Source organism: Nelumbo nucifera, chromosome 2 (assembly GCF_055504915.1).
Source record: "Nelumbo nucifera cultivar China Antique chromosome 2, China Antique-T2T, whole genome shotgun sequence".
Taxonomy (NCBI): Eukaryota; Viridiplantae; Streptophyta; class Magnoliopsida; order Proteales; family Nelumbonaceae; genus Nelumbo; species Nelumbo nucifera.
This window is the reverse complement of record NC_142650.1, coordinates 11,854,867-11,915,814: the sequence shown is the minus strand read 5'-3', so window position 1 is coordinate 11,915,814 and position 60,948 is coordinate 11,854,867. Positions and strand designations below refer to the sequence as shown.

The following is a 60,948-nucleotide window of genomic DNA, read 5'->3' as shown; positions in this document are numbered from 1 at the left end:
GTGCTTGATGTTGATGATGCCTTTATAAGCACTAGTAAGCATGCATGTGCTTTGTACGTGGCAATTCTAGATGATGATAATGATAGTAATAATATATTCAAAAATTTCTTTAAATTTTATGTATTTTTTATTTCTTATTTTTATATTTTATATTTTTATTATTAATCAAATGCTTATTGCAAAATTCGAATCTAATTACATAAACACCTCATCCAAATATGTGATAATTGGATCAAGTTGTGAAATTTCAAGTATCATTGGCAGCCCTAACTACTTTGTTAGACTCTTCTTTTTGCAGTGTTTTTCTTTTTGGTGTATCTTTTTCTTTTGTTCATTTATCAAAAAATTGTAAGATTTAAATAGAGGGAATTGATTGAGGTGAAACATAGTAATTCAATTTACAATTTAAACCTTACAATTAAATAGAGACTAAATTTAAAAATGAGTATTTTAGTCAAAAGAAAGTTCCACAATTTTATTCATATTTTTAATAAAAGCGTAAACATAGAATTATATGCATGTTCAATTTTTTCTATATATTTTTTTGTGTAAAAATAATTCTAGTATATCACATTTACTTTTTATTTAATATGTAAATATATAATATTATGCATGTTCCTGATTTTTTTTTTGCAAAATTTATGTATTTTTATATTTTTTATGTTTTATTAATTTTTATTATTTATTTATGACATTAAAGGTTAACACATTTAACCCAAAAGTTAAACTATTTATTATTAATTTGTATATTTCATTTTTGGTTAGTTCTAAATTATGTATTTCATTTTCATTAATCAATAAAAATAATTCTTGTTTATTATACTTATTTTTTAATTTAATTAATAAAAATATCATAAATGTGTCGAATTTTTTTTATAATTTTTTATATTTAAAAAAATTATTACTTAACTATGACTTCATAAGTTGATCCAAATTGTTGAATTTCTTAGCCACCACTTGGATAAAAAATGGTTTTGTTTTTCAGTCAATTTTAAATTATATGGATTTATATTAAAAATATTGACATAGATCTAATTAGAGATGAAAATAATCAGAGAAAATTGGATTTAATACCTTAAGTAATAATTGAAGTTACGTTTTCAACTCTTACAATTAAAAATGGATTAAAACAAAAGTATAGACATTTTAGTAGCCATTAAAGCTATAATAAAATGACTTTTATAACCTTTCTCAAATAAAGAAGTAAAGGGTTTGCATGTGGCAATTCTAGATGATGATAATTATAGTAATAATATATCCAAAATTTTCTACAAACTTTATGTATTTTTTATTTTTTAATTTTTTATTATTAGTTAGATGAAGATTGCAAAAATCAAATCTGATTACATAAACACCTCATCCAAATATGTGATAATTGAATCAAATTGTGAAGTTTCAAGTATCATTGATAGGCCTACCTACTTGGCTTTACTCTTCTTTTTGTAGTGTTTTATCTTTTGATGTATCTTTTTTCTATTGTTCATTATCAGAAAAAAATGTAAGATTTAAATAGAGGGAATTGAAAGAGTTGAAATATAGTAATTCAATTTATAATTTACACCTTACAATTAAATAGGGTCTAAATTAAAAAAAATAAGTATTTTAGTCACTTTTTAAAATACTGGACCATATTGGACGATCAAACCGTTTGGATTGGGAACTAGTTAGGTCACTAATTCCATTTTGGCCCTAAACTGCTATTTTACAAAAATAAAAAAAAGCGTTGAAAGGATCAAAGAACTACTGACTCGAACGGTTTAACTATTTGGCCCAATTAATGTTCTTGGGTTCTTTCAAACCATTTCCAAAATTTTTATTCATTTTAAAATAAAAAATAGTAAAAAATTAAAAAATAAACTTTTCATAACTCATAAACTTGTTTGATTATTCCTCAAAATTAGTTAGGGTTTTTAGTTTTTTCCATTTTGATTTTGAGTTTCCTCATTTATGCGATTCTTTTTAAATTGTAACAGTAAAAAATACAACTCCAATAAAAAAAAATCAAAAAATTGATGCAAGAGATGGAAGATTAAACACCGATCTTATATTAAAATCTAAGATACACCAATGAAGCAAACGAGTGAGAGAGATTTAGAAAGATGTGAAAGATGTAAGAAGAGGGTGAATGGTATTGTAAATATGGTGATGTTGAACATGGAGATAACAACTGTGGCAGTTCTTTCTTCTTTTTCTTTTTCTTCTTCTTCTTAGGACAAAATGATTAGTGAATATGGTGACAACCACTTCCGATGGTGCTTCATTTTCTTCTTCTTTTTTCTCACTTCTTAGCTTTAACCAAACACTTATTTCTTAAAGTCTCACACTCCCCTCTCATATAATGGTCAAATAAAAAGTTACACTATATTTTACATCTTATCGGTTTGACTTTATCAAATTGGACAGTTGAACTATTGACTCGAAAACCAAAAGTCAAAGTAGTTCCATTTGTTGTTGAAACCTTGATTTTAGTGAAAATAAAGTTCCATAATATTATTAATATTTTTAATATTAATATAAATATAAAATTATATATATGTTCAATTTTTTCTATATTATTTATTGTATTTTTGTGTGTAAAAATAATTCTGATATGTCTACTTACTTTTTGTTTAATATGATAAATACATGATATTATACATGTGCCTGAATGCTTTTTTTTTTTTTTTTGCAAAACTTACGTGCTTTTTCTATTTTTCTATTTTGTTAAATTTTATTACTTACTTATGACATTAAAGGTTAACACATTTAACCCAAATGTTGAACTATTTATTATTAATTTTTATATTAATTTTGTTGGTTAATTCTAAATTATGCATTTCATTTTCATTATCAATAAAACAACTATTGTTTATTATAATTATTTTTTTAATTTGATTAATAAAAATATCATAAATGTGACTAATTTTTTTTTGTAAATTTTTATATTTATTTATATTTTAAAAATTTTATTACCTAACTATGATTTCATAGGTTGATCAATTTGATTTGAATGGTTGAATTGCTTAGCTACTACTTGGATAAAGAATGATTTTGTTTTTGAGTTAGTTTTAAAATATATGGGTTTCTATTATTAAAAATATTGATATAGATCTAATTAGTAATATTTATTAGTGAAAAGTAACTTAAAAATATAGGATTTAATAAGAGAAAATGAGATTTAATACCTTAAGTATAAAACTTAATGAGAGAGGATTAAATGATGTGACAAGTAATAATTGAAATTACACTTTCAACTCTTGTGATGGATTAAATACACAAATATGACCGTTATACTAACCATTAAAACTATAATAAAATGACTAATAGTCTTTGTAACTTCAACGTCTACGTAACATAAAGGAAATTACTACGTACCTTTCTCAAAATTACAAGGGGAGGTTTTTGGTGAGATGATCAAAACACAGGGGAGGCTTATGGCATTTTCAAAAAATCTAGGGGTTTTATACTTTTTTTCCTTCTTTAAAATCAGATTTATGAAAAAAGAAAATTGGGGTAAGAACCTTCACAGTTACGAGTAGAACCGGTTGTCCATAGTTTACACATCTGACAAACTTTTGACGCGTCCACTTTTTGTTGGACTCGATGGAAAAAAATTCATTGGACTCCAACCGCAGACGATCCGGACTGGCTAACTCGGTGGCCCGTCACTAACCTTTTGTTTTTTTGTTTTTTCTTTTTGGTAATTCATTTCCCTGAGCGTTTTCCATTTATCGTTTAAAATTTACAGAGACGACTGCCCGCCGGAGCTTAACCACCTCCAGTATATCTTCCATCTCTTCTATTCCCTCTGTCGAAGGGCCATGGACGATCTTCCCTTGCAGAAGATCGCCATTTCGGGCCCTACTCTTGCATCCATTATCCAACGGTTCTCGTCCTCGCCGGGCGACGTCGATGGCCTCCTATTTGGCCACGTAGCCCATCTCACCCCGTCCGATCTCCCGGACGACGACGGGCCCGAATCGTCCTCCATTCGCTCAGATTCGCCTACCCTCGTCGCCACCATCACAAGCTACTACTGCTCCGGCACGGTTAATAGCTTCTACGACTCACTGGGTCGAATTGATGTCAATGCTCTTTCCCTGTTACTCAGCGATCGGGGACCCGGAAGGTCTCTCATCGGATGGTTCACAGGACGACGGAAAACCCCTTTGAGGCCATCTATGAGAGAATTCTCAGTTTCCGCTTCTCTATGCAGCAAAACCCTAAACCTGAGTCCCCATGAAGACTTCCTGTCTTCCCTCAATTCTCCCCCATGTGTTTTCATTATCTTCTCGACGCCGTTTTCTGATCAACTGGTTCACACACACGAGCACCGTGCTTTCCAATTTCGTCGATCCACCGGTGTTTTTGAGCCGAAATCTATGGACGTCATCAATATTGGTCCGGCTTTTCGAGGACATTATGGTACGTTTTGCCCAAGTTCTCCATTCCCGTGGTTGTCCTGTGGGTTGAGCGATACAGAAGGGAAAAGCCATATGAATTTGAATCAGATGAGACGGATATCGAAGGATCAGAAAACGTTGGATTCGTGTGCTGAAGGGTTTGAGTTTGGGAGGATGAGTTCTTTAATGGGTTCGGAGGCGGTCAATTATACTTCCAAGCTGGAAAACTTGTATGAGAAGATGCTTGCGAAGCTTGAGGAGCTGGCACGGCTGGTAGAGAAGAGTTCGGATAAGGTTCTTGAACAGGTTAGTTCGGATAATGATTTTAAATGCGTTTGCTTCAACCGACTTAGGATTTACTTTCGCTGAATATGTGCTCTGTTTTGTTGTTGAATGTGCGTAAACGAGCACTAATATAAAACCACCGTGATAAGATAATCCTAGTATCTATCAGTATTGTATGTTTGAGAAATGAAAACGGGTTGTCAAGTGGTCGTTATGGGTTCTGAGGATCTTTCCTGGACTTCTAGTTACAAAATTTGTTTCCTTCAGGTAGGCTCTTTTTCTTTTGGTTCGAGTGATTGTTTGCTTCTTTGGTTACTTTTGAACTGTAAATTAATCCTTTCAAATAACCTGGTCTTTTCCTCCATGATTGTTACGGGAATAATTTTTTTTTTTTTTATGGGATGTATGCAATTCTTTGATGTTGTATTTGTGCATTATATTACTTTGTCTGTGCTGTTTCTCTTTAATTTTGTTATTATTACCTCTTCAACTCAAATTATCTAGTACTGAATACCTGAGGTTGAAGGTAACACAACCAATAGTAACCCCAAAAGAATGTAAATAATATAAGGTTTTGTTATCAACAACATCTAAGTGCATAATTATCTGCTTTGATTTTCCTGCTACAAATCTCCCATCATCCTGTTCAATGCATTATTTTCCTAGGAGTTCTCCAATTAGTCCTATGTTTTTCTTTCCCCTCGGGTTACACCTGTATATGCATTATATGGATCGTAGTTAAAATGTATTTTTCTTTAGCAGTCTAAAGAAAACTCCTTTTCCCATTTTTGACAGGAAAACCGAAACATAAAGTTACGACAAAAGGTTGCAGGCTTGGAATAAAAATTAAGTTCTCAGAGGACCTTTAATCTTGTAAGGTGCTATTTTCACCCTCCAAACTCTAACTTTGTATTGTTTTTTATCACCTAATGGATTGGCAATCTTTTTTTTTGTATGGGATTGTCTGCTCATTGTTATGATAACTCTACCTTTACCAATTTGTCTTTTCTAACCAAAAATAGAACACCAAATGTCCGAATGGTGCCAATCCATGGCCAAGTATAACTTCTTGGGACAACTTTGAGTAAGAAAAATGGATAGAACAATTTACTTGTAAAGGCTTATTTAATTTGACTCCTCTTTTGTTCATGTAATGTGATATAAATATATAATCATCTCTTAGACTTTGGTTAAGAATTGGGCTCATTGAGAATTGCTTTTTTTTTTTTTCCTTTTTAGGGCTCATGCATAAAGTAACTATCTGAAGAGAGTTTTCTACCATTCAGAGTAGTCCCATAGTGTTTATTTTATCGCTTAGAGATCCATGATGCAATGTGGGAAAAAAAAGGAGAGAAACCATTCAAGAAGAAAATCAAGTTTCTTGCTTTATTTTCAGCTCCAATAGGTCAAGCAAATTCCACTAAAGCGGAGATAATGACAGTACTAAAAGATATGCAATTGACTAGATCCCCCTGAATTTGAGGAATCTGATGGTGGAAGGGGACTCCAAAGTTGTGATCAGTTGGCTCACAAAAGTGGATGGACAGTTTCCTTGGCAATAAAAAAATACTGTGAGAGAGCTAAGAACTCTGGAAAAGGATATAGTGGATTTACAGATCAGCTAATGAACTAGCTGATGCTTTGGCAAAACAGCGGGTAGATAGAGGGGAACTATTTTTGGGCTCAATTGGGAAACAGCAGTTTCATTGATTATTAATTTCAAGTGTTAAATACAATTTGGTAGGATGATGAAAAAAAATACAATTTGATAGGAGGGTGGATGGCTTAGAATGGCCATCCTAGGAGATGCTTGGCATCTAGGCAAATACTTATTCTTTTTATGTGCAATGAATTTTTATTATCAATCAAATACTTATTCTTTTGTATTTTTGGTCAATTTGAGTTTCTAAGAATTGTTTTCTACTTTGTTGGCATCAGAGGAATTAGGGGATATGTTTGATAGAGTCACAATAGAATAAATGGCTTTATTAGAGTGTTTTAGAATTTTGAAAAGTTGAAGACTTGAAGTTAGTAGTTTTGCCCCTCTATGTTGAAAATACCTTTCTTAACTCCCGCATAAGACTTCAAACTGATAACTTGTGTTTCAATTTCTGTCAGTCAATGTAGGTAGAGAACCACTTGCCTGCATTATCTACTCAAAGCATGGAGAGAGGAGAGAGATGATACTTCACAAGTGGAAGCACATGCTCTACCCCTCAACTCTTTGTTGGATGCACTTAAGCTACTACCTTTCTATGTGTGTTCATTGCCACAACAGTCAAATTTTTTTATCAGAGTATTTGAGTTCTATTTGAACTGTGATTTTGTAATCTGATGACCTTCTGTCCATGCCCACTTGTCAGTTTCTGTATGTGAAGGTTCCGAGAGGAGTGTGAAGAAAGGAGTTCTCTAGTTCATTTGAATTTTCTGGGTTTATTTGAGAGAAACTCTAGTATTAAATGATCAGGGCTAAGGTTTTAGAGATCTAGAGTTATTTTTGCTTCAAGATGCAAAGCTTTGAAGAGAGATTTGTCTCTCTGATCATGGTTGGTGGACTGACTAAAGGTGTGAAATTGGTTAGTGGACAAGCAATAATAAAAACCTCTTTTACGTTCACCCTTCTCTGTCGGAGATTCTTTTCCCCAAAAAAGTTTTGTAACTCAGTTTTCTGTATCATGCTGACCTGTCAGTTTCTGTATGTGAAAGTTCTGAGAGAAGTGTTAAGGAGAGTTATTGTAACTCAGTTTCTGTATCATGCCCACCTGTCAGTTTCTGTATGTGAAGGTTCTGACTTCTGAGAGAAGTGTTAGTGAGCAACTCTAATTTTTGTCAATCAGGGCTAAGGCTTTAGAGATCTAGAGTTAATTTTGCTTCATGATGCAAAGCTTCAAAGAGAGAGTTATTGTTGTGATCATGGTTGGTGGACCAACTAAAGGCATGGAATTGGTTGGTGGACAAGAAAATAATAAACACCTCTTTTATGTTCACTCCTCTTAGTCAGAGGTTGTTTGTCCCCCCATTCTGGGCCACACAATAGGGTTGCAAATGAATCAGATCCAATTCAATTCCAAAATGTTAATTGCTGGATTTGAATATCCGAGTAGTCTTAAACGAATCCAATTAAGTATATCCTATGGTTTCCAAAACTACTTATATATACCTTATTAAAGCATGAACTGTTAAGATCGATAGAAAAAATTAAAGGGCAAAAATATCCTTGTCTATTCTTTAAATTCAAAACATGCACTTGAAAAAAAAAACTTTCTAAAAACCCATTATTTGAAGCTCCTCCAATACTAATTCTGTTTTTTCTTTTTTTTTTTTAGAGCTCTGCCATTGATGTAAAAAGCTATTCCATAACCTCACCGCTTCCAATCTTTCTCAACAAACAGCCAGAAATATGCCTTTGATATGGTGAGAATCACAACTAAAGTTGATGATTGTATTGAAATTTTAGGGTTTTGGAGGAGCCACTAATTTGGGGGTTCTGAGTTACTTTTAATCATAATTATCAAAATGCCACTCCTTGTCTTGTGCATCAAGAAACACAATAACTTTTCACATACTAGTGCAATTAAACTAAATATTAAAATTTAAAAGATAAATCCAACTAAACTAGAAGAGCAAGATATCATGGGCCAAGCCCACATGGAACTGGTCAAAATGACAAAAATACTCCCATTGTCTAGAAAATACAGAAGTACATGAATTTTCAGAAAATTCCAATTTTGACTCTTCAGCTCTTGCATCATTCTCTCCCGGTTCAAAAAACTCATCCTTGAGTTCTGAAGAACTTGAGGGTGAAAAATTGATATGCCCCAATGACAAAAGGAGTAGGAGTTCCCATAGCTACTTCAATACACTTGGACTATAGAGTAGATGCCACACATAGCTGGAAAAGGATCTTGACAGTGATGCATATCTGAAACACTGTCTTCCATAACCTTCTTTGTTAAATCATCAGTAACATTAGCTTCTTGAACACTTAATCATCAAGCAACCTATCTTGTGATGATTCTCCCCCTTGCGTTTCACTATGAACTTTCATATCCATAATCTCAATTGCAACATTCAGAACTTTTACTTCAATCTCTAGTTTAGGACTCATCATCTCTATGTGTTCAATTACCCTTGGTTCTTCAGCAAACTCTCAGACTTCTTCCACTATTGACGTTGGTGGAACTTATGTTATGTCAGCTTGTAATTCTTGAATTGGTTCTAGTTGAACTTGTAAGGTAAAGTCATGACTTTCTATGATATATTACAACCAGCACATTTGTATCTTGAACCTGAATTCCTTCAGCTTGCTCCACTTCTATCTCTTCTTTGATCATTAGCCTCATGCTGATCATGGATGACGGAAACTCCTTCAACAATTCTTTTCTTGGCCTACACCCTTTTGTTCTCCAATGTCTACAACTGCATAGGTTGAAATTCTGGTTCTTTATCTTTATTCTCAACTTTAGCTCTAGGATAGACATCAAAATGCAAGGAATTATCTGTTTTTTCTTGGCCTGCACCCTTCTTTATCTTGAGAGCTAATTCAGAACCATGAAAATTTGCAAGTCACAAATTTGAACTGTAAACAATTTGCTTTTCACTTTCTGTAGTGTCACATCTAATAGATGATCCGTCAAACTTATGCATATATTAAATTACAGACGTACCTTGCTTGAGGTTAGTCAACTCCATATGTTGCAAATTTGCAATTGAGATAGTACCACTTGTGCAATTGACTCACCTGTTTGTGTGTTATGTAATGGAGTAGAAGAATCAACTGACCACCTGTTACTACATTGCAGTTTTACATACAACATATGGGTGAAAATCTTTAGCATATTTGCCATCAAAAGTTGCTGCCCTGCAACAGTGGAAGCTTTTGTAAAAGGCTGGTGGGTGGATGCAAGGTCTGAGTAAGAGAGGGAGAAGTCTATGGCAAATGGTCCCAGGAGCAGTTTTCTGGTTGATTTGGCAGGAAAGAAAGTCAAGGCTCTTTCGACGTAAAGGCTGTCAAGAAGAGGAAGTGTGGCTGAAAATAGTTGGGAAGCTGCTATCCTGGTCATCTGCATGTCTATCAAGGAATAGTGTTCCCCTTAGTTCTCTCTTTCAAATTGAAAACCTTTTTGTATTAACAAATGGGATGGTGGAAGTTTGTTGTATTTCCCACTGTATAGCCTCTGGTTGTACATGGGTCTTTTTGATTTTTTTCTTAATGAATTAGTACTTTACCTCTTCTCAATAAAGGTTAGTCAACTCCATATATAGATCATCATGGAAGTCTTGTGGAGTGCAGTTTTCTTGCAAACACCTTTTATCTCTGCCCACATGGCAATCACCTCTGTTTTTTCATCGCTGCTGAAGAGTTTTCCACCATACTTTAGCATGACCCATGAGCTTCATGTGTGCAAATCTATTCCTTTGTTATCATGCCAATCAAAATATTCTCTTAGTTCAGCAACCCATTCAAAGAATACTTGCAGCCTTGTAGGTCATCATCTCCTTTGGAATTTGGTATTTCTCTTTCTCTTCCTAAAAGAGCATATTTCCATTGATAGGAAACTTTAGTGACATGAACTAAGTGACCATTATTTGAACCTTTGGGTTTTTCCTAGTTCACCAAAGATTTGTCACCTTTTCTATCCTCTTTGGTTATACTTTCATTTACAGGTTCCATATGTATCTCCACTCGAGTATGTCAATGCAGCTTTCTCCCATCTTAAACAAGTCAACCCCATGATTGATTGAGGGGACTTCCTCCACCTGAAGAGAAGCTTCCCAAAATCAACCTCACTCTTAGATCAATTGCAACATCTTTTGATTTTCCACCCTTGTTGTAACTGCATCATCTGTTGTTGCCTTTTCAAATGTAAAATCCAATGGACTGCCACTCTCCAAGCAATCCATCGATGCCAAACCTCCAAAATCCGATCTAAATCCCGTATGCGGCTTCTAACCACAAGCATCCTTACTACCTTGTTGCTGAGAACAAAGTTAAATCTGCGGTTAGGCACTTATCAAGTGTTGTAAAGCTTCTAGAGAAGAAAATGAGACTCTTTTTATGGGCTGGGTGGAAGAACAATTCCAAATTTAACTTGGTTAGATGGAAATCTGTGTGCAAATCAAGGAGAATTGGTGGTTTAGGAATCAGAAATATTAAAGCTGTTAACAAGGCTCTCCTTGGTAAGTGGTGCTGGAGATTCAGCAAAGAGAGGAACAGCCTCTGGAGGAGAATTATTGCAGATAAATATGGGCTCACAAATCTAGGGTGGGACTCGGGCCCTGGCTTTCTCCCAAGGGGTTGTGCCTTGTGGAGCAATGCTGTCTCTATTTCCCCAGATTTTCTGAATGGAATTAAATGCAAAGTTGGTGAGGGCAACCTCCTTAAATTCTGGTATGATAAGTGGTGTGGGGACACTGCTCTAAAAGAAAGTTTCCCCTCTCTTTTTGACATTGCACAAGATAAAGATGCTGTAGTGGAAGACTGCTTTGATTTGAGGAATGGTGAAGTTGTTTGGAGCCCTATCTTCACTTCTTCAGAAGGAATCTTAATGATTGGGAAATAGGTCCACTAACAGATCTTCTAAACCTTATTCATAGCTCCAAGCCCAACCCGCAGGCAGATGAAAGATTTTGGGCTTGGGAGACTTCCAGCACTTTCTCCTCTAAGTCTTTCTACAACAACCTCATGGCCGGTGAAGATGGAGACTTCCCTTGGTTTATAATCTGGAAATCCCATGCTCCTTCAAAAGTATTCTTCTTGGTTTGAACTGCAGCACTTGATAAGTGCCTAACTGCAGATCAGCTGCTCAGAAGGGGGATGCAACTTCCTAGTATCTGCTGTCCCTTCTGCAATGAAGCTCCTGAATCTTCCAGCCACATTTTTATTCACTGCAGCTTCTCTCAGCAGCTCTGGGATATGGCTCTCTCCTGTTTGGTGTCTCCTCTTGCCCTCCTGCTTCTGTCGTACAGCTTCTTCAGGGGTGGACCTTAGAGGGTCTGAATGTAAGAGGCAAATAGCTTTTGAAGATTTTTCCAGCTGCTATCCTTTGGGACCTTTGGAAGGAAATAAACAGACGGATTTTTGACAACCTTTCCAATGACATAGTTTCAGTCAAAAAAAGTTAGGTTTTTTATATTCCTGGTTAAGTGTACAAAGGGCTTTCACTGGAGTTCAGCTTTTTTCTTTTTTGCAAGCTGGACCATTCTTTATCTGGTTTCTCAGATCTTTTTTCGTAAATTCCTGTTGTACAGGTCCTCATTGTACATGGGGCTGATGTATCTGGTTTCTTTTTGCAATACACTACTTTACCTTCAAAAAAAAAATCTCATGATTCCATGACCTCTTATACAAACCATCTGTTGGCATGTGACCATTTATGTGTGCACATGTCGGCCCAAGATTCTTATAACCAAGTGGGCCATCAACTTCATCACTTCTAATCCCAACTCCAAAAGCCCAGGCATTCAAACTTATCCACCTCAAAAATGTGTCGTAAAGTTACAACTTTTTGAATTTCCATTTAATAACTCTATTTTTTTCAATTCAGCCCACTTGTCCCATCTCACTCCGTAACTGCCTTGTGGACTCTTGAAGATTCTTCTCAAGATGAATGCCTTGTAACTTTGGCATAGGAAAGCGGTACCCCTATTAACTCATTTCCTGCCAGACCTTTCAATTTCCCCTTCTTGATAAATGATAACACCCAATTTTGTGTTCACTGACACATTATTGAATTCTACCAGTCCATCCTTTCTGTGTGTCTTCTCAGTAGCCACGTCACATAAGCTTTGTCTTCTACATCTATCGATTGCTCTAGAACTTCTCCATGTTTGAGAGGATCCAAATTTTGAGATGAAGATCATAGTTGATATTAACCAACCATGGTATATGATCAGGTCTATCTCCCTTAACCACAATGATCACCACCCTAAGGTCTTTAAAATTTGTGGTTCTTTCCTCTGTTTTTATAATACCTCCACATGAATCCCCTATTTCCTCAAAATTCTAATATCTCCAAAGGTTGAACAACAATCTTAAAAGAATCAAGATGTTGATGCATCAGCTATTAGAATTTGGACACCAATTCAACAGCAGCAACTGTCTCATTTCTAACTCTAGGACCATCACATCAATCTCAAGAAGTTTCTTCTCAAAGAAAACCAGCTCTGTTCTCCGATAAAGGCTTGATCACGACCTTTTTCCCAGTCTCATTTCTATCGCTTCTTTCACCGTATGCCAACCTGAGACTGGAATCTTTGCTTCAATCAGTTTGCACATATCCCAGCCTGTCATTCTTTTCGAAATCAACATGGAAGGTCTAATCACCTCTGCTGAAACTAAGATTTCCTCCCCTTCACTGAAGATCTGAAACTGGAGCAAAATCAGATTGTCTTCCTAATTGCAAGAATCTTTCTATTCATCTAATCTGCATGCAAATGCCTCCTACCCTATAAATTTTCTTCCCGTCAGAATACGAATCGTCTTTGTTACTAACATTTTATGGGGAAATGACATTCATTGAGTATATTAGCTGTTCATTTGTGGTTAATGAGTGGGGAGAAAAAAATGTCACATAAAAGTTTCCTTCAAGAATCTGTGGAGTGTAAGAGTCTGACATGTGTCTGACATGGATACTTCATCCATTTGGGAGAAGCCAAGAGCCCATGAAACAGTATCCAGAAGGCAATAGTCATTGAAGATTCTTCTTTGCTAGGGGTTTTAATGCAAGAGGTTGAATTTTGTGGAACATATTATCATTTTCTATTTGCTGGAGTTTGTGGAAGAAAAGGAACCATAGTATTTTTGATAGAAAGAGTTGTCAATGAATACAGTGAAAGTAAAAATAGAGAGAGCCAGTTTCAGGGGTCTCAATATTGAAGGATTTTCTTGTAGCAAAAAAAAAATGAAGAATTTTCATTGGCTTCAAGCTTGATCAATTTTGTGGATATTGGAAACAAATGCTTCTCTAATTCTTCTTTTGATCATTTGACGTGATAAAGGCCTATATGCAGTTGACAGTTCTATCTCAATGGGGCACCACAGAAAGGCCTAAATACCCTCCACTATTCTCACCAGTTAGGTGAGTGATTTTTCTAAATTCCCAATGACAAATCTACTGTTTTTTTTTTTTTTTGATCAATAACTGTGGATTGAATTAATATCAAAAATATGAGAAAATTACAGGGCAAGGGGGCTAAACAATCTTAGCTCCCACGAACAACCATTAAACATCAAAAGAACAAAAATTACAAGACAACCCAGAAAATAGAATGTCTGTTCACCCCTTGTCTAGCTAGACCATCTGCCAAAGAGGCACTTCTTTTTACCCATTTGTATTGGATTTTCATGTCCTTAGTCAGCCACTTGAATTTCCTCTTTTCATTACTGTAATTCCAAAGTCTAAGACTATCCTCTTTCAGCTAGTTTACCACCACTTCAGAATCTCCTTCTATGATCAGCTTGTTAATATGCATATCCTTGATTCTTTGTACGCCTTCAAGAGCTGCAAGAATCTCAGCTCTCAAAGAATCTCCCACCCCAACTGGTCCAGAATACATAGCTAGCAGCTTCCCTTGTTCATCTCTTATTATTCCTCCTATTTCGGATGGCCCTGGATTGCCCAAGCTGCTGCCATCAAAGTTTAGTTTAACAAAGTCATGGGGTGGGGGGATCCAACAAACATTTGAGGCCTTCCTCATTGGAACAAGTTTTGCTATCTCCTTCCACTTTCTTTGCAGCTCATCAGCTGAGAATTCTGCGAACAGAGCCAAGGTTTTCAGCCAGTGTATAACCCTAATGTGGATGACCTCCAACATTGCTTCCAAACTTCTCTCCTTATCTGTAAATACTCGTGAATTTCTCTCCTCCCAAATAGTCCAACAGACTGCAGCCCTCATACACCTCCACATAAACTTGGCCCTTTTTGTTGGCCGAAACGGCATAAATGTGAATAGGCTTTGCACATTCGAAGGGGGGTCCACCTGCACCCAAACAAAGAAGTACACCACTCCCAAATGATGTTAGTGAACCGACAGGAGATTAGTAAGTGATATCCAGACTCACCATCAGCTTTACAGAGGATACATCAGTGAGGACAAAAACAACTATTGGGTCTTTTTCTTTGAAGTAAATCTGCTGTGTTAACTCTTTCCAGAAAGGCTTCCCAACAGGAACTCCCAACCTTAGGAGTATAGGATGACACAACACCTCTTTAACAGGGAAAGACAAGCCAGAAGAAGAAGAATATGTGAGAGCACTAAAGAAAGAGGCACAAGTGAAATAACCAGAGGGGGTGAGAGTCCAAATTCTACTATCTGCCTTTGTTGGCTCTAGGAACACCCCTTCAAGAATGGATAACAGTGATGAGATACCATTAAGCTCTGTGTCCCTGATATCTCTTCGTAGGCCCAAGTTCCAGCCGACCCCAGAAATAGAATTAGAAGGAACAATGAATGAAGACACTGGTTCATTTTTAAAAGTGGAAAGGGCAAAAAGGCTTGGGAATTGGTCTTTTAGAGTAGAGTCCCCAATCCAAACATGTTCCCAAATATTAATGAGATTGCCCGAGTGCAAGTCATACCTGATCCATGGAGAAAATAAAGGTAGAATAGCTTGAATAGCTTTCCAAGGAGATGCTCTTGTACTCCTTGCCAGAATGCCAGAGTCCCATCCATTTGCTACAACCCCATGAATGCTTCCCACTATCTTCACCCAAAGTTTGTCCTTCTCCAATGAGAACCTCCAAAGCCATTTCCCCAGAAGAGCCAAGTTCCTATTCCGTATGTTCCCGATACCTAAACCTCCCTCCCTCTTACTCCTACAAACCATTTCCCACCCCACTCTATGGTCCTTCTCCTCCCCCGGCTCCCAGAGAAAGTTTCTCATTAGTTTTTCTAATCTACTAGCCACCTTTGTCGGAATCTTGAAGATTGACAAAAAGTAAACAGGAAGGTTAGCTAAAGTAGACCTGATTAGAGTGGTTTTCCCTCCAAGAGACAAATAATTTTTCTTCCAAGTTGCTAATTTCTTTTCAAACCTCTCCACAATCAGAACCCAAAACTCACCTTTCTGAGGGTTATCACCCAATGGCAAACCGAGGTAATTAAGGGAACAATTTGCTATTGCACATTCTAAGATGTCTGCAGCCTCAGAGATCTCCCCCTTGCCCATATTTACCCCAACTATATAACTCTTCTCAAAATTCACCTTAAGGTTTGACATTTGCTCAAAAAGTCGTATAGTGAGCTTCAAATTTCTAATCCTATTAGGGTCCCCTGCTTCACAAAAGAGTATGGTGTCATTTGCAAATTGCAAATGTGTGAGTGGCACAAGCTCTCTCCCAACTCTCCAGCCTCTGATTAAGCTCCTAGAATCTGCTCTATAAATTAGTCTCCCCAGAACTTCAGCTACCAAAGTAAATAAAAGGGAGAGAGGGGGTTCCTTGCCTAATCCCTCTCAAGGCTGGGAAGAAATCGACCACTGTCCCATTTACTAGTATGGAGTAATGGCAATTCCTGATACAACCCAAGACCCATCTGCACCAATTATCCCCAAAACCAAAATTGGTCATCACCTCCATCAAGAAAGACCAATCCACCAAATCATAAGCCTTTTCCAAATCCAGTTTACAAATCACCCCTTTTTTCTTGGATCTCTTAAACTCCTCCAAGCTCTCATTTGCTATCAGAATCTGATCTGTTATCTGTCTCCCCTTCACAAAAGCTCATTGATTATCTACTATAATTGTTGACTAGGTTGATCGGTCTGAAATTCTCTGGGTGACATGCATTCCTCTTCTTAGGAACCAGTGCAATAAAAGTGGAGTTCAGCCCTGGGTTGATCACCCCTTTAGAGTGGAATTCGTCAAACACAGTCCACAGATCTTCCTTTAATATCTCCCAACAACCTTGATAAAAAGCCATCATAAAACCATCTAGGCCTGGTGCCTTTGATCTATCCATAGTGAACACTGCCTCCCTTATCTCTTCCACTTCAAATTTCCTTTCCAACCAATCCCTATCCTCTATCTGCAAAGTTGGCCATTCCATACCCTCAATCCACACCCTACTATTTAGGGGTTTTCTAAAGATAGACCTAAAGTGATTTGCAAAAGCCCCTGCTATTTCTCTTTGGGTGGATATTGTAACCCCTTCAATCTCCAGACTTGATACAAAATTCCTTCTTCTTCTTCCACTTGCCACCGCATGAAAAAATTTGGTATTCATATCCCCCTCCTTCAGCCATGTACACCTTGATTTTTGTCTCCAACTTATTTCCTCCTGAAGAAGATAATCCTCTAACTGTTTACGCAATTTCCATCTTAGCTCCTTATCTTCTTCTGTAAGACAACCCCTTTCTTCCTTGCCATCCAGGTCCTCAATTTGTGTAGTCACTATTTGCTTTCTTTCCTCTAATCTCCCAAACTCTAATAGATTCCACTCCTTGATTTTGCCTTTCAGATACTAGAGCTTCTTATGAAACCTCATTCCACTCCATTTCACTGTTGGATTGCTTTTAGCCACCACTTGGGTGTCCTAGCCACATGTTTTCAAACCTAAAGGGAGCAGGACCAGCACTTCTCACTTCCTCCCTACAGATTACAATAGGCCATTGGTCAGAAGTCACCCTTGGATATGCTCTAGAGTTTAGATTCCCCCAATGTTCTTCCCAGTCATTTGAGAATAGAAATCTATCCAGCTTAGAGCAAATCGTGTTCACTTGGAGATTGGACCAAGTAAAGCAACTGTGTGATAGTGGGATCTCTTTAAGCTCGTAAACATCCACAAATTGATTGAATTTCTTCATACTCAAGGTCGTTCTCCGCCTCGGACTATTTGTCTCTTGCAGGAATCTTATAACATTAAAGTCACCTCCAAGACACCAAGGCCCTTCCCATAGTCCCCTTATATCGGCTAGTTCTTCCCACAACTTCCTTCTCTCTCTGTAATCATTTGGACCATATACATTGGTAAGCACCCATTCAAACCCATCCTCCACTTGTTTAAACTTCAAGGAAATTGAAAATTGGCCTATTAACTCTTCCTGACTTATGGGTATTTCATTCTTCCACATTGTGACAACACCCCCCGCAGACCCCCAAGAAGGCAGAGCCGCCCAGCTAATCCCCCTGCCTCTCCAGACACTCCTTGCCCACCTAATGTCAAAATCTGCTCTCTTGGTTTCCTGCAAAAGTACCACATCTGGGTCTGTTTTCTTGATGGCCTCTTTTATTACTGCTCTCTTCCTAGCACTTCCCAAACATCTGATATTCTAGCTTAAGATCCTCATCTAACTATCTTCTTTCCCCTTAGACCCTCCTGCCCTCAGTTATTCCTCTTCCTTCTTTCTCCTTTGACCTTCAAACCTCTATCTCCTCCCATCTCCTTTAGCAGCCTTTCAGCCTCGCTCACTCTTCTCCTTTTAGATTTTGCTTCTTCTTTCTTTGTTTTCAAAAATACTTTGAGAGCATTTGGATCTTTCAATTTGCACCCCAATTTCTGTACAAAACCCGCCACAGAATCCTCACTGATTACATCTCTTACACTTGACTTTCTACTTCCCTCCCCTATTTTTGTCTCCCCCCTCCTATCTCTTTCCTCTTCAGAACCCTCTACTCTAACTCCCTCTGACCCTTCCTTTTGATTGTTTTCCACCACTGCTTCATTTAACAGACACTCTAGGATTTCCAGGATTTTTTTTTTTATCTGTTTCTCCTTCATTCCCTACCTCTCTCTCCTGACCCTCCCTGTCGCTTCTATTTTCTCTCACCCCATCCCCTCCTTCAAGGGCTGCAGCCTCTGGGTTGGGATCTGTATTTGGCACGGAAGTCAAAGAGCAACAGTTGGTATCACAAAACGAAAGGACACGGTTAACTGGGTTGTGATGGGGAAGACTAGGAGTGCTGGAGTTGGATACAGAAACAGTTTGGCCCTGACAAGGAATGTGGGTTCCATCTGGTTCCAAGGCTCGGTTCTGATTAGTTAGCCTTTCCGTCACCTCTGTTAAACAAAGATCACATCTCTTACCCACCTGTTTATGCCTCCCCACTGTGTCCCTGTATTGCTTCTGAGAAGTCTCGAGGGATCCCTTACAAAAAACTTGTTCGGCAAGGAGATTTTGAGATGGAGCTTCTGAGTGTGAGTTAGAGTTTCCACCCCCAGAGTTCGAAATGTGTTCAGTGACAACAATGTACAGCTCTTCCTCAGCACAGTGAGACGTTACCGCACCTGGTCTTTCTGAGAACAATGTATCCAGATCAAGAGTTGCAGCAGCTTCTTCCTCAAAAAACTTCTCACCCAAAACACTGCCTAAACTGGACTGGCTATCCGAAACTTCTTCCACGTCTTCTTCCTCCATTTCGCAGTCCACCCAGCCCTCGTCAAAACCATCCTTTTCCTCGAGATGAGCTTGATCATACCTGGGGTTTGGTCTGTCTTGTGATGTTCATCCCTCCCTGGGTGTTTCAGGAACTGAGTGAGGCACCCACCGGAGAGTACTTGAGCTTTGCTCTGACTGCCTGAGATCACCTACAGCGCCCCCATCCAAAATTTTCGAAGAAGAAGAAGATAGATGGTGTCTATCGTCTATAGTCCCCAACCATCTCCCCCGCCTCACTTGCTCACTTAAACAATCATGTCGGTAGGGATTCCCCCTTTTGGCTGAGCCGATCGGTCCACCTACCGGTTCAGATGACCCAGCCTGCAGAAATCTCCCTTTCTTAACCACGCCAGCGAAGGTGTCTTGTCCCTTCGAATTACCAGCTAATTCAAAAAAAATTGAATTTATTTCTTTTAATAGATTTCGTGGCTTTTGGTTCTCTCCCACCAACTTTTCAGCTTCCTTTCTAAGCTGCCCCCTATGTTCAGTCTTACCCTCCAGCTGTAGGCCCCCAGTAATCCAACCCTCCACGTCAGCATCGTCTTCTACCTTGGGTCTTAGTCCCCAAAGCTCTGCCTCCACCTCTGAAACTAGCCATACTTTAAACCATGTACCTTCAGCAAGAACCTCTATTGTTCTTGGGAGCGATTCCGGTCTCACCCCGACCATCCTAACCACAGCGGTATGAAAATCTTGCTGTTGGACTTCCTCCATTTCTCCGCCCAGCAGCTTCACAATATTTCCCAGATTTGCTTCACTCCAGAGATGGAAGGGAAGACCTACCAATTTGAGCAGGAAACTTCCGCAGACATGTTCCGTCTCAATACACAACAGTTTCCAGTTTTGAATCTGAATCAAACCTTCACATTCAAAAGATGTAAATCCCCTGATTTTCTCATCGTCAATTCTCAACACTGCCTTCCTGTCTGAGAACTCAGAGCAACCTCGGACCCCAGCTTCAAGTTGTGCATCAGAGTTTAGGACCTTCCTCCAATCTTGTATTGCCTTGCTCGCTGAGATCACCATTCTCCGCTCCCAATCTTCTTTCTCACCCTCAAACCACAGCTTCACCCCTGTATTAGAGCTCGAAATAAGTTCACCATCACTGCATGAGCTCTCTTCTTCAACGGCTGCTCTAGGCTTTTAATGGGTGCTGAACTTCGTTCTTGCTCCACCACTACCTCGACAGAGACAAGAAACTGCTGCAACCCCTCCGCAAAGGCCATCCAACCTTGTTTCTTCTTCCCTTTCGGTAGGCAAAGCAATTGTCTTCTTGCGTCGAAATATTCTGTGACCATGATGAACCAGCCTTTACCATTGCATCTCAGTTCCACTTCGTACCTCTTCTTTCCCAGTTCGATGACATTTTTCCATCCTATTGTCCTAACCGATTGTATAACACCATCAATAAAGCCCTTTAACCATGCCACTGCTTCCTCAAACAATGGTATCGTGGCCTTCCTATCCTCCCTAATTTTTAATAGGTTCTTTCCTCTGGCCCTTCCGCTCTCAAATAAAAATTTCTTCGCTTCAATAATCAGTTCAGACTTCCATCTACTCACCAAATGAAAAACTTCTCCGCTTCGGCTTCCCATCAGTTCAGACTTCTCCAAATTGATTTAGAAAGTTATTTAACCTTCCATATGACAAATCTACTGTTCATTCAATGTAAATACATATTTATTAGTTATTTAAAGAAGTGTCTTCAGTCCAGTTGTGCTGTACCATGAGAAGCAACAGCCATGCCTAAAGTTTTGCCAAGATGACACTCAAGGGAAGGTATCACTGTAAAATGGGCAAGGAATTGGTTCTATATCAAAGAAATGAGCATTAACAAAGTGAGATTTTGACACTATTCCCAATATCTCAAGATATTTCTGCATGCTTTTCAGCGGTGTTGTGATATCCATGCCATCATTGATTAGGGTTTTAATTCTTTTTTATTCAACATTTCATCAAGAGAAAACTCTCTTGTGGTTTTATTTTCTGTTGTCACTGAATATAATCTTGTTTTCTTGGGAGATCAATCTGGTGAGGACTGAAGAACATGTTTTGTAAGTTTAACCACACAAACCAAGATAGGATTAATATTGATTGTCTGTAAAAGGCAAAAACAACTTGACGATTTAACAGTTAAGTTGCACCCTTTGGAATGCAGCTTAGAGAAAAGATTCAGGAGCGCCCAAAGAGCAAGGGAGCTGAACCTAAGAAAAGTGGTTTTGAGGGTGACTAAGAGGTGGTGGTGAGACGGCTAAAGGAAGATAACTCTGGTATGATACAAGCTTCAATAGGAGAGGAGACAGAAGTTATTTGACAAATTTGGGAGTTCTGTGGTCGCCTCAAAAGCATCAACTTTTAAAGTTGCGGTTTCCAATATTGGAAAATTGAAACAATATTTGGAACTGTTGAATATTTGGCCGGCTGGAAAATTTGTTAATGCTGATCCAGAGGTGCATGAGGTGGGAAAATGGATTCATTCAGAATGGAGCTTGAAACAGCTTCCATGATGAAGAAGCTTCAATAGAAGGAGAGAAGGCAGAAGTTGGAGTTTTGGGGGTTGCCTCAAATGCATCGAGACTTAAAAGTTGTGTTTTTCAATATTGGAAAATTGAATCAACATTTGGAACTGTTGAATACTTGGCTGGTTGGTAAATGTGCGAATGCTGATCTGGAGGTGCATGAGGTGGGAAAATGGGTCCATTCAGAATGGAGCCTCGTACAGTTGCTACTAGTGGTGGATAGAGGCCGGGGGGGGGGGGGAGTGCCAACATAAAACCAGTATGGGGAGATCAATCTGCTCAGTTGGTATGTGATGATGAAAATGTAAACATTCTGACAAGTGGATCTTTGGGGGGAGGGGGTGTAGATGATATATTATTAGATAGAACCAATAGGTATTATTATTATTATGGCTTACAAGAAAACCAATTATACCAGGAATTCATGTGATAATTAGAAGGAATGAACTTTTGCCTTTTGGTTATCAACCATATATTTTCACCATATTGATGATTCATATGTTTGCTTCATAATGCTGCTCATTCCTGCTAATTTTGCCAACACCATTCTTTTTGGATAATCAGAAACAGAGGCATCTTGTTACATGTTGCAGACTGGCCCGAGTTTTATGTGAGAATCCCAGACTTGAAGTCCACGTCATTTGGTTAATAAACAGTTACGAGATTTGGGTGGTTTTTTCAATGGTTCATTTTTTGTTACCTATCGGCATCCATTGGGATAGCTTCCCAATATTTGTAATTTTATTTTATCGCTTGTTTCTTGCCTTATTCATGGTTTTGTGAATATTTCCTTGTGTTACTTGTAACATTTTTGGGTTGTTGTAAAAATACAACCATCAATGATATTTATGAGTTTGCCGTGCCCCAGATTGCTATTTAGGCTGCATTTGGAATCAGTGTAAAATACATTGATGACGTTTTACACTGAACCATGAAAGTGACCGTTGCTTTTTGAAAATAGTGATGGGTGGAAGAGTAAAGTTTTACATCGATAAAATTGGCATAGTTTTTACATCGATTATCGATGTAAAACTTTAGAACTGATGAGGTTTTACATTGGTTATCATGTAAAACTCCACTCCATCCAAACGTACGCAAAATTGAATCGGAGTGGACTTTTACGTTGACAATAATTATATCCTCTTTCCAAATGCCTAAAACTGAACCAATGTAAATTTTACATTGGTTCTTGATTTACATCGCATCCAAATGCAACCTTAGGAGGTAAAGGTTTTATTCAAAAGAGCTTAAGAACAAGTGGCCTGTGAGTCTACGGCATGAAATGAGAACTTGTTAGAGGGTCTGAGTCTAGGAATCCTCCCGAGGTTCTGAGAACTTGTTAGAAATCTGCTGCCAATTGCCATTCCTTCTATGCAAAATAGTCCAAAAACAAAGTTTTTGGCTTAAGTAATGGTAGGAAAAAATATAACTGGTAAGGGAAAGAAGGTCAAAGAGAAATAACTGGACTAATGGCCTACTTACCATAGAAACTAACATAAGACTGGTGAGAGGGTCTGAGTCTAGGAATCCTCCCGAGGTTCTCTTTCTAAGAGTAAGGTTTTAGAGGAATTATTGACAGTAACATTAATTATGAAAGAAAGTATACATTGGTTCCACTCAAGAGTCGATCACAGAAGTATGGTAATGCAATTTTACTCTCTCAATACTTTGGGTTAAAAAAATTAGAGGAAGAGACCATAAATTCTACTAATCGAGCACTCGTGTAGCTGCAGAATTTCCACTAGAAACAAAATTGATTGAAAGTTGAAACCTGAGTGAGGTCTAAACTCCCTCATGAGATTCCTGCATGTGCGGCAGCGGATGTGCCACAAAGAGCTTTGAAATTATCCTTGAACAGGAATTTTACAATGTGATGGGAGTTATCTTCCAAAATCAATTGAGAAACACAGCTCCTTTGCAGATAAGAGTCCTTAAAGCTTCGTATTCAGTCTCCAAGGCTGACAAACTGCACAATTTTATAGCTCTTCCCATCAACTATTTTAGGATAAAATAGTTAAATTAGTATGGGGGTATTTCGCCAATTAGGCAATCTAATATTGTTACCTAGGCTGCGTTTGGAAGCGATGTAAATATTTATGCTAGTTCGGTTTTGTCGGTATTTGGAAGGAGTGTAAATTAAGATTGACGTAAAACTCCACTCCGATTCGGTTTTGTCGGCGTTTGGATGGAGTAGAGTTTTACTAAATCAATATAAAACCTCATTAAAAATAAAGTTTTACATCGATTATCAATATAAATACTATATTGATAAAATCAATGTAAAACTCCACGCATTTTGAATTCACACTTTTCAAAATTAACAGTCACTTTTTTACAGTTTGGTGTAAAACCTCATAGATATACTTTTACACCGATGAGGTTTTACATAGATTCCAAAACGCAGCCCTAAGGTTTGTCTTACCATACATAAACTTCAGGGGAGGTTTCAACTTTCAACAATTTGCCCCCGAGGAAAATGATATTTTGCTTCCAACATAACCTAGGACAGAAGCACCTCTGGATGCACATGCACCGTCAGTGTTACGAGTGGAAAGTTTTCTATTCATGTACCAGCAATCCTTGGAGAAGTCACCCAAGGATCATGGTACTTGCACCGTCAGTGGAAAGTTTTCTATTCAATACTAGCATCCACATTGAGCGGTCTATACTAGAATCCACATTGTTCATGGAATGCAAAACCTCTTGCACTACAACTTTGGCGATGAAACAACCCCCAATGTGAAGGTTAATAAGACGAAATGATCTTATTTAAAAATTGGATCTATACAGTGGGCAATGATCCTAGCAATCACCATGTAAGGGATGTTTGTCAAACCAATAGGTATAAAATCTCTCACAACATGAATAACACAGTTAATTCAAATCATGTCCATGACCCAGTTGTCAGGATGACCACTTGGCACCCCTGGAAATAGGAGGCATGGGATCAAACCTGCATAACTAGTAGTGTGGCTAGTGGGCCTCATATGCACCCTACTCTGCCCCTCCCTAATTCCTACAAAAATAAAAAATGGAATCGTGGTCTACGTCAGGTTATTCTCTCTTCTTTTGCTTCCCAATCCCCTGAAACTTTTATAGTTTTGTTTTGAAATTTTGGAAAAACAACCAACTTAGTTTCCATTTTATTAACAAACTGAAATTAATTATTTTTTTTTATAGAATATGGGCATTTTTTTTGCAGGTAAAGTTTCTTATTCTATTATTAATTCAAAGTTAACATGGTGTCTTTCTGATTTACCATGAAAACAAGCTTTGTAAGCCACTCACCAGTCACGGGTCTCATGGTGTTGAGCCTTGTCTACAGTACACACATTGTATCATATCATCTAATAAGTTATGTTTGAGTTGTTAAGGTGGTCAGAAATTGTGTGTAGTTCCAAAAAATTAATGTTGTGATCAAAGTTGGTCGAGATAGTGGCATAATTAAGTAAAACCATAGAAAATAAATGGGTCACCAGGTGGTGTTGGTGATGTTAAGACCATGGTTGAAGCATATTCGAACTCCCTTCCAAGTTCCAAGTGGAGGAAACAGTTGCTGTGTGATCATGGTGATAGCACTTTCTTGCATCATGTATGTTCTATTGGGACACATTGCCAGAAAAATGCTACAAAGCCTGGTCTCAAAAAGAGGTCTCTACGTACGGACTACATTGCATATAAATAATACCCGAACTCTTCCAGCTCAAATGTCAAAAATTAACTACAGAATCCATCTCTAGTCAATAAGCAAGAATCAGTGACCTGCACAGCTCAAATAACCTGCTGTCTCCTGATGCAAATGGTCTCAAGAAATAGTATCTGTAGAACCCAACTTCCAAAGTTGAAGCAAGCGTACGTGTGTCACCTGGAAAGAGCATGGTAAAGATTTAAATCAGATGAACATTAGGGGTCTGTAACCCAAGTGATTTGTTTTTGTCGTTTTTTCTTAAATTTTATTTTTTAAGAGGAATCTTACAACTTTAAAAAAAAAATTGATGCCCATCTTTTTCTTTATCTCTTAAAAGAGGAATCTTATAATTTTTTGTTTTTTAATGATACCCCTCAACATAAACAAAAATTTTCATTTATGAACTTAAAATGAATATTTAACAATTTTCAAATTTAGAACATGATTACTCTGGTGTTGATGGTGGAGAGTGTAGTCTTGCATCCATCACATCCTTGCTTGCATAACCAATAGATTGTACTCATTATCTAATAAATCAGAAGATGCAATTATGTCGCCGAGGACCCCAAGCTCTGTATTCTCACTCCAATCTGCCATATCTCCAGTGAGCGCCTTGCACGTCCAATTTCGTCTCCCAACGATAACAAGGTCGTACTTACTCTTGAGAGATCGAATTAGAAGCAGAGCTTCCTCAATATCATTCACAACCTCCTCACGGAACATTGCAGATTCATTGGTGAAGTTCTTAAGTTTAAATTCGTGCAGAACAGAGTAGTCAAGCTGTCTTTCCCTCTCATTATCGTTGTCGTCGTCGTCGGAAAATTGAAACCTTATGACGGTGACACTCAAGCCGGGGTGTGTGGACATGCGACTGGCAAATGCTAGTGCCTCACGGTCATCGGGTCCGCCAAAGAAGAGGAGAAGCACGCTGTAGGAGAAGTGTTCTTGGACGGCGAAGCGACAATATTTGTAACCCCGGTTCACAAGGAGGGCGACGGAGCAAGGTGCACCGGCCAGAACGTTGTGGGTAAGGGTAGATAAGGCAGCAGTACTACTACCCAACATGTGGTCGTTCCTGTGGAAAGGCAGGAGAATGAGGGCGGCCCTGTTATCATGAGCTATCTTACAAATATCCTCGTGCATGGATTTGTAGGGGGCGATGACGGTTAAAGGGCGAAAGCCGACAGTCCCATGGGTGCAGTCTGAGTACTTTTTGAAGGCACTCATGATATAATCAGATTTGGTGGGCTTATGGGTGCTGCACCTGTAAACGGTGCTAGGGTCGGCTACCACAGCAACAGATCGGCCGACCAAGTTAACCAGGTGAAGCACATAGGCGTATATGGGGGTTTCCCTGGCTGGATAGGAAGCTTCAATGATGGAGATGATGTCATTAACAATCCTCTCGTCGTGGAGGCAGGCAATGATTCGAAGCTCATGGTTGGGTCGTATGTTTTGGAGTGATAATCCCGCTGCGTGTGTGGCGAAGTACCTTGGTGGCTTGTAGAGGGTTGTGAGCAAAGGCGCGATTATGACTGTGAGCAACAGGTTGGACACTACGAATATAGTGAAACTTTCCTCGTCAATGAGCTGCAACCCATCATCATATCAGAAGCTAGTTATAATTAGTCCATGAATTTTAAGTTAACCAATTAACAACAAATAATTATATATATAAGGGCCTCGGGCTCAGGCGGCCGGCCGGCCGTCATGTCATCAGCCTCACCCTATAAAATCTCCAGGTCAAGAAGAGGCTTATGTTGAAGATGCCCTTGCATATCATGATAAGACCCAGTGACAGCGCATTTTGAGCGTTGAGATTGCAAGGTAAGATAGTTCCCACCAGCTTCCCTACGCTTCCCATCAACATGATGACTTGCAGAGCTAAAAAATTCTTGGCATTCCGTACCGAGAAAATGTTGGTGTACAAGCCACATCGAAGGAAGAAGAAGGGAAGAAGGAACTCCGTCACAATGGTTTCAGTCTTCTCCACCAGAGCTATCCCCAGGGTTGAGCCCTCCGGTATAATTACGCCGAGGCCAAAAGCCCCAATATTAGGAGTGAGACCTATGACGTCGCCGATGAATGCATTCACCAACACTCCCAGCAGTATAATCACGACCCAAGACTGACTCACCACACCTCCCTCGGGAGTATTCTCGATAATCCCTACGACGACTGGGCGCATTACGTGGGTTATTAAAATGAAAAATGCACCGGTAGACGCGACTGCTGAAATTGAGGCCATCAAGGTTCTCTGGAGAAGGGCAGCAGTGATTATCAACACAACCCAGGACACCATGTCGTTCACCATTGCACAGGACACTGCCAGCTTTCCCATTTCAGAGGTGAGCAGATTCAGCTCATCCATTATATTAGCAATTGCAGGGAAGGGACTCAACGACAAACTTAAACAGAACATGATGAAAAACGGTCCCATTTCCCCTATCGACGTGTATGGACGTAGGTAGTGGGTTGCACACGCAACCAGCACCCAAGGAAGTATCAATCCTGTCATACCAATTCTCACTGCATCTCTTTTGGGCTTCAATATCAAATTCGTGTCCATTTTCACGCCAACCAGGAAGAACAAGTACAGCATTGCTAACTCTGATGTTGTATTCAATACCATCTCTTTGCTTCCAGGAAACGCCAGCTTCTCAAATTCTTTCGTCTGCCCTAAGATGGTGGGCCCCAATATTATACCACTCTTAATTTTACCCAAACCAAACCAAACAACCACATTATTAATTAGAACTTAGAAGAGGAGGAGATGGGGGAAGCAGCTAGCTAGCGCAGAAAATAATTAAACAATGGTGGATGATAATGCACGTAGGAAATATATATATATATATATATTTATATACAAAATTATATATAAAGCTAGCTTACTTACGAGCATATTTGCAACGAATCTGGGTTGTTTGAGAGGCCTGATGATAATGTGGATTACACGGCTGATCACCACAATCATGAAGACTTCAATAAACGAGGCGGGTAACACGAAACTCAGGGGATTGTCTCCAGACCAAACCCCTTTGGAGTTGAACCTTGTATCGTGATATTTACATACCGTATTATTTGATGGTACCGTCGTATTCAATATTTTATGGTTGGGTGGGTGGTTCGAGGGGTCCAAGGGGTTCATTCTCTTCCTCTCCCTCTCTCTTCCTTTTTGTCAGTGGATGAAGGATAGGCCTTCACAATAAGGGAGGAGGAGAAGGAAGAGGCGGCGGTGGTGGTGGAGGAGAAGAAGAAGAAGAAGAAGAAGAGAGGGAGTTCTAGAGGGAGAGAATCGAGAGATGGATGGGTGGTTAATTAGCGTGGTCTAGGGGTCCCAAATACTTTGAAAGTGTCTTAATTAAAAGCATTCCGGATTTGGTCATAGTCAATGACCATTAGTCGTTATTTTCGTTGAAAACATTTAATCTATTTCTCTCTCTCTATATATATATAAAACAGACCGTTTCACTGGTCCAATTCATATAATTATAATATTCTTTCTATTTATATAAATTTTCATTTTATCCTTTTAATATGCTAATTCATTCATAAGTTTATATATAAGCTTTTTCTACCACGAAAACATTCACCCTCGATCATCCCTTTGGTCCAACTTTTGTATTACCTATAATATCCTTTCTCTTTACACAAATTTCCATTTTATTTTTATCATATATTAATTTATTAATAGACTTATTACGAAAAAATATTAATAGGTCTATACTCAAACTTTTATATATTTAAAATAAAATATCCTTAATTCTTTGTCTAATTTTCTATTCTGTCCTTTTGTTAATGTCCCAATTTTAGCCATTCGTTCAGACTTTCATATACCTATAACACCCGTTCTATTTAGGCAATTTTTCATTTTATCCTTATAACCTATTAATTCATTAATAGGTCCATGTTGAAACTTATATATACACCCCAATTTTAACCAATGATTTAAACTTTTATATCTTAAACGCCCTTGTTATTTGCATAATTTTCTATTCTATCCTCAAATCTTGTTCCCTTTACAACATTAGTAATGATCAAACTATGCCCCACATTTTGATCCGTTTAGTTTTCTTTCTCCACTATCTCCTTTTAGGCTTTTACACATAGAAATGCACGAGCCACTATGTTTTTTCACGTGCAATGTGCGTGCCACACCACTAGGTGAGAACCAATTGATGGTATTTATCAAAAGGGAAAATCTCTTAAAATATCCTTATGGTTTAGGAAATTGACTAATTCTATCCCTACTATTTATATATTGTCCTAAACCATTCTTAAGTTTTTTAATAATTGTCATCACCATTAAACACTAACAGAAAAAACGAAATGTCGAATTATCCTTCATTATTTATCAAATTTTCAAAATAAAACCCACCTGATGAAAATTTTCAAGTCTAGATACAACTAGTGACTTTTCAAGTCAGTATTTTGATTTGAAGACTTTGAGGGAATCCGACTATGAACATGTCTACAACGTAGCTGAAAAACCACTTTAGCTCGCTCAAACGATGGCCATTTTAGAGGAATTGTAAATTTTCTACTAACTCTACCTTTAATGAAGCCACGGTCTCCAACATTGAGCCCAACCTCAAGTCTCTCTCTCTCTCCCCCTTCCCGTTTTCTTACTTCTTCTTCTTCCATTTGTTCAATGTGACACCTACCTCAAGTGTTGAACTATACCTCCAACACAACCTCTGCTCCTAAGAGAGTGGTCCATTGCCACTGCATGCTTTTCATCATCACCCTTAATTCTTTGATCGATTGGTCTATACCCAAACAACTAATTTGATTGACTTGCCCCCCTCGAGGGCATTTTCTGGATCAACACCGGATGCAAGAGCATAGTATGGTAGTGTCCAAATATTGGAGATTAGTCAGTTACCGTCCAGTTCAGGTCCAGTTGTAGTTTGTTAAATAGTTGGACAGTTAGTCAAGTCATTATAGGTTATTACTAGTTTGTTAATGAAACATACTGCCAAGACTCATCGCATCGCAGATGATATCTCATCACAATATTTGCATATACACTCATCACCCCGAATCAATGAATATAAAGAATTCCTTTTCCTTTGCTCTCTGTTTTGATGTGGTATCAGAGCCTTGATTGAGTTCTACATCGACCAAACTCTACGTCGCTGCAATGTCACCGTCGTCAACCATGTTTGATCTTGATCCAGCGTCACCCTACTACCTGCATCCATCTGACAATCCTAGTGGGGTCTTGGTTTCGTCTTTGCTTATAGGGGAGAATTATCCGACATGGCAGAGAGCGATGGGATCGCATTAGAAGCCAAAAATAAGTTTGGCTTTGTCGATGGGATAGTATTGAAACCTGAAGAACCTCTAGAAAAAGTAAGAGCATGGATCAAATGCAATAGCATGGTCACTTCATGGATCTTTAACTCTCTCGCACGAGAATTCCGTGAAAGTGTTGCATATGTGTCTTCTACAAGGGAGATTTGGTCCGATCTTGAGAAAGGTTTTCCTAGGGCCACGGTCCTCGATTATGTCAACTGAAGCGGGATCTTTCCCTGTTACACCAAGGAACCATATCAGTAACCTCCTATTTCATACGAATGAAGGGTCTTTGGGACAAAATTGCAGTTTTGTCTAAAATATTGGAGAGCTCTTGTGGATCTGCAAGAAAGTTGATTGCAGAAAAAGAGAAAGACAAAATTCTACAGTTCTTGATGGGTCTTGTGGACACCTTCAATAATGTCCAATATGCCATCCTCGCCATGGAGCCAATCCCAAATGTAAATCGCGCCTATGCCATGGTCATACAAGAAGAGTGCCACCAAGCCATGGTCTCTCAGAAGGCGCCGCTAATTAACACTGTTGTTGTTGTTGTTGCTTTCTCTGTGAATAAATCTAATATTTGGAGTAATGAAAATCCGACCAAACCCAAATTCAAATGTGAGTATTGTAAAAGAATAGGACATACTGGAGACAAGTGTTTTGAACTCCTCGGATACCCTGAAGGTTGGGACAAAGGTCAATCAACTAAGAATTCCAATTGTGGAAATTCCAAGAATGGAAAACAGCCCATGTAGCTTGTATGAAATTGAACCATCTAGGTCTCAAGAAGTCTCACCTATATCTCTCATTGTAGACCAATATAATCAGTTGCCGAGGCTACTAAATGATGATAATCATGGTTCATTGGATACTTCAACCATGACTAGTAAGGATCCTTTCACTTCTTCAATACATTCGAACATTTGGATTTTGGACAGTGGGGCTTCAGATCACATGACCCCTGACAGAACCTTGTTCACTCATTGTGAAGTCTTAATAACTCCTTTCTCTATTAGATTACCAAATAATTGTCTCTTACGTGCCACTCATATAGGAACGGTTATATTGAGACCTGATCTTGTAATTAAAAATGTACTATATGTGCCTTACTTCAAGTATAATCTATTGTCTATAAGAAGACTTACAACACAGTTAAACTGTGTTGCTCTCTTTTCCTCCACATCCTATGTATTACAAGACCAACACTTGAAGACAATTGGCAAGGGACATCTATTTGATGGAGTCTACTGCTTAGAATATGGTGCTTCAATGGCAGCTTCTACTGCATTACATATAGACAGAGATGGATATACTTCATGGCACAATAGGCTTGGGCATGTTCCAGCTAGTCAGTTGTCTTTACGATTAAATAGGCATATCACAGATGACAGTAGTGGGGCTTGTGATGCTTGCAAACGAGCAAAACATACTAGAGTCCCATTTTCAATAAGCTCGTTGAGAGCAATTTCAGCCTTTGCTTTGATAGATGTTGACATATGGGGTCCTTATCGCATTGCTTCTTATTCAAGTGCAAGATATTTTTTGACCATTATAGATGGTTACAACAAATGCACTTGGTTGTACTTGATGAAATTTAAGTCAGAAACATTTTCTTTACTTGTCTCATTCTATAACATGGTGAGAACTTAGTTCAACAAGTTAGATTAGATATTGGGAAAGAGTTTCTCTTTGATCCCATTCAATCATTCTTTTCTCAAAATGGAATTGTACATCAAAGAACCTATGTCGATTCCCCGCAACAAAGCAGGAGAGCTGAGAGAAAACACAAGCACTTATTAGAGGTTGCCCGCGCTTTGCGATTTCAAGCTTCACTACCAGTTAGCTTTTGGGGTGAATGTGTGCTTACTTCAACATACATAATCAACTATTTGTCAGTCGTTCCACTTCAAGGTAAGTCCCCATTTGAGTTACTTTTTGGAAGGCCTCTCACCCTCGATCACTTGCGCACTTTTGGGTCTTATGCTATGCCCAGGAGCGACCATTAGACACAAACAAATTTGCACCTCGGGCAACCCGATGTATATTTGTTAGTTATCCATAAGACAAAAGGGATACCAACTATATAGCCTCGAGACTCATCGAATATTCACCTCAAGAGATGTAACCTTCTATGAAAATATTTTCCCATATGCCAATGATTCCTCTAACCAAAACTAGAATCCAAACATTGTGTTCCCGCTCCCTCAAACTGAACAACAAACAGAACCCTTTGTTGTAAACCATTCAGATCAGTCCACTTAACCTGTAACATCTCAAGATAATGTCAATACTGACTTACACTCATCTCCCTCTTTAAAGACTTCATTTGTAACCTGCCACATTCCACATCCACCTCAGCTTTAGCCTCATTTGAACCCATTGAGCCCAAGTCATATGCCCAGGTGGCCCATGATCCAAATTGGCAACATACCATGAATGAAGAAATATAAGTGTTCAAGAGAAATAAAACATAGTCCATAGTCGACCTTCCTCCGAAGAAGAATTCCATTAGAGCAAAGTGGGTATACAAATTAAAATACTGTGTTGTGTTGATGGCATGATGGAGCGCTACAAAGCCCGCTTAGTGGCAAAGGGATACAACCAGGTAGAGGAATATGATTACCATGATACGTATGCGCCTGTGGCAAAGCTAGTCACCCTCCGTTGTTTATTGGCTATAGTGGCATCAAAGGGTGGGAACTTCACCAGTTGGACATGAACAACACTTTCTTGAATGGGGATTTGGCAGAAGATGTGTACATGAACATACCTCCTAGTTTTCCCAAACACAAAATAAAGTTTGCAAGTTACACAAGTCTTTATATGGGCTTAAATAGGCCTCACGCTGCTGGTATGAGAAGCTTGCAACTATATTGACAAACATTGGATTCAACCAGCCCACAACAGATTACTCCCTCTTTACACTAAAGCGAGAGGAATCATTCATTGTGGTTTTGGTGTATGTTGATGACCTGGTCATAACCGTAAATGATCCATCCCGCATACATGATCTCAAGCAACACCTCCATGATTGTTTCTTGTTGAAAGACCTAGGCCCACTCAAATATTTCTTGGGCTTGGAAATTACACGCAGCAGTCATGGAATTTTTTTATGTCAGAATAAATATGCTTTGGACATCCTCTCTGATACAGGAATGGAGAATTGTAAACCTGCATCACATCCTATGGAACAACAACAACACTTTGTTGATAACAATAGTCCACTGTTGGATGATCAAACTCAGTATAGGCGATTCGTGGGTCGGTTAGTCTACTTAACCATCACCAAGCCAGAACTCAGTTTTCTAGTACATATATTGACACAATTCTTGAGCAAACCGCGCACAGAGCATATGGAGGCTGCTAAAAGAGTGGTCAAATTCATCAAAAACAATCCTAATCATGGAATATTCTTTTCAGCAAACAATATGATGCTACTCCGAAACTATTGTGATTCTAATTGGGCCTCTTGCCCATTAACTCAGAGCTCCACTACAGGTTATGTTGTGTTACTTGGCAGCTCCATCATTTCATGGAAAACTAAGAAGCAGTCATCCATGTCACGCTCATCTTTGGAAGCTGAATATTGGGCCATGGTTGTTGCCACTAGTGAGCTATTATGGCTTAAATGCCTACTCCACGACTTAAACATTCCCATTTCTAAGCCTATGGAACTTTTCTGTGGCAATCAGTCAGCCATACACATTGCTATGAATCCCGTCTTCCACGAGTGCACAAAACATAACGATATTGATTGTCATTTTGTGCGTGAACATATTCAAGATAAGACCATATAGCTCCGACATATTTCTACCGTGTCAGCCAGCCGACCTTTTCACTAAAACATTGGGCACAGAACAATCCTCTCATCTCATGTCCAAGTTGGGCATAACAGATGCTCCAACTTGAAGGGGGAATTTTGGAGATTAGTCGGCTACCATCCAAGTTTGTTAGACAGCTGGATAGTTAGTCAAGTTGTTGTAGGTTCTTACTAGTTTGTTAGTCAAACATACTGTCAAGACTCATCGCATCGCAAATGATATCTCATCGCAATATTTGTATATACATACCTGTTACCCCCGAATCAATGAATATAAAGAATTCCTTTTCCTTTGCTCCCTGTTTTGATACCAAAGCAATTGACTTGTAGTTAGAAGTTCTCTGAAGAAAAGTATCATGGTTGTTTACACAATGTCGTATTGCATTACCAATGTCTTCTATGAAAAGTAACTACCACATTGCCACCATGTCATCCACAACCTTTCCTATATACGGACATTTCACAGACAATGACATTTCAAGCCCAACGAATGCTTTTAGAAAATGAGAGCCTCATGAAAGACTTTGGATAGGGTAGTTGCAAGGTTCTTAGAAGTTGAATTCATTGACTCCGACTCAGCTCTACGATGACTTGGAGATATAAATTCCCTTTACAAGAGTTGCATAGAAAGAACACACAACAAAAAAAACAAGCTTAGTTATTGAGATTTTATAGAGGGATTATAGTTGATAAGAGAAACTTTTGGGCCCTAATATCAATAAAAGTAATATTTTTAATAAAATTTCAAAAATAGGTTAACTTTTTAAAAATAATATCAAATAAAGGCAAAAACACTGTTCATCTTCTTCCTCTTGCAGATCATTCATCAGCGCCACCACCCACCGCCACCTCCGACAACGTCTCCGCCTCTGCCTCCAGAGGTTCTTAGAGTGACGCTGCAGAAGCCCCCAATCAATGACAATGTCTTAGTATGTGCTTCCCGCTACTGAAATGGTTGAAGTCGTCACCGCCAGGATTTTCCAAATTTCTACCTTTTGCAGGCTGTAAGCCATTCTCATGACGACGGCCACAATCGTCAATAGGAACTTGAGCGCATTGTATGCTTGCATTCGGTCTTTTTCTTCGTAAAAGCGTCGAGCTCACTAATTAAATTTAAATATATAGCTTCAGAATGTCAAGTGCTGCCGCCTGCCGACATTATATTGTGATCGGAAAATATAAGGAAGCTACTAATGATGATTCTGCAAGGTCAACTAATATATACTGGGACAACAATAATCTACCTGAAAGAAGCAGCACCAATATGGAATTATGGCCACAATGCAATAGAAAATGTTGTAAATGTCGCTAACGTTGCATTTGTGTTCGCTCTTTTCGTAGTTTCCCCAAACATAGTAGCAGATGTACAGCTCCAGGCTTTTGATTGCTTGGACTTGTCAAAACAAGCATAACAACATATGTACCACTCGTTAATTAACCAACCGGCCAGAAGATGTTGTTACAGTACTACTATTTTAGATATCAAACCTGGTTGGTTAGCTGGTCGGCCAACAAAAAATCTGGGAGGGTAACCTGTAAAAGAAAAGAAAATTATCAAACACATCGATGAATCATTATCATGAACCAAGCAATCTTTGGTGTATACAAGTTTTCTTATTGAGTATATACCTTGTAGAGGGGAGCACAGAGACAGTGGAATGCACACAGGAGTAGGAAGAAGGTGGACGGAGGCGGTGGAGGTAGGCGGAGGCGTTGCCAGAGGTTGCCGGAGGTGGTGGTGGGCGGCGGTGCTGATGAATGATCTGCAAGAGAAAGAAGATGAATAGTGTTTTTGCCTTTATTTGATATTATTTTTAAAAAGTTAACCTATTTTTTGAAATTTTATTAAAAGCATTACTTTTATTGATATTAGGCCCCAAAAATTGCCCTTATCAGTTATAATCCCTTTTCCAAAACAAGAACATCGGGACTTTTCTTTTTAACATCTTGTGTAGCACAAAACGTAACCTTTTGAATCAAATTTGTGAAGTCCCCAACTGTCGACCCGTCCGTCCACCCCGCAACCATGCATGTCAACCATGACGATATGTAAACCATCACTAGATAGAATTAAACACCACTGACAGAAACTCTTTCTCTCCACTCCTGTAGTGGGATTGAGAAGCATTCCTTACTCAGACGGGATTCATGTACTATCTTACTGTTGGTGCTGGAAAAAAGGTTTGCATCATCATCATCATCATCATCATCATCATCATCACTCTCCCTAGTTCCTAACCCTACTTGCAGCATTAGAAATTGTTGTATCGATCTGTGGTTCCAGACTTCCAATTTCTTGATCACCATCCCACTTCTAATCCACCTTGACAGATCACTACACAAAGATATATGCAAACTATTTCCATGTACACCCTCCCAAGATCTAAGGGTGTCAATGGACCGGTTTTGGATTGGACCCCGTCCAATTCAAAATCAATTCGGACAGATTGGACGGACCAACAAGACATATTGGATTGGACCAATCTGATCCAAAATATTTATTAGATTGGGTTGGACCTGGTCCGTGCATAATAAATTTATATTATATTGGGTTGGATCAAGCCAATATCTTGTCCATTGATATAAGATAAGAATGTAGGTATCAATGGACCAGGTTTGGGTTGAAACCAATCTAAATCAAAACGAATTTGAATAAATTAGATGGTCCAAATATTCAATTGGACCAATCCAAAACATTCATTGGATTGGATTGGACCTGGTCCATTTATAATGGACTCGACTGGATCGGATTGGACCAAATCCTTTATACATCAGCATCTCGCAGAGCCTAATTCAAATACCCTTGTAGTACTGGTTGACTTTAATAAAAAATTGGAAAGCAAGACAGTTCCTAGCTTCAAGACTAGAAAGACATCTACTCAAGACCTTTGTTTGGTTTGCAGCTTCCAACTCAACGAGTTGACTCCCTCCAACTGAAGTTAATAATTCATTTGTTAGTTTCAGATGTTCCCTCAAGAATGAACATACTGCCCGAGCCAGAGCAGTAGAATGCTGAGGTGACAAGTTTTTAAAAGCAATAGATATATTTTGACCAACTGATACAGAGAGAGGCATTAAGGGAAGAGTGAACAACTGTACGTAGGACAGCCTCAACTCCTTTCTTCTCAATAAATATACGACTTGTGTTAGCATTCTGAAGTATTGGTTCTATAATATATACGGGCAATATGAGTTGCTAACACATTCAGGAAGAAATAGTTCGATATTGACAAGTGGACCCTCAGAAGACAGTTTCGCCATCTGTTCAGGAGCGGAGTATGGTAATGTTCAAAGCAACTGACTTGTAAACTCAAATGTGGAAAAGGGTGCCGCTTCTATCTAGTCATTGATTCCAAAACTGTGACTCTGTGACTGGATATGCAGAGTTGCAATGTGTGTGATTGAAAGACAAACCCATTTGTGAATGGAAGTTGCAGAGCTGCAGGGTCGCAGAGTTGCAATGTGTGACTGCAGAGCTGCAGAGTTGCAATTTATGTGGAGAAAGTCACCACTTCTATCTAGTCACCGCTAACTTATTCAGTTGCCGGAGAAGCCAAATTAAATGGCGTTTTCAGCAAATACAGGAGGCATATTCCGGTAAGACAGGGAAACTTTTATGGCCGAAGGCGGTGTTTTCATTTACGGCCTTTGTTTGATAAAGAGAAATGATGAAATAAAATATGGAGATGAACTCTACACCATGTAAGCCCCCGGAACGGAGAAGGTGAACAAGGGATGGTCTGAATAAATCTCAAAAAACATACGAGCTCCTTAGAGCAATTGGGATTAAAAACTTTTATGAGAAAATGCAAGAAAGGATATTTTAGAAATTTCAAAACAATATATCAATCACGTAAAGTCACATGTAAAGTCAGTGTGACACTAAGGAAAGTTTTAGACGATTGTAAGAAAACTTAGGGATGGTTTAAGACTATGTAATTTATAAAGGTACTTCAAGAAATTTGCCCTTAACAAAATTCTGAAATTCGTGGGGTTTTGATTATCAAAATTCTTTGAGTATCATGTATTTTTCCTTTTAGTAGTATTATTTATTTATCTATATATTTTTGTGAGAGTGGGGCACCCAAAACTTGATGCATATGCAAAGCAACAAATCGATATTTATTATCATGGGTGAGCAATTAATAATGTATAATAGTGCAAAGGGGTGGCCATGAGTCGAGTTCTTCACGAGCTATTCGAGCTTGGCTTATGAAAAGCTCGGCTCGGCTCGGTTTCAACCGAGCTCGAGCCCAATTTACAGGCTCGTTTATTAATCGAGCCGAACTCGAATAGCTACATAATAATAATAATAATAATAATAATAATAATAATAATAATAATAATAATAATAATAATAATAATAAATTTATAAAATTATAGCAAATAATATAATAAAAATATTATATATAATACTTTTATTTTTATATATAATAATAACTAATTATTATAATTCTTAATCTTTAAATATCAAATAAAAAATATTATATATATATATATATATAATTTTTTTATTTTTATCAAACATTTTTTCTCAAGTCGAACTTGATCCGAGCTTTTGTCTCGAGTCGAGATCGAGTTCAAGGTTCTAGCTCGAATAGCTAGCTATTCGGCTAAGCTCAGCTCGAATCCACCCCTATTAATGCATCTGTTGAGAGTGCGGACCTCAAACTTGACATTAATTCTGCCAATCAATTGGTATCATAAGAAAAAGAGTGTTTGTATTCTTCTTGGTTAAATGTCAACCTCATATTCTTTTAAATCATTTCTTTTCTGAAGGGGGCTTTACTCAAGGTTTGTTCATTTTTCGATAAATAGGGTAGGTAAACTGATAGGTCCCATAGGAAAAAATAAATATGTTCGTGCTTCAGAAAATAACAATTCTCTAGAAATTCATTTACTTAGGAAAATAATACTCTCCTCGGACTTGGATGAATTAGTGACACACGCATGCCGAAAATCACTAATATGTGATGAGACATTGTCCTTTCAATAATGTCATTTTTTTTGTGATGAGACAATTTTGTACACCATTACTTGGGGAATAAAAGTATATTAGTAAGTGCCTTTATGGGATAAGTGTTTCCCAAAAAACACTTGCCCAAATAAATGCATTTATCCAGATAAGACATTTATCGAGACATAAACGAGGCCTAAGTTGAAAGATTGATATTCAGGTAGGGGAATGTCCAACATGACAATAAAAACTAATGGTGGTTTTATATATGCATTTGTTTTTGTTGTTAGAGAGGATGAGATTGATGGTTATATTATTTATATTATTTTAATGGACCCTCTAAAGAGGATTTAGCCACAGCAGCATATGGTATTTTAAACATAAGTTGTCACCAGTGAAGCATATTCTTGTAACCATTGAACCAGTATCATCAAAAGTGACTACCAATCAATTGGTATTTATCAAAATTCACAAGGTTTTTTATTGGTCAACGCCTTTTTAATATAATGTCTTTCTGTTAGCATAGATTTTCTCATATTTTAAACATTTTATAAAAATGATGCTTTCCAAATTACAATTTGAGCCTTTGATTAGAGTGGAATAGTGGATAATATTAGGGGTGTTAATGGACCAGTTTTGGGTTGGAATCCATTTAAATCAAAACTAATTGGATGGATTGGATGGACCAACAAGACATATTGAATTGGATCAATCCAAACTTAATGATCCAAAGTATTTATTGGATCGGATTGGACCTGATCCATCTATAATGATCCAAAGTATTTATATTGGATTGAGCCAGCATCTGATCCATTGATATAAGATAAGAATATAGGTGTCAGTGGACCACGTTTGAGTTAGAATCAATCTCAATTAAAATGAATTTAAACAGATTAGATGGTCCAGACATTGAGTTGGTCCAGTCCAAAATGGTCTAAAATATTAATTGGATTGGATAGGACTTGTCCATTTGTAATGGACTCACATTGGACTGAATCGGATTAGACCAAATCCAGTCCGATTGACTTCCATAGATAATATCAAGAAAAATTCCAATCAAAGAGTAAAATGTCTTCAGTTCCTTGTTCAAGACGCCAGTTACAGGACCAGGTTGGATCAACCCATGTATCCAAAATTGACCTAATAATCTAAAAAACCAAAATGCTAAAAAATAAAAATCAATAACAAACATAAAAAATGCAGAAAAAAATAAAAAATAAAACAAAAATTATACATTTCGGGAAAAAAAAAGCAAAAACCGCAAGCAAAACACAGAAAAAAAATAACGAAGTAATGCTATTTTTACTAATGTGATATGTGTTGTTGATTTTAAAAACAAAACTGGTGTTTTGTTTTATTGGGATATTGCAAGAAAATGCTACAAGCCTGATGTTAGAAAAAGGTATCAACAGATTTTGGCCAAAAAGCGATTTTGGGGTGAAAAGGAGTGACTGATTTCTGATTTTTCTGGTCCAGTTTTGAAAACACTGATTGTAACCTACAACAAAAGTGAGGAATATTAATTTGAACAGTGATCAACCATTTTCTTATGAGAACCCTATCTTTAATTAGTCGGTAGATATAGACCTACAAGTTCCTCCGGTGTAGAAGAATTTCGATAAAGAAACAGCACAAATCCACTCAAATATCTAAATCCTAAGGTTCAGTTTGGAAGGAGTACAAATGCAAATATGTACAGCGCAAATACATACAAAATGATACAAAATATAAGGTTTTGCACTCTACATATTTGCATTTGTACTCCTTCCAAACTCAGCCTAAGTGAGTGCGTCATTTCTGCTTGTGTTTCCCCATTAAAGTCATTTTGCTCCACGTATTTTGTTGGTAATAATGTGGGTTGAGTATGGGAACTATTGTGGGTCCATTTGATTTGCAGTCTGAATTGGAATTAGAATCAAAATTTAAGTCTTTTGGAATTAAAATCAGAATCAGAATGGTCTATTTCCATAGTCTGTTTGTTTTATATAAAAATTGGAATGGAAATTGAAATCAGCTGGAATGGGATGGGGAATGTCATTTCATCAGAAATGGGCATGGGATTCAGATTCCACCCAACCAAACATTTAGAATTGAAATGGACAATTCCAATTCTGATTCCAGACCCCTATTCCGGTGAACCAATTGGGGCCTAAGTACCGAAGAGGTAATGCCTCTTTATGAATCATATATAAGTTGTCTACTTTGTTTGACGGTGAAAAGCAAAACTACGTTAATGTTGATCGACAACTGGTATCTCCTTTGCAAAGTTCTTATTCACCAATAAAGTTATCATGCATGTTCATTGGTTTTAAAAAACAACCCAGAAATAGAATCGTTTGGCCACCGGTTCTTGGGTGAAAATGGTCCAACCATATAGTCAAAATCCTGATTGAACAGTTTTAGGATCCAAAACTAGACCCAGAGTCATGACCAATTCCTGAGTCAACTAGTCCGAGCCTCTGGTCTGGTTTTCAAAACCATGACCGGTCATGTTCTTCACCCGTGGTTCGTCCCAGCAAAGCTCTCTTGTCCATCCAGAGGTGTTGAAACAACCATGGTTTTTAAAAATGACCTGGAGATCGAATCGGTCAGGGGTCTGGTTACCGGGTCGAACGGACTGACCGTTCTGACAAAAAAATAAAAAAATAATAAAAATGATCAAAACTGTTCAAATGATTAACTGCCCGGGTCAGCGGCTTGCTGACCAAAATCAAGGGTTTTAGGCAAATTTCCGATTTTGAGAAAAACCAAAACCGGCCACCTGACCAATTCCCGGTTTTTCCAGTCCAACTGTTCGATATAATCCGATTTTGAAAACCATGGTAATAACAAGACCGAAGGGATCACTAGCAATTGGTTTATCGCTCCAAAACAGGGCACTAATGGGTGATTTCCCTCCACAAGGCTCTCCCATTGAGCGGTGACAAGAGTAAGAGATAAGGAACCAAAGTATCTGGAACGAGAAAAAGACCCATGAGCTCTTGATTAGTGTTTGTAAATTATTATTGATTTTCTCCATGTCTCACTTCTTCTGTTGCCTAGACCATTCACGTCATGCTAATTACGATAAAATTTAATCTAACATTATCAGGCTAATTAATTACTTGGTCTACTTAAACTTTTCCCCTCCATTGATCATGATAGCCGGTAATTTTTCATAGGGAGAATTAATGACGGTTCAGTCAAAAGTAGTGTCGGGATAAGTATGTCAATTTACAGGCGGGCGTTGATGCATAAAATGTGAGTTGTTGACCTTCTGAATGTATGTTTATACTAGAAGGGCATGACATTGACAATTTTTATCAAGTTACAAATTAAGTTATGAAATACGAAGCCATGCATGACAATAATTTTTTTTTTTTTAAAAAAAAAAAAGAGTTAATTAATATTCTACAAAGTGTAAAGTTGATTGTTATGTACAAGGCGCACTAACATTCCGATACAAATGTCAAAATATAATCACAAAACCCATCTCTAACCAAAGTAAGCATGCAAGAACCAGACCTGCAGAGCTCGAGCCCAATTAACCTCCAAAGTTGGGGCAAGTGTGTTTTTTCTCCTGGAAATTAAGGGAAAAGAAAAGATTAGATTGGTTGAATTAATATTAGGGGTTTGTAGCTAGCCTAATGGACATATATAGTGAATAGACAGAGACGCGCGACAGAGACTCACAGTTAGCAGCATTAAGGATAAGATTCCAATCTACATCGACTGCGAGTGTATATATAAATATCCATCACATCCCTGCTTGCACAACCAAGAGAGAGTAGTTATTTTGCAAAAAGTCTGAGGATGCAAGCATGTCGCCGAGCACCCCAAGTTCTGAATTTTCACTCCAATCTTCCATAGCTCCACTGAGCATCTTGCAGGCCCCATGCCGTCTCCCCACCATCACAAGCTCGAACTCAGCCTTTAGAGATCGAATTAGAAGCAGAGCTTGCTCCACATCATTTACAACCTCCTCGCGGAACACTGCACAGTCATTGTAGATGTTCTTGAGTCTAAATTCGTGTAGGACTGATTCGTCGAGCTGTTTTTCCCTCTCATTATCGTTGCCGTCGTCGGATATTTGAAACCTTATGACGGTGACACTCAATCCGGGGTGGGCGGACATCCGACTGCACAGTGCTAGTGTCTCACGATCATCTGGTCCGCCAAAGAAGATGAAAAGCACGCTGTAAGAGAAGTGTCCACGCACCACAAGGCGACAACATTTGTAACCCTGACCCACAAGGAGGCCGACGGAGCAAGGTGCAACGGTGAGTACGTTCTGGATAAGGTTAGAGAAGGCAGTACCACCCCCTGCACCCACATTGGTGTCGTTCCCTTGGAATGGCAACAGAATTAGAGAAGCCCTGTTATCATGAGCTATCTTACAAATATCCTCGTGCATGGTTTTGTAGGGGGCGATGATGGTGAAAGGACGAAAGCCGACAGTCCCATGGGAGCAGTCTGAGTACTTTCTGAAGGCACTCATGATAAGATCGGAGGTAGTTAGCTTTCGGGAGTCACACCTGTAAATGGTGCTAGGATCGGCTACCAAAGCAAGAGATCGACCGACCAACTTAACCAGGTGGAGCACATAGATGTAGATGGGGCTTTCCGAGGTTGGATGGAAAGCTTCGATGAGGGAGGTATTGTCGTTAACACTTCTGTCGTCGTGGAGGCAAGCGACGATTCGAAGCTCATGGTTGGGTCGTGCGTTTTGGATTGTTCCCGCTGCGTGTGTGGCGAAGTACCTTGGGGGCTTGTAGAGGCTTGTGAGCAACGGCGTTGTTAAGGCTGTGACCAAGAGGTCGTTCAGTACGAATATAGTAAAGCATTCGTCGTCGATCACCTGCGCGCATTAAGCATTAATTAATTAAAAGGGATTAAACAAACAATCAATCAATTAAAGGGATTAAAATAATGGAAAGTTCACGGCCGGCGGCCGGCCGGCCGGCCTCAGTGCCTCACCTTAGAAATTCTCCACATCCGGAACGCGCTTACGTTGATGATGCCCCTGGTATTCAACATAAGAGCCAGGCACAGTGAATGTTGAGCGTTGAGGTTGCAAGGTAACATAGTGCCTATCAGCTTCCCAACGCGTCCGATGAAAATGATGAATTCCAGAACTGCCAAATTCTTAACATTCCGTATCTTGAAAATATTGAAGAACAAGCCACATCGAAGAAAGAAGAAGGGAAGAAGAATCTCTCCCAGGATGATTTCAGTCCTTTCCACTACGGTCACCCCCAGTGTTGAGCCCTCGGGTATAATTACCCCAAGGGCAAAAGCCCCACTCATAGCAGTGATACCTATGACGTCGCCGATGAATCCAGTCACCAACACTCCCAGCAGTATAATCACGATGGAAGACTGACCCACCGCATTTCCCTCGGGAGTTTTCCTGATAATCCCTACAATTCCCGGCCGTAGCACGTAGATTGTACAAACGAGAAATGCAGCCACGGACACGATTGCCGAAATTGCGCTCACCAAGTTTTTCTGCCGGAAAACGGTAGTGCCTGCTATGAAGGACCATGACACCATGTCGTTCACTATTGCACAGGACATTGCAAGCTTGCCCAATTCAGAGGTCAGCAGATTCAGCTCATCCATTACATGAGCAATAGCTGGGAAGGAACTTATTGCCCAAGTTAGAGACAATAATACGAGAAACCATGGCTCCAACGGTACCAAGATGTATGAGCGTAGGTAGTGCAGGCAAAATGTTATGAGCATGAAAGGAATTACAAAGTTTGACAGACCGATCTTCAATGCATTTCTATTGGGCTTCAATATTAAATTTGTTTCCATCTTCACACCGACCAAGAAGTACATGTACAGCATCGCTAACTCAGATAATGTATTCAATACCGCTTCTTTGGTTTCATCGTACACCAGTCTCTCAAGAGTCTCACTCTGCCCTAACACCGTCGGCCCCAACATTATACCACTCTTTACCAGTTACCACCAAAGAAATTTTTATATATTAGAACAGGAGACCCAGGAGCAAGAAAACCAAACCATGCAACATATTATATTTATTTTTATATTAATTAATTAAAGGCAGGGTGAATGTTAGACAAAATAAAGATGAGAATTAATGTATGCAGCAAATATATATTAACAGAAAAAAAAATTACTTACGAGGAAACTTGCAATGAATTTGGGTTGCTTAAGAGGTTTGATGACGATGTGGATTAGACGGCTGACCAGCACAACTATGAAAATTTGAAAAATCGAGATAGGTACGACGTAATTCAGAGGATTGTCTCCAGACCAAATCCCTCTAGAGTTGATGTTTAAATTTTCCGATTTACACACCTCATTCATTGATGTCAAATTCAATGGAAGGTTGGGTGGTTGATTCTGATTCTGGGAGCTCATTTTCTCTCTCTCTCTCTCCTTTTGTCCGTGGGCGAAGGATAGGCCTTCACAATGAGGAGGAGGAGAAGGAAGAGGAAAAGGGGGGCGGCAGGCGGCGGTGGTGGTGGTGGAGGAGGAGGAGAAGAGGGAGTCACTGTCACAGGAGAGAGAGAGAGAGAAAGAGAGAGATGGGGATGGATGGTTAGCGTGGTCTAAGGGCCCCAAACACTTTGAACGTGTCGTAAAAGCACTCTCCTCCGGATCTGCTGCTGGTGATGAGCTCATGACCATTAGTCCTTATTTTCGTTGAAAACATTTTTAAAGACAAAAGAATACTATAGTGTTCCCCTCTCCCGAGGCGTGAGAGAGTTATAAATGGTGGTGTCGTGGCAAGGGGCAACAAAATCATAAATAAAAGGGGTGGGATTTGAAACAGGAAGAGTGAATGATGGATAGGGGCAAAGAGGTAAATTGAAAAGGCAAAGATAAAAATCTCCAAAGGATAATTGCAAAGGGTAATAAGGTAAATGAGGAAAATTGAATGGATAAGGGAGAAAGAAGATGGGGATTGGATTGGGATGGAAATAGGATTATTTATTTATGGGTGGTGGTGGAAGGACCGAGATGGAGATGGAGATGGAGATGGAGATGGATGACTCTCTCCCTGCCTCATCTCATCATGGCTTGGTTTGGTTAGTTGACGTGGGCGTAACATGCATGAGTTCGAATTCTGTGTACCCTCCGATTCACAGGAAGTGTGCACATGCAAATGAAAAATGAATATATCACTTTATTAAAATAACAGGAATTTAACAAAATGCACGATATTTTATTTTTCTCATTCCAACTCCCCTCTCACTGTCTGTCTTTTGAGCAGTGACAAGCGGTAAAATCATCTTCTTCTTCCTCCCTTCCCGTTGAATGGAAGCGTAGATATGTGGATAGGAAAACGAAAAATCGGATTCTAAGACAAAATCAAACGGAACACTCGGTCTTGCATTGCCACTGACATATTAGCTGATTTCATGCCTTGTGAGATCATTAGTTTTTGCTCTAGTATCCAGACTTTCAGGTAATCTTTTGCTACCAACTTCTGTGTGTCAGCTTTAGACCGACTGTAATCCAAACTTTGCACTATAGCCGATTATTTCTCGGATTATTCAAGTCTATAATTTCATTTCAAGCGTGTAAATGCTCTTGGAAAATCTAAGTGTACTTGGTGAGGATTGGGGAATTCTTTAAAGCTACCACAAATGAATGTTAACTGTGTAGTTTTGATTGCCCTATTTTTATTTGTTTTTGAATAGGGAATAAGGGAAAGCAAAAAATGAAGGTAATGGCAAACAACTAATTTTTTTCATTGTCCCTGGATGGATTTTTCTTCATGCTTTCCTTTTCTCCCCCTCAGAAGTCAGAGCTCAACCTACTTAATGATCTTAATTTTTGAAGGTTAGGCTTACTTTACTTTGATAGCAACCGTAGTGACTGATTCCTTGCCGAAGTATTATTAGGTTTTTATTGTTTTTTGTCTTTTAGTGGCTGGTTCAATTAGTTAGACCATTATTAACCGAGCAGCCCCATTAAAAAACACATCTTTCATTGGCAGGTGCATGCTTCTCGTGATCCAAAGAGTCCATAGCGTGGCTGCTGCTGCTGCTTCTTCTTCTTCTTGGCCCTTTTCCAATTCCCATGCCCTTGAGCTCCCTAAACTAGCTCCAGAATTTGGGCATGTCTCTTGCCACAATGGGATCCTCTCCCTCTTTATTCCTTCCTTGTCACATAGGGTTCGAATGCGTGAGACAATGAATCATTAATGTCAATGTCTTAAAAACTGATCCGGTGGTCAAACCGCTTTTGCTTCCAAGTGTTGGGTCACAAATTTCACCATTTAGGTTGAATGAGTTAGACCATGCAATTTCAATAAAATTTTATATTTTTAATTATTTGTAATATATGCATTATTTTATATTTAATTTATTATTTTTAATTCAGTTTTTAATTTTTATTTATAAAAAAATGTTAAAATTGCAATTTGAGGAAAAAAAAGTATTCTGGCCAAAATAACAGGGCAAGGGGCCTACAACACATTGAGATACATGGATCTCAAAAAGTCACCCCAATTGGACATCTAACTGCAAAGTTATGGTCTTCAGAAGTTTGTATATGATCCAATGAATGAGTCAAATGGATCAATGGGTTTTAACCAAATCCTTACCCAAACTGAACTCGTAATCATGGCTATGTGACGGTTCAAATGATTTGACTGTTTGGTTCAACAGTGGGTTGAAAACAATGATAAATAGGGTTGGTTCTACCAATTGATCGAACCGAATTGAAATGATTACAATGTTAAAATTTTGTCCTTTTGGATCTAATTTCAAATCGGTTATTTTGTTAATAACATATATAGATGTTTTTTTTGTTTTTTATAACTTTTATTATATTTTATTTCTAAAAAAGTAATTTCAATATATAATATAAGATAATTTTAGTTAAAACATTTGATTTCTCAACATATAAATAGTTTATTATTTTTATTAAGATTATGTTATTAAAAATATGTATTTATAATTAAATGTATAATATATTAAATAAATCAATATTATATTAATATTTTCAATAATTTTTTTTTTATAATTGGCTCCATTGGATCAGATCTAATTGTCTCAAGAACCAGTCAGTTTGGTTCTTGATCTAAAATTACAAATCCGATAAGATCCAGTTCGGTTCCGGATCCTTGATGTTCCCTATCGGGTCAGTCTGGTTCTACTAGACCAATTTAGACCCAACCTATTAATAGCCCTTCCTAAAACGAAAGATAGATTCTTTTGGTACAATCGTGTTTGACCCAATGGATCCAATTATAATTTGCCTGCTTTGAGATTTTATACATGCTACCGGCTGCGGCTGCGTAGTGCTACTACCGTTGCCTCCACCGACCATAATCGCCATTCGCCACCATTATCTCCACCATTTGACGTTGCCACTAGTTGTGGCCCTGTCCTCCCAAACTTAGAGAAAGAAATTAAATAACGAGAGAAAAAAAAAATGGTGTGAGAGATAAAACAAAGATGGTTGCCATCGGTCAATTGGATGGAGAATGGAGAGAAAGACGGTGAGAGAGAAGAGGCCCTTCGTTTTTATGAATGAATGGAAAATTAAATGTTCATTTTGGTAAAGTTTTAAATGAAATATACTGAAATGATAATTTTGGACATGTATTATTTAAATATCAACATATATTATATACTATATATTTAGGGTCAATTTAGTTTGCAGTTGAAATTGGAATCAGAATGATATATTCTTATAATTTGTTTGGTTTGGAGAGGAAAGAAAATAAAAATTAAAATCAACAAGAATAAAATTTCATTTTCAATATAGAGCTTGGGAATGACCATTTTCTTGAACAGAAGAAGAATGTCTATTCCAACAGGAATGAAAATGAGATTCGGATTTCATCCAACCAACTAATTGGAATCGAAAAAAACCATTCCAAATCCAATTTCGAATTCCTATTCCTGCGAACCAAATGGGGGCCTTAATGTATTATGTCTCAGGTCGGGTTTGAATCGGTTCTAATCTGGGTAAAACAGGTTCCAACCAATGATAATTGGACAAAAACCAATCCACGGTACAGATACTGGAACCAGAACCGGTTCAATCGATTTGAGTCTATTGACTCGGACCCGACCCATTGACAATCTTAGCCAGGCATGCATGGTGAATGTGTTGTTGGATGTAGATCTTGCCACATGGAAATTAGAGTGGGACCCTCTAGATGCAAACGTGGAGAAAAACGAGGAATCACCCAATAGATTGAAGGGACCCACGCCCACCTATCCATGTGAACAGTAAATCACCGGCATGATATGCCATACTTATATGATGTCATCAGTGGTGTCTCTTGGTGCGCATGTCCAGCACTACTGGACAACATATTCTTTACTTGGCTCGGTTGATGGGATATAGAATAATGTCCGGTGGGAGGGTGGGATACCAAAAGTAGACCATGTCCATATGAAACATTGAAACTCCTCTCTATGGTCTATACCATGTGCGACAACTGGAATTGAATTGAGGATGCTAATCCAATGGTTTCCTCATTTTCGATGTACATGATCGCTCGTCAATATGTCGCCCATTTGTCGTCAGATTGGGATCCACTTCAATATGCAATACTACTACGGTACTACCTATCAGTTATCACGGGAGGAACATCTTACACCTCTGTTGAACGAATCCGGAATTCCGACCATTATGATAGGGGTACAACAGTAATTTGGTGGAGAAAAAGCGTCTAGTAAAGGTGAGGGCAATAAAGAGATTTCCAGAATTGTCTCCGGGCAATTGAGAGAACACGGAAAAAGGAGGCAAAGCCAAAAGAAAAGGCAAACCTTCGGCTCCAAGAAAGCGATGGCCGAGCTTGGGAAAGGACAAAGGAGCCAGTTTGTGTTCGGGAAGGTTCTTCTGCCACGTGTCCAAATTAGCGGTCAGAGACGCGCCACGGCAATAAAACCCGCCACGTCACTGATATTTAAATGATTTAGAAATATCTCGAGAAGGCTATAAATAGTCGTGTAGCTTTTGGCGAAGAGAGTTTTCGTAGTCCCCAAGAAGTTGAAGAGAAAGAGAACCAGGATACCAAGAAGGAAGACCAAACAAACGCATATCGGAGCGAGCTTTGGACGACACAGAACCAGAGAAGTGAAGTTTGCATGTCGTCGCTGATCAAAGAGAGGTGAATCGCTTTCGAGTTTCCTTTTTCGATTTTTCCCCCTTGTTTCTATTTCGTGTCAAAGTGGATTTTCTTTATACCCTTTTTTGGTTGTCTTCGTTGTGTGGAATCCAAATCTATGTTTTAGAGGGATTTCGTGTCATACTTGGAAGTATAAAATATTTAGACTTTGTGCGAAATCTTGGTTTGGTTTTGATTCTGGCCTCATCATCTTCGAGTACTCTTCCTTGTTTATGGAGTTTCCCCTGCGATTCCTGGTAAGATTTGGTCTTGTCATGCTCCTATTTGTCGAAAGGGCTTTGCTTCAGATTCCTGGTAGGAGTTAAAAACAGTCACCAAATAGAAGTCTTGGACCGCTCGGGATATTGTTTCCGTCCTATTAAGTTTAGGGTTTTTCTATTTTACACACAGTATTGCATGTGCACAAGGTCTTGAGTGCAGATTGTCATTGATTCTTCGAAACAATTAATATGGGCGCTTGTGAACTGGTATTTAACTCTACTTCTCTCCCCTTGAATCATGGCAGAAAGAGAAAGTCGCGAAGTAGACGCAATGGGTGTGAGTCCATAGCAGAGAGACTTTCTAAGTGGAAAGAGTTCAACGACCAACTTGATGTTGCCGGTGATGAAGGAAAACTGATTCGAAAAGTACCTGCCAAGGGCTCAAAGAAAGGATGTATGAGAGGAAAAGGAGGTCCCGAGAATTCACGCTGCAACTACAGAGGCGTGAGGCAACGGACGTGGGGAAAGTGGGTTGCAGAGATTCGTGAACCGAACAGAGGAAGCAGGCTCTGGTTGGGAACATTCGCGACTGCCCTTGAAGCTGCTCGTGCTTACGATGAAGCTGCTAGAGCTATGTACGGTCCCTGTGCACGCCTTAACCTTCCGGAATGCTCTACATCGAAGGATTCGTCATATTCCGCCACTACTCCATCAACATCCGGTTCCACCACTACTCCATCAACATCCGATTCCACCACTACATCCAACCATTCCGAAGTCTGCTTGTCCGAGGAATCCAAGGCGAATGTCCCCAAGGTAGAACCTAAACGTGAACTATGCGAATTCGGAATCAACAGTCGTCCCCATATTGCCATGGAAGCAGATGCTCCTATGAGTATAGTCAAGAAAGAGTCTAAAGAGGAGGAGTCGGTACAACCCATGAATCCAGATCTGCTCAGAGGGTACGAGACCTCCCAGGACCCAGTACGCTCCGGTCAATTCAATGGGAACGGGTGTGGTCAAGAAGATATGCAGAATTTCCCAACGGAAGAACTGTTTGATATGGAAGAGCTATTGGGAATGCTAGATAACGACACCCCTGGACCCGAATTGCAGCAGGAGTTGGGTGTTGTCTCTGACCAATTGCAGTGTGGGAGTCCGTCAGATCTTTCTTATCAGCTGCAGAACCCAGACGCAAAGTTGCTTGGGAGCTTGTACCATATGGAGCAGTCACCCGCGAGCATGGATTACAGTTATGATTTCTTGAAGCCTGCGGAACAAGATCCCATGAAACAGGAGGGAGATTACAGTTACGGGTTGTATGGTGAACAAGGATCGCTGGAGTTGGGTTTCCCTGATTTAGGTTTTTAGGACTAAAGAGACAAGGCAGCGGTGTACACTTAATTGATCTTGTTTTGTTATTCTTTGTTCTTTATAATGTTTTTGGGTGGTCTTTCACTCAACTGTTGGGACCAGAGGGAAGTAAGCTGATTCTCTATAGGTTTTTAGATTGGAGAATTTGGCTGGTGCATTTGTTTTTCCATCCTCCGGTGGCCTTTCTTTCCCCTTACCTTCTTACCAACTGATACGGCATATGTTGTACAGGTGATCAGGTTATCTCTGGGTTCTAATTCATTTCTTGTAAATATATATAAAACGAAGAAACACAACAGAAATAGAAAGCCAGACAGAGTAGCATTAGTAGAGAAACTCTTGGACTTTGTGATGAGGATGTTATCAATTCAATAATCAATATGGTTGTAGTCTTTTTCCTGTATATGAATTTCTTGTGTTCTTCCTTCTTTGTGTCGGAGGATTGAAAGCTCCAAAAGAGAGAGTTCATGGGGGATATTGTATCAATCTTGTTTGGCGTTTGGTCTGCTGCTATACTTTAAGGCCCCGTTCGTTTTCGGTAAATTATTTATCCGGGTAAATGCGCACCTACCACACAGGTAAGCGCTTCCTACTCGGTTTAGTGTATTTACCTCCTTCCTAAAAGATCTCCCTCCTTAAAATTTAGAAAAAGAATCCCCATAAGAGTCAACCAACGGAGAAGCTAATTAGTCGTGCAACTATATTGCCTTCAAAAAAGGAGAAAAGAAAAGCCATAGGGTCACATTTTAATTGGGACTCACCGATGTCACTTAGGCCTTACCCAGGTAAGTGTTTCTGTTTCTTAGATAAAATTGATACTCTTAACTTATTTATGTTCTTTTGGCTTATCAACGTAAAAGGATTATAAAGGTCGTCGACTTAGCCGGCGGCGGTTGGAGATCTGTATCGTTCATCATTGGTGAGTTTTTTTCTTAATTAATTTTCTTTTTTGGTTTGTTTAATTGATTCTTCAGCCTTTGAGGGTATAAGATTTGGAACAGTCGGGGTGGAGATGGCGGAGAGATTTGCTATCAGATCCTCTTTTATAAATCGCAGAAGATTGATTAAGTAGACCGATTTGTGATTTGAAAACTATAGAGGTATGGGTTTTCTTCGGTGCTGGATGTTTTTTTTAAACAGAATGTTCAGGGAAGAAGCTAATGTTTGCCCTTAAGCTTCTTAATAAGAGTATTTTTGACTGAACAAAATCATCTAGTAACGGGCTTTAAAGATTGATTTGAGGGAATTTGTATTTTCCATGACCTCGTATGTATTTGCAAAAGAAGACGAGAAAGTTGATCAACTTTTTCACCTTACCATAATGGTAAACAAACGGGCTTTAAAGATTGATCAACGGGCTAATAATTAATGACATGTATTAGATTGACACGTATTGAAAATTTGGGTACCCGAGCCAAAAGAAGAAAATAAGCACTAAAATCTATTTTAACAAGTAAAATGCACTCTCAGATCCTATTACAACAATAACTAGAGATGGCAATTTTACCGACAAAATCGGGTTTTTGATCCGATCCACCCCGAAAGGGGCGGATTTTTCCCATGCATACGGGGTGGGTTCGGGGAATTTTCTTTTGCCCCAGACCGGGGACTGGTTGGGGAAGGGTCTGCTTATAAATCCTCGAACCTGCCCCAATCCCAGTTGTAAATTATAAATATACCCTTATATAATGTATTAAGGTATCCCTACTATTTCATCTTCCTTCAACCTTCACAGTTCGCACATACAGAGACAGAGAGTCACTGAGTCTTCCTTCAACCTTCGTGCAACGGCCGACCGTTGGGCGCTGCCGCCGCCATAGCACAGAGGAACTGTCGACTGTCGTAACACAGAGGAACCGCCGCACGGCCGTAGTGATACACTCTTTAGTCTTCGTCTTCGAGACTTCTCACTTTCTCAGTCTGGCAGTCTTCCTTCGAGTTTCGCAGTGAATCAGTCTCAATCACTCTTTGTTCTTCATCTCCCCGTTTGTAACAGATCTAATAACCCAGTTCTTCATGTCATCGTTCATCTCTCTGTTTGCTCTCCGGTTGTCCACCAACCACTAGGCACCGTCGCCACCGTAGCAGCAATTTTCCCAGCCTTCCTTCGTTATTCGATCTTCACTGTGTTTCTTGGTACTCTCATTGTCCATTACCAGCCTTAAACCTTTATTACAGTTTGGTTTTCTATTTTTTGCTTCCTCCATTTTTCTTATCAATTTATCATGTTGATTGCCACAGAGAAAACTAATGAGAGTAGATAGGATAGAAACCAATAAAAAAACGTGTACAACTACATAACAGCAGTCCCTGTACAAAATTGCATCTCCAAGCCTTCTCCTCTTGGTCTTTAATGAATACAGGAGGTGATGATTGGACGCTTCTGTCACCACACAATAGTGCCAAATTCAATTCAAGTAGAGCAAAATGTATGAATTACGCATGATTCTAACACAATATTTCAACAGCATAGCAAAATAGAACTCAATTGAATATTGGACTAGGAACATAACTGATGAGGACGGATTTGGTCCTCCAATGACAATGTGACACCTAGCACCTCGTGACAATTAGGTGCAGCCTCATTGACAACTGAGTGCTAAACTTTCAGGCAGCTCACTACAGGCAACTCGCCACTTACAGGCCCACCGTTTACAAGCAGCTCACTGCTTACAGGCAGCTCGTCGCTTACAAGCAGCTCACTTCCTAATCAAACTGACCACCGCATGACAACCCCGAGGAGCTCACCATCATACCCCGCATTTTACGAGGTCGTAACGGCTATATTAGCTCACCCGCTCCCCGGTTCAAACGGGAGCGGGCGACCTTACTGGCTAGTGGTGTTTTACCCACCTAACACGCAAACGGATCCCATCACAGCGAGGATCCAGGAACTGCTCCACCAACCCACGGGGACTCCAGTATATAAAGACTTCACCCCCCAGGGGCGAAGGTATGTTTTTAATGTATGTGCATGCATAATCTTTGCTCACTAACTCACTGAAATCATTTTCAAGCTCTCTACTACTACCCCTGAGTGCTAACTTAGCCATCGGAGTGTCCCCGCCGGGTAAGCCACCCCGGGATCTTTGACTCCTCTCTTGCAGGTAACCCAGTTCTCGTCATTGCTGACAGTCAGATCGCCTCTAGCAGGGAGCCGCCGAATTACGCCACATCATTTGGCAACGTCTGTGCGCAACGCTACAAAAAGCTAAGTTCTCATTCTACAAAAGCTAAGTCCTCTTCTCCCAGAAAATAAAACCTCATCAATCCTCTTCGTGAGGTCCCCTCTACAAAGATGAGTTCTTCGTGGCTTCCGCGGGAGTTAGCGGCCAACATACCACATGGGCGCCCTTGCTGGTCGAGCCTTCCAAGGCTCCCATGCGAGTTGGTGACTTAAAGTCAGTAGTGCTGCCCCCGTTGGTCGAGCTCCTAGCAGCTTCTTGTAGGAGTGGATGACCGGCACCACGAGGCTGATGCAATGCAATCATAGCTCTAAGGCGCCACCCGACGACCTACGCACCGACCTGGCAACCTGGCTCAGGCGTGACCTGGCACATGCACCGACCTGGCAACCTGCAAGACGTTCTCGCCCACGTGACGAACGATCTGGAGGGTGGTCAACGTGCATTGTGCTTACCCCCAGGAATCTTGAACCACTTAGACGACCTCGCAGAAATCTTGGATATGGTGCATGAAGCCCACGCCAAATAATGCCTATATAAAGGCATCAACCCCAGAAACAAGTAAGCAAGTTCTAGCTCTCAGACTTTGTGATTTTTAGCTCGCAGTCTACTATGAGAGTACTGATTTAAGCACCGAAGCGACCTCACCGGGTTAGCCACCCCAGGTCCTCTGACATTTAGTTCCTTGCAGGTCTCTAAAGAGCAACAAAGCTCATCAATCCAGCTCGGCACCTAGTCAGCCCAACACCTCACAGGCAGCTCGGCACCTGGTCATCCCAGCACCTCATAGGCAGCTCGGCACCTGGTCAGCCCGGCACCTCACAGGTAGCTCGACACCTAGTCAGCCCAGGACCTCACAGGCAACTCGGCACCTGGTCAGCTCGGCACCTGGTCAGCCCGGCACCTCACAGGCAGCTCGACACTTTATAAGACCCAGTCGCCTCTTCGGATGGGCAAAGTTCAGGAATGGACTATGAGTCGCTCCCAAAGCCTAAGGGCCACAATACTGCTCAAGATCCAGTCGCCTCTTCGGCATGGGTAAAGTTCAGGAGTGGACTACGAGTCGCTCCCAAAGCCTAAGGGCTACAATACTGCTTAAGACCTAGTCGCCTCTTCGGCATTGGCAAAATCAAAGAGAGTGGACTATAAGTCGCTCCCAGCACCTAAGGGCTAAGGTATCGAACTGGCAAAAACCTCGGCACCACTTAAGACACAATCGCCTCTTCGGCATGGGAAAAATCCAGGAGTGGACTACGAGTCACTCCTGGAGCCTAAGAAACTGAATCAGCGCTTACGAGCTCGTTGAATTACGGGCCAAAAGGAGAAATCTACTTCCTTCGCCGAATTATCTTCAGCTCGGGAGTGGGGGCAAGTGATGAGGGCGGATTTGGCCCTCCAATGACAATGTGACAGCTGGCACCTCGTGACAAATAGGTGCAGCCTCATGACAACTGAGTGCTAAACTTCCAGGCAGCTCGCTACAGGCAGCTCACCACTTACAGGCAACTCGCTTCCTAATCAGACTGACCACCGCATGACAACCCCAAGGAGCTCACCACCGTACCCCGCATTTTACGGGATTGTGACTCGTAACGGCTATATTAGCTCACCCACTCCCCGGTTTAGATGGGAGCGGGCGACCTTACCGGCTGGTGGCATTTTACCCACCTAACACGCAAACGGATCCCATCACAGCGAGGATCCAGGAACCGCTCCACCAACCCACGGGGACTCCAGTATATAAAGACTTCACCCCCCAGGGGCGAAAGTATGTTTTTAATGTATGTGTATGTGTAATCTTTGCTCTCTAACTCACTGACATCATCTTCAAGCTCTCTACTACTACCTCTGAGTGCTAACTTAGCTATCGGAGTGTCCCTGCCAGGTAAGCCACCCCGGGATCTCTGACTCCTCTCTTGCAGGTAACCCAGTTCTCGTCGTTGCTGACAGTCAAATCGCCTCCAACAGGGAGCCACCGGATTACGCCACATCAATAACCAAATGACTAAACGAATGAGGCACCGAAATGGTAAATGGTTTCCAATGCAAAAGTTGGGTTCCACGCCTACATACTATTCTACTATGCAGTGTGTTTGGTATGGGGCAAACACAGTTTAGTATGAGCACAAAGACCAATTAGATGCAATCCACCTTCCGTCTGATTATCTGACTTGGGATTGATGGCATTGGCAGATTTCTCCGCAACGGGTTGTCCAAGGGCTTAAATCAAAATTCTGATCAAACATAGTGATGCATGTCAGCATATGGCCTTTTTTTATAAACACATATGGTCATTTTTTTCCACTACTGTTCTTCTTTGAAGGTTGTAATAGTGATGACTGAAATATGTAAAAACTTACCCATAGGATACTATACATGTACATTGCGAGTAATGGAGCATCTTCCCATGAATGTTAACATGTAAAAATTTGTACTAGTGATGACTGAAATATGGAGAAGATCAAAACCTCCTAATAATTTGAACCAAACAGCACTAACATATGTTTCAAGAATAGTTAGAAGAATGAATTGAAACCTAATCAGATTTAATCCCCCAACCAAATAATACAGAAATTTGAAAGTAGTTGGAACAGAAAAACAAATTTTAAGATGGAATGCTTAGAGAACAAAAAGATTTAAATATATATTTTTTCTATCTTGTTTTTTATTTGTCTAACATTTTAAATACTTATAAAATATATTTATTTTTTTAAGGTTAATCTTGAATCTTGATGTCTGGACAAGGAGATCATTTGAAACTCTCTACCAGTACCAGCTAGCCAAAGTGCTATCCCATCTCTTACTTCAACCCCAAATGAAAATGATACAATTACAATAGTTCCTCCATCTTAAAGCTCTGGGAATGATGTTGGCAAAATAAGTTCAAGTACCAAAAATTCAGAGGCACCATCTAAAAAGAGAGTCATTTCTATTGTATGAGAATATTTTAAAAAAGCAACTATTGATGGACAATTCAAGGCAATTTGTAAATACTGTAATAAAAAACTTGGTGGGGAATCAAAAAATGGAATTAAACATTTGCACGAGCATTTGCATAGGTGCCTAAGGCATAATCAACAGGATATAAAGCAACAATATTTGGGGTAAGTCCAAATAAGAATGATGGAAAGTTTAAAGTCACATACGACACCTTTGATCCAAAAAACTCAAGAAGATAACTTGTTAATATATTCTTAAGTAAGTTTTGCCATTTTTTATATTTACTTTTGTTGCTTAGCTTCTTTTTTTTTTGTTTTATCTATTGTTATGGATTTGTTTATGTGCCTTGTCTAGACACAAAAGAGATTCTTATAGATATATTAGTGGAATGTTTTTTATATTAGAATATTGATAGAAAGTTATCCACAATTATTGTTGATAATTGCACTATAAATGATGTCATTTTCAATGATATTATGGATTAACTTTCTATAAATTCACTTATATTGGATGGAAAATTCTTGTATATGTGTTATTATGCATATATACTTAACTTGATTGTACAAGATGGATTAGTTGTTATTGGAGATGCCATTGAAAAAATTCATGACAGTGTTGTTTATTGGAAAGCAACCCCTAAAAGAGAACAAAAATTTGAGGAAACATCCCGATAGTTGCAAATTCAAAGTAGTAAGAAAATGTCTCTTGATTGTAAAACCAGATGGAATTCAACATATGAGATGTTTCATACTGCTTTGATTTATAAGGATGTTTTCTCTTGCTTAAGGCAACGTGAATCACAATATAAATGTTTGCTAAATGAGGAAAAGTGGGAATTGGAAAAAGAAATTTGTGTGAGGTTAAATTTATTTTATAATGTGACTAAGTTATTCTCAGGAACTAAGTATCCCACAATAAATTTATATTTCCCCAAAGTTGGTGAGATCAGAATAACATTATCTCAGTGGCTTAGATGTTCATGTGAGATTGTAAGGAATATGACTTTGAAGATGTTGGAGAAATTTAACAAGTATTGGTGTATGATTAATGGCATTTTTTTGTGTAGCAACAGTGTTGAATCCAAGATATAAAATGAAATTGATGGAGTATTATTTCCCTATGATATATGCGGATGGTGCATTGGATGAGATTGAAAGAATTTGTCAATTGTGTTATGACTTGCTTTATGAGTATCAATTCAAATCCAAGTATAAAGAAGTTGGACAAAGTAGTGATTAGTGAAACTTTAGTTAACCTGATTTACACATCTGAAAACATTGATATGAAAGAACAAGATCCGCTTTCCAATTATGACTTGTTTGTTAATAGAAGTTCAAGTAATTTAATTATAAAGTCAGAGTTGGACCATTATTTAGAAGAAAATGTGCTGCCTAGAACTCAGAACTTTGATATTTTAGCTTTATGGAAGTCAAGTGGACTCAAGTATCCTACCTAATAAACAATTGTCAGGGATGTGCTAACTATTCATATTTCCACAGTTGCTTCAAAGTCTACCTTTAGCACTAGGGGAAGGCTAGTAAGTTTACATCGTAGTAGACTTCATGACAAGACATTGGAGGCATTGATGTGTTCCCAAAATTGGTTGGCCTATGAAATTCAAGGTAATGTTATTTAAATTGAATCTTTATATATTGAAAAAAAATGAGTGTTCATCATTTCACCTTTATAATTAACTTTCTTCTTTTATGTAAATGCTCGTATTGGTGAGGATCCTTATACTTATAACACCATCAATAGTGATGATTTAAATATAGATGATGAGATATTTAAATAATGATGATCCTGGTATAGTTTTAACTTAATCTCCATATAATAACTCTGTAAGTGTTGCTCTAGGAACTTTGATGAAGCTTTAGGAATAGGTATATATCATTAAAGCAGCTATGATTACCTCTTGAAGCTTTTCTATGATTACCTCTTTTATAAGGTCAAGATGTCTACAACATCTCAGTGGTTTCTGACAAAGGAAATGTCGATCCACAGTCATTCTCTCCAAATGGATATAGATATTGACTTACTGAGAAAGAAAACTTGGAGTAATACAATCATTCTCTCCAAATGGACCTATTTTAGAAGAATTTAATTCTTGAATGTTGCTTGATGTTTCCAGCATCTCACTTCTATTTTTTTTTTTTACTTGGAACTTGGTAAATAGTAATGGAATATACTTTTAGTCATGGTTTTCAAAACCAGACCAGACTGGACAGTCGGATCGGAAAAATCGGGAACCAGTCACTTGACTAGTTCTGTTTTCCCCCAAAATCGCTTTTTTCCCCAAAACCGTTGATTTTGGTCAGCAAACTGTTGAACCGGCCGGTTAATCGTTCGAACGGTTTTGACTGCTTTCCAATTTTTTAATTTTTTTTAACTTTTTTATTTTTTTGTCAGAACGAGCCGATCATTCAAGTCAAACAATTGGACCATTCGAACCAATAACCGGACCCCTGACGGATTTAGTCACCAGTTCGATTTTAAAAACCATGCTTTTAGTCTCTCAAAAAGAAGCAGTAAATTGGCATGGGCTCCTTTCGGCCATTCCTTCTATTTTTTTAAGTGCTTATTACTAGTCTTGTTCTTACATGGCAGCAGCCGTGTTCTTTCATTTTGTTTGTTTGCCAAGCAAATGAATAAAATAAAACTTGAAACGAAGTAAAGTGAAATCAGGAACAAGAGTAAAATAGATGGAACTTTTTCATGCAAAATATTTCAGCTAGTATTTCTCTCTCTCTCGTGGTAAAAAGTAAAAACCTTGTTTTTTTGTTGCTTTTCATTTGAAATATTGTAAATGA

General features: G+C 39.0%; 5 protein-coding genes across 24 annotated transcripts; 3 read left to right on the top strand and 2 right to left on the bottom strand.

Annotated features, from left to right (window-relative positions):
- Nucleotides 1-3,545: 3,545 nt before the first annotated feature.
- LOC104597264 (BRISC complex subunit Abro1-like protein) lies at nt 3,546-22,430 on the top strand. 17 transcript variants are annotated; one of them, XR_735188.3, is made up of 5 exons: nt 3,605-4,688; nt 5,463-5,540; nt 6,786-6,924; nt 7,994-8,081; nt 22,128-22,430. XR_735188.3 is itself a non-coding variant. In XM_010258722.3 (3 exons), exons 1-2 carry the CDS (start codon nt 3,801-3,803, stop codon nt 5,508-5,510), a joined length of 936 nt encoding a protein of 311 aa, XP_010257024.1. In that variant the 5' UTR covers nt 3,546-3,800; the 3' UTR covers nt 5,511-5,545; nt 9,470-9,910. The 17 variants fall into 17 exon arrangements, 7 of the variants coding, with proteins under 7 accessions (XP_010257024.1, XP_010257028.1, XP_010257023.1 ...); XR_016082503.1 differs by having other exon boundaries at nt 5,463-5,545; nt 22,157-22,430; XR_016082501.1 differs by having other exon boundaries at nt 5,463-5,545.
- Nucleotides 22,431-24,838: 2,408 nt separating this feature from the next.
- On the bottom strand, nt 24,839-28,569 carry LOC104597357 (cation/H(+) antiporter 15-like). 2 transcript variants are annotated; one of them, XM_088897065.1, is made up of 4 exons: nt 28,148-28,569; nt 26,978-27,961; nt 25,701-26,841; nt 24,839-25,428 (listed from the first exon to the last, which is right to left on the bottom strand). In XM_088897065.1, exons 1-3 carry the CDS (start codon nt 28,397-28,399, stop codon nt 25,738-25,740), a joined length of 2,340 nt encoding a protein of 779 aa, XP_088753191.1. In that variant the 5' UTR covers nt 28,400-28,569; the 3' UTR covers nt 24,839-25,428; nt 25,701-25,737. The 2 variants fall into 2 exon arrangements, with proteins under 2 accessions (XP_088753191.1, XP_019053266.2); XM_019197721.2 differs by lacking the exon at nt 24,839-25,428 and having other exon boundaries at nt 25,632-26,841.
- A 1,944-nt stretch (nt 28,570-30,513) lies between these two features.
- LOC148801924 (uncharacterized) lies at nt 30,514-36,134 on the top strand. The gene is made up of 6 exons (XM_088897308.1): nt 30,514-30,733; nt 30,859-31,115; nt 31,192-32,190; nt 33,390-34,316; nt 35,191-35,301; nt 36,009-36,134. Exons 1-6 carry the CDS (start codon nt 30,514-30,516, stop codon nt 36,132-36,134), a joined length of 2,640 nt encoding a protein of 879 aa, XP_088753434.1.
- A 6,537-nt stretch (nt 36,135-42,671) lies between these two features.
- Nucleotides 42,672-45,986, bottom strand: LOC104597266 (cation/H(+) antiporter 15-like). 2 transcript variants are annotated; one of them, XR_735190.3, is made up of 4 exons: nt 45,462-45,985; nt 44,286-45,269; nt 43,002-44,166; nt 42,672-42,888 (listed from the first exon to the last, which is right to left on the bottom strand). XR_735190.3 is itself a non-coding variant. In XM_010258728.3 (3 exons), exons 1-3 carry the CDS (start codon nt 45,969-45,971, stop codon nt 43,066-43,068), a joined length of 2,595 nt encoding a protein of 864 aa, XP_010257030.2. In that variant the 5' UTR covers nt 45,972-45,986; the 3' UTR covers nt 42,998-43,065. The 2 variants fall into 2 exon arrangements, 1 of the variants encoding a protein (XP_010257030.2); XM_010258728.3 differs by lacking the exon at nt 42,672-42,888 and having other exon boundaries at nt 42,998-44,166; nt 45,462-45,986.
- A 4,280-nt stretch (nt 45,987-50,266) lies between these two features.
- LOC104597267 (dehydration-responsive element-binding protein 2C-like) lies at nt 50,267-52,420 on the top strand. 2 transcript variants are annotated; one of them, XM_010258729.3, is made up of 2 exons: nt 50,267-50,421; nt 50,945-52,420. In XM_010258729.3, exons 1-2 carry the CDS (start codon nt 50,399-50,401, stop codon nt 52,008-52,010), a joined length of 1,089 nt encoding a protein of 362 aa, XP_010257031.1. In that variant the 5' UTR covers nt 50,267-50,398; the 3' UTR covers nt 52,011-52,420. The 2 variants fall into 2 exon arrangements, with proteins under 2 accessions (XP_010257031.1, XP_088755105.1); XM_088898979.1 differs by lacking the exon at nt 50,267-50,421 and adding an exon at nt 50,436-50,675.
- The last annotated feature ends 8,528 nt before the right edge of the window (nt 52,421-60,948 follow it).

What these genes read in the sequence shown, in the direction of transcription:
- LOC104597264 (XM_010258726.3), top strand. Translation starts at nt 3,801, where the DNA reads ATGGACGATCTTCCCTTGCAGAAGATCGCCATTTCGGGCCCTACTCTT. An exon ending in CGGATAAGGTTCTTGAACAG is followed by an intron (nt 4,689 to 5,462) that starts GTTAGTTCGGAT and finishes CATTTTTGACAG; the next exon opens with GAAAACCGAAACATAAAGTT.
- LOC104597357 (XM_088897065.1), bottom strand. Translation starts at nt 28,399, where the DNA reads ATGAACCCCTTGGACCCCTCGAACCACCCACCCAACCATAAAATATTG. An exon ending in GATTCGTTGCAAATATGCTC is followed by an intron (nt 27,962 to 28,147) that starts GTAAGTAAGCTA and finishes GGTAAAATTAAG; the next exon opens with AGTGGTATAATATTGGGGCC. An exon ending in TGACCTGGAGATTTTATAGG is followed by an intron (nt 26,842 to 26,977) that starts GTGAGGCTGATG and finishes GATGGGTTGCAG; the next exon opens with CTCATTGACGAGGAAAGTTT.
- LOC148801924 (XM_088897308.1), top strand. Translation starts at nt 30,514, where the DNA reads ATGGCAGAGAGCGATGGGATCGCATTAGAAGCCAAAAATAAGTTTGGC. An exon ending in TTGTTGTTGTTGCTTTCTCT is followed by an intron (nt 31,116 to 31,191) that starts GTGAATAAATCT and finishes GTAAAAGAATAG; the next exon opens with GACATACTGGAGACAAGTGT. An exon ending in TTGTCTCATTCTATAACATG is followed by an intron (nt 32,191 to 33,389) that starts GTGAGAACTTAG and finishes GGGCTTAAATAG; the next exon opens with GCCTCACGCTGCTGGTATGA.
- LOC104597266 (XM_010258728.3), bottom strand. Translation starts at nt 45,971, where the DNA reads ATGGTCATGAGCTCATCACCAGCAGCAGATCCGGAGGAGAGTGCTTTT. An exon ending in AATTCATTGCAAGTTTCCTC is followed by an intron (nt 45,270 to 45,461) that starts GTAAGTAATTTT and finishes TAACTGGTAAAG; the next exon opens with AGTGGTATAATGTTGGGGCC. An exon ending in GGATGTGGAGAATTTCTAAG is followed by an intron (nt 44,167 to 44,285) that starts GTGAGGCACTGA and finishes TAATGCGCGCAG; the next exon opens with GTGATCGACGACGAATGCTT.
- LOC104597267 (XM_010258729.3), top strand. Translation starts at nt 50,399, where the DNA reads ATGTCGTCGCTGATCAAAGAGAG. An exon ending in TCGTCGCTGATCAAAGAGAG is followed by an intron (nt 50,422 to 50,944) that starts GTGAATCGCTTT and finishes GAATCATGGCAG; the next exon opens with AAAGAGAAAGTCGCGAAGTA.